At 36.3% G+C, this 72,089-nt stretch overlaps 1 long non-coding RNA gene across 1 annotated transcript; it reads right to left on the bottom strand.

The window, feature by feature from the left end:
- Window positions 1-13,279: 13,279 nt before the first annotated feature.
- On the bottom strand, window positions 13,280-62,307 carry LOC143647804 (uncharacterized). Its single transcript, XR_013158192.1, has 3 exons — window positions 62,196-62,307; window positions 26,671-26,855; window positions 13,280-13,490 (listed from the first exon to the last, which is right to left on the bottom strand). It is a non-coding gene; the product is annotated as an uncharacterized LOC143647804 (long non-coding RNA).
- Window positions 62,308-72,089: the final 9,782 nt, after the last annotated feature.

Below are 72,089 nucleotides of genomic sequence, written 5' to 3'. Positions count from 1 at the left end.
TTTATTTTATTCTATTCTATTTTTAAACACTAACTGGTAACATCCTAGTAAATTCAATATGTGGTAAGTGTAGTCATCTGATTATATTTAGAAGAAAACTGGGACAGAGAACCTTAAGTGGCTAACACTAATTTCTTGGAGAAAGCGAGAGCCAGCTCTGGGAACAGAACACTCACTCCAGTATCCTAAGTTCTCAACTACTCAGCAGAACCAGGCTGGTCGCCCCACCCTGCCACTCTCAATTGATGACTTACCCAATTTGAACCTCTGAGGTTTCTGAGGTTTCAACGACACTAACCTTTATGGGGAAAAGCCCGCTTTCCAATACCAGTGTGGCTTCTTTCTAGACATACTCCCTTTCCAGGCCAGGATTCCAGCTCAGCATTTGCAGTGAACCTCTGCATTCTGGATCCAGGAATCAGATCTTGCCTTGTCGTCAGATCCCATTTTAATCTTTAGTGACTCTTCTGTTGGGTCACTTCACTGAAGCTGATTCCAATACTATACTCATTTTAACTTGTCTTTTTCAGACAGTTTTTGTCTCAGTGTAATTTGTTTGAGAGCAGATTGGAGTCTGTGATTATAGACTACCATTACATTAGTCAGTGCAAACCTTGGCATTTACAACTGTTTCTCTTTTGTGGTACATTTTGAAAGTTGTTTTATTAAATTTTCATGAATATACAGTATTCATGTATGATCAGCAATAAAAAAGAAAAAATGCTTTATGGAAGTCATGATCAAAATATGAACTCAAATTAGGAAATTCTGTGTCAATTTTCCTAATTACAAATTTATACCAATATTAAAAATGGAATATATCGTGGTAGCTATTTCATAATCTCCATAGGTTATGGAAGAAATATGAACACATTCGGTGAAATAGCATACTTTTTGAATATATGTTATCACATTTGTATACAGATAACAGATATTCAAAAATAAGACAATAGTTTTGTACAGAGCTGCCAACAAATTTTTAAAATCTTGCTTACAAGTTAGGTGATCAAATATACTCTCAATCAACAATTGCCCTTACAGTGTTTGATGACAGATATTCATGAAGCCCTTTTACGAATGGTAAACATTTCTCCTTTAAGATATATGAAGACAGGGGATACAAGGGTAGTTCAGTGGTAGAATTCTTGCCTGCCATGTGAGAGACCCGGGTTGGATTCCCAGTCCATGCACTTCCCTCAAAACAAACAAACAAACAAAACAAGTAAAGAAACCAACCAAACAAAAACATTCAACAAATTGTGCTGCAATAACGGGATACTCACGTGGAAAAATAATGAAATGTGACCCTTCCATACAGCATACAAAATAAAAGACAGTATATGAAGACAGAAATGTAATAAACCAATATTTATTTTTCTGAAATAAAAAAAAATTACTGAAAAATTTCCCAAATACTAACAAGGTTCTTTAAATACCCTGAGTCCTAAGATGAACTCCAAATCTAATTTCCGTACCTAAAATTTTTGGACAACTTTCTTTGGAGTCCAATTTAAATTCAACATATCTGAAACAAGATTTTATTTTATTCCCTACAAAATCTATTACTTTCTGAACATGGTCAATAACATCCCTTTTCTTTTACAAAAGTGTGAAATTTGATACTATTTTGACTTCTTTCTTTTTCTTAACAACCACATACAATAAAAAAATATGTTGATGGCTCCTAATTCACTTCATAATTTGCATAGGTTGATAATACACACAAAATATTATTAAGGTATTTGACATACTATGACTTCTAAATAATTCACTGTCACACAAACTTTTTCATGGAGCATGTGAATGTATGCAGTTTCCTCAAATTTTAAACCACTTAACAATGGGATATTTTCAGGCTCAATAGCTGGTAATTTCAAAATATTTTAAAAATAACATATAACATAATGACATGTTTTGCTTATTATTTATCTTTTAAGGACTTTTGACCTAATTATTATATTGAAAGATTTGTGTCATGCTTTTTTTCTGCATTATAAAAGCCCTTTTACAAAATGTTTTAAGGTTGACAGTTTCTTAAAAATGATTTAAAGATATTGTTAATTCAAATATTCCAAAACAATTTTTAAAAGGAAGAATGCAATACCAAAATGCTCAACTGTATAGGAGAACTTTCCATATTTCATATGGTGTGTGTGTAGGTGCTTGTATTTTACCACACAGTACAAGGAACATACGAAAATATCTAGAAGTAGGGCTTCAATAAAAGACAATCAAAACCAACTGATCAGATCAGTATTATCTTGAAAAGAGTTAAAAATTGTAATGTAAGACAGGCCACGGTGGCTCAGCAGGCAGAGTCTGCCATGCTGGGAACCTGGGTTCGGTTCCCGGTGCCTGCCCATGTAAAAACAAACAAACAAACAAATATATTGTATATGGATACTTAACAACATGAAAAATGTTCCTGATACACAATTTAATAAAAATGTTAGAAAACAATATATTTCATGCAAACCTGTTTTATTAAAATACAATACATATGTACATACTTCTAGAAAATTGAGCTGAAAGTTGTATGTCAAAATGTGTCTTCTAGTACTAAAGCTAATATTTTGATCCTCATCAGTTTTTATCTATATTTGTCTGTTTAATATTCATTTTTAGTATTATTCTTGCCTAGTTTTGGTACGAGGATTATGCCAGTTTATAAAAAGAAATAGGGAACACTCCCTAAGTCTGCATTTTCTATAAGAGTTTGCACATTCTTGGAATTTTTTTTCCATTAAATGTTTGATAGAATTCACCGATGAAATTATCCAGACCTGGAGTTTTCTATGTGGGTAACTTTAGAGTATGAATTCAATTTATTTTAATATATATAGGACTATTCAGATTTTTTGTTTCTTCTTGCATTAGTTTTGGAAATTTGCAAGGTAAAGGACAGCTTGGGAGGGAGAGGGGAGGAAAAAGAATGAAATTAAAAACACAGGTACTTCTGTGACCATCAGGTGGTAGGACATGAAATGTAATGAGAGAGGCCAGAACTATGTATTTACTATCGAGTTAGTTATGATCATATGGCATGTATTCTCTGTGTATTGAGTAAAGGCATGAAAATTTCCTAATCTGAATTCAATAAAGTACTCTTAATGTCTGAAAAGTTCATTAATTTCTGCCACTCTGTGATTCTTGGGATTGAATGCAGTAAGTCCCCAGCAATAAAACTCAAAATGGAATTTAGTCTGTAAATTGAGGATTCTTAGTTTAAATATTACTTGCAACAAAATACAGTGAATCTATAAGCCATCTCAGAAAAACTCTCCAGAAAGATAATTAATTTGCAGCATTGTTGTTAGTAAATTCAGTTATATTTTTAAATTTTACATGCCCTTTATATGTGAATTTTTAAAAATATATTGTCACATAAAAACAAGCATATTTATTTGTTTATGCATTTTTGCATGGGCAGGCATGGGGAATTGAACCCAAGTCTTCGGCGTGGCAAGCAAGAATTTTGCCTGCTGAACCACCATTGCAACAGTTGCATATTTGTTTTTAAGAGGATTTCTCATATCTTAGTTTTCATCTGGGGGAGGTGGGATGGGAAGAAGTTGGAGATTTAGGAAATTAAATACAAAGTTGAATATATTAGTCCTGAAATTCAGATATAAACCAAAGCAAAGGAAAAAGCAGGTAAATATTTTCATTAAAAATTCTTAACTGCCCTGTAATAATATAAGGTTATAGGTCTTTTAACAATGACAACAAACAATATTTTGCTAAATAAAACATTGAAAATGCAGGTCCAAGTCAGTATACAAAACTAATGAAAGTAACAAAGTTTTAGAAATTATATTTATGGCAAAATGATTGTCTATTAGAATAGCATATTCCTCAACTTTCAGAGGACAATACTTATAGCTTCCTCCAGCATCAAGATTCCAAGGTCAAAAATGAGTGTTCATAAAAATAAAAGTTTAACATATTTGTTTATTAAAAAAAACTAAAGCAACTGTGAAAAATAGCCCTGCAGGTTCTCATTAAATGGACAGTTATTGATCTGCATAATACATAAATTACCAGGTCAGAGGGAAGGAGGGTAAGTTGGTATATTGGTCAGGGTTCTCTAGGGTAACAGAGCCAACAGGAGATAGCTATAAATATGAGATTTTAAAAGTGTCTCATGCAACTGTGGGGATGCACGAGTCCAAATTCTGTAGGGTAGGCTGTGAGGTGGCAGCTTCGATTGAGGTCCTCTATAAATTCCCAGGAGAGGTTGGCTGGCTGAAGCAGAGATAGAGATTCTCTCTTCTGACTTCTCTTTTAGGCCTTCAATTGATTAGATTACATGTCAGCTAACTGCAGATATAATCAATCACAGATGCAATTAATGTACTGATAATTTAAGTCCACAAAATGTCCCCATAGCAGCAGATAGGCCAATGCTTGTTTGACCAGACAACTGTGCACCATCACCTGATCAAGTTGACACATGAACCTAACCATCACAGTTGGACAACTTTTATGCCCAATTTTACTAATTGTCCCCACCTTTAGGTTCTGGCCATTGCTATGACAACCACCTGCATGCAGGTCTATTTTTGTACCATCTCATTTCAGCCACACCATAATTTCTTGTATTCTACCCTAAAGCTTCTCTTTGTCTCAATATAAGATGCTATGCGGGAGCTGACACAGCTACTTTGAAATAGAGAAAAAGATAACAAACATTTGACCTGTTGGAAGCAGGAACCGGAGGGTAAAAATTCCTCTCTTGGTTGTTTCGGACTGACAATTCTGGAACCTATTCTACATGTTCTTCAGAAACTCCACATGTGGTGTCTATAGCAGAACAAATTGATAATGTGAACTTGGATTAGCATTCTTTCTTTCTTGTTTCACTCTTGCAATTTTTCCACCCCTGTTTTCTAGGATGTCTTCTTAAAATAAACTTGCTGCATGTAAGCCTTTACTTCAAGCTCCGCTTGATGGAAGAACCAAAGTTAAACATGGTATAAGGAGGGACAAGTAATCTTTACTGTTGTTACTGTTAAACTCACATACTGCATCTACTTTCAACTTAGCCCAAGACAGAAAAGATTGTCAGATTTTTATCATGCAAAATATTTTGTATGCAAAATAATCACTAATTATGTCAAGAAGCAAGAAGGTGTAAAGTTGGAATTTGTTTACTTCACCATTTAAGTCTCAGTAACAATAAGAGAGCACACTCAAATAAAGTAGATAGGGTTAAGTAAATTCAGAGAGGATGGTAAACTGCTCCTGGGGTCAGCAACTGCCATTGTCATTCCTGAACTGAAGAGGTAAAGGGAGGTAGTTTTTAGCAGAATCCGGGCATAGTAACTATGTGGAGAGGACTTTACCCAAATATGTTTTCTCTCTCTTTTTTTTTTTTTTTGGCCTAAAGACTAGATAGAAAGATCCCATGGATAACTCTGAGGCTTTTCTTTCTATATAAGTCTAAAGAGAGAAACAGTCTACAAACCTCAATTAAGAAACATTCATAAAATAATAAAAAGTTAAAAATGTCTATTAAAAAACTATTATAACTCCAACTCTATGAAAAGGATACAAGAATAAACAAAGAGAACTATGGGGGAAAATACACACACACACACATACACAGTGTTCTAGTTTGCTAATTGCTGGAATATAATATACCAGAAATGGAATAGCTTTTACAAAGGGGAACTTAGTAAGTTAACAGTTTTTAGGCTGTGGCAATGTCCCAATTAAAGCAAGTCTATAGAAATGTCCAATCTAAGGCATCCAGGGAAAGATACCATGATTCAAGAAGGCTGATGAAGTACAAGGTTTCTCTTTCAAGTGGAAAGGATCATGGAGAACACAGGATTTCTCTCACATCTGGAAAGGCACATGGTGAACACAGTGTCATCTGCTAGTTTCCTCTCCAGCTCCTTGGGAGGCATTTTCCTTCATCATCTTCAAAAGTTGCTGGTGGATTTCTACTTTGTGGTTCAGCAACATTCTGAAGCTTTCACCAAAATATTTCTTTTTTTTATAGGATTCTAGTAAACTAATCAAGACCCATGGAGACATGTCTCCATCTAATCAAATTTAATATCCACACTTGATTGAGTCATATCTCTGTGGACATAATCTAATCAAGTTTCCACCATATGGTACTGAAAAGAGATTGGAAGAAACTGTTGCTCTCACAAAATTGATGAGGATTAAAACATGGCTTTTCTAGGGTACGTAAATCCTTTCAAACCAGCGCGCACACATGCGCGCGCGCACACACACACACACACACACACACACAGAGGCACACAGACACAAACAGATCCATGCAAAAAGTAGAAGTTGATATATGAAAATGATATTATTTCAGATAAGTGAGGATGAACAATTCAATAAATAGTTCTTGGTCAATTGTTGGTGCAGGAAAAATAATTTAATCTCTATTTACCCAAACACAAATAAAAACTAAATGTGGAGAGACAGGGCAAGATGGTAGTTTTAGTTCATCCTCCAGAGCAGCTAGTAAATAGCCAGAAATGATACAGAACAACTGCTGGGGGAACATCAGTGACCAGACACACAATAAACATCAGTCTGGGCCAGGTGGAATGGCTGAACCCCACACAGAACTGTAAGTCCCCCAAGCCATGGAGTCCAATGTCCTTCCTCATGGGCATGGCAGGATGGTTCCCTGAGGGAAAAGGAAACAGACTTAACTAGTAGCAAGGACTAAGTTCAACCAAGATCCAATTGCTGAATTAATTAACAAATTCTGACTATGAAAATAAGCCCCCAGCACAGAAAAATCTGGAATAAGCATTAAAGGTACTAGTAGTTTTTGCCTTGGTAGAGAGGAGGTAGGGTTGATGGAAAAAAAAAAACAGAGGTTTTTTTGAGTCAGACACCACAAAATTCTGGAAAAGGGCTGGATCATAAGAAAAGGGGGCACAGAGAGCTTGGAGATACATAGAGCCAAATACTAACTTAATTGACCCTGAAGAGCAGGGGTCCAATCCTGAAAAGGATTTCTTTTCTTATTTTCTACTCCTTAAGAGCTCTTTAGATAGACTGGAAGCACTCTCAGGCTCCAGCACTGCCCCAGGCAAGGGCAGAATTAAGCTTGTCTAAGCTACAAAGTAACTAGTCAGCTGAAAAGAGTTAATTCTCTAGAGGGGTGTGTCTTCCCCAAGAGAAAGGTGGGGCCCAGCTCAAGTGGAATCCTTCCTTCAGAGAATTCAAGCCCCAGGATCTGGAAAATTGAAGCAATTAAAGCCATTCTACAACCTCACCTGTTTCAACCATGCCACTGGCAGGGAGAGTCTGCTGAAATTAAAGACACACATCACTTTATGCTGGTGGGAAGCCATAGACATACAAGCACGACATGCTGGATTTAACTCTCAGGGAAAACTGAGCTGGTTACCCTTTCCTTCTGAGATGTGGGCCTGTCTAGTTTGAGAAAATCTGATGGAATATGTAATATCTGGAGAGATCTCTTGATCTTCCTCCTTCTCAAAAAAAAAAAAAAGAAAGAAAAAAAAAAGAAATCCATACAGACAGGGCAAGAAACAGAAAAATGAGAACTGAAAAATTTGATCAGTTAAACAGAACCTATGCTAGAGTCTAGAATAAATTAAACTGAATATCAACAAAACAAAACAGGTAGAGAACAAAACCAGCCAGCAAGAAATTCTAGGTAAAAGAGTGAAAACAACCTTCAGAATAAACTACTTAAGGAAATAAAATGCCTAGACTTCAGCAAAAAAATAAAGAGTCATCCTAGGAAAAGTGAAGATATGACTAAGTCAAAGAAACAAACCAACACTTCAACTGAGATACAGAACCTGAAACAACTAATTCAGGATGTTCAAAGTAGTTTTCCATAGACATGGAAAATCTCATCAAAAATCAAATCAACAAGTTGAGGGAGAATATAAAGAAGACATTGGGTGAACATAGAGAAGAACTCAAAAATCCAAAAAAAGCAAATCATAAAATTTATGGGAATGAAAGGCACAATAGAAGAGATGAGAAAAACAATAGAAAAATAGAACAAAAGTGTGCTGGTTTGAAAGGCTTATGTGCTCTAGAAAAGATGCATTTTAATCCTAATCCACTTGTGGAGGCAGCATTTTCTTTTAATCCCTATTTAGCACTATAGATTGGGAACTTGATTAGATTATCTCCATGGAGATTGACTCACCCCATTGTGGGTATTAATTTTTGATTATATGGAGATGGGACTCCACCCATTCTAGGTGGATCTTGATTAATTTACTGGAATCCTTTAAAAGAGGAAGCATTTTGGAGAAAACTTCAGGATGATGAGAGAGTGGAGAGAGAGCCATGAGACCCATTAGAGCCCATGCAACCAGAGATCTTTGGAGCTGAAAAAGGAAAGCATCCCTGGGGAGCTTCATGAAACAGGAGGCCTGGTAAAAAAGCTAACAGATGTCACCATGTTTGCTGTGTGCCTTTCCAGTTGGGAGAGAAACTCTGAACTTCATCACCCTTTCTTGAATGAAAGTAACCTCTTGTTGATATCATAATTGGGAAATTTTTATTAGATGTGCTTTGAGACATTTTCTCCACCTTAAAACAGTAAACTTACAACTTCATAAGTTCCCCCTTCTAAACCATTCCATTTCTGTAATTTAGCATTCTGGCAGCTAGCCAACTAGAACGCATACATTTGAAAAGGCAGAGAAAAGGATTTGTGAATTAGAAGACTAGATATCTGAAATTCAGCACACACAAAAATATATATAAGGAAAAGAATAGAAAAACATGAGCAAGGTCTCAGAGAATCGAAAGACAACATGAAGCACATGAATATACATTTTCTGGGTATCCCAGAAGGAGAAAGAATGAAAAAGGAGGAGGAATACTGATGGAGGAAATTATCACTGAAAATTTCCCATCTCTTATGAAAGACATAAAATTACAGATCTAAGTAGTGCAGCATACCCAAAACAGATTCAAATAGATGCACTCCAAAACACTAATCAGATTGTCAAATGTCAAAGAGAAAGAAAAAAATTTGAAAGCAGCAAGAAAAAGCAATCCATCACATATAAGGGAAGCCCAATAAGACTATGTATGGATTTCTCAACAGAAACATTTGGGCGAGAAAGCAGTGGTATGATATATTCAAGATTCTAAAAGGGAAAAGCTACAAACCAAGAATTCTATATCCAGCAAAATTGTCCTTCAAAAATGAGGGGGGATTAAAATATTTTCAAACAATCACTGAGAAAATTTGTGACAAAGATACTGGCTCTACAAGAAATGCTAAAGGGAGCACACTACAGAAAGATAGGAAAAGGCAGGAGAAGGAGGTCTTGAGAAGAGTGTAGAAATGAAGAATATCAGTAAAGGTAAAAAAGAAAAAAAATTAGGTGTGACATAAAATTCAATAGACAAAATGGTAGAAGAAAGTACTGCCTTTAAGTAATAAGATTAAATGTTAATGGATTAGAATCCCAAAATCAAAAGACATAGACTGGTAGAATGGATTTATAAAAGGACCCATCTTTATGGTGTCTACAGGAGTCTCACTTTAGACTTAAGGACAAAAATAAGTTGAAGGTGAAAGGCTGGGAAAAGATTTTTCATGCAAACAATAATCAGAAAAGAGCAGGAGTACCTATACTAATAGCTGACAAAATAAACTTCCAATGTAAAACATTAAAATAGACAAAGAAAGACACTATGTACTAATAAAAGGAAAAAATTCAACAGAAAGATATAACATAAACATTTATGTACCATGCCAGAGTACTTTTAAGTATATTAGGCAAACATTGACAACACTGAAGGGAGAAATCCATACCTCTATTATAATAGTTGGAGACTTCAATTTCCTGCCCTCATAAATGGATAGAACATCTATTCAGAGGATCAATGGAGAAACAGATCATTTGAATACACAATAAATGAACTAGACTTAGGCATTTACAGAACATTACACCCCACAGCAACAGGATGCACATTTTTCTTAAGTGCTCATGGATCATTCTCAAGGGTAGACCATATGCTGGGTCACAAAGCAAGTCCCAATAAATTTAATAAGATTGAAATTATACAAAAAACTTTCTCAGAACATAATGAAATGAAGTTGGAAATCAATAGCAGGCAGAGGACCAGAAAATTCACAAATATATGGAGGCTAAACAACACATTCTTAAACAACCAGTGGGTCAAGGAAGAAATGACAAGAGAAATCAGTAAATATCTCAAGGCAAATGAAAATGAAAATGAAAACACAACATATCAAAATGTATAGGATGCAGCAAAAACAGTAGTAAGAGGGAAATTTATTGCCTTAAACGTCTTTTTTAAAAAGAAGAAAGAGTCAGAACCAAGGAATTAACTGTTCACTTGGAAGAACTAGAGAAAGAATAGCAAACTAACCCCAAAGCAAGCAAAAGGAAAGAAATAACAAAGATTGAAGAACAAATCAATGAAATTGAGAACATGAAAACAGTTGAGAAAATCAACAAAAACAGAAGTTGCCACTTTGAGAAAATCAATAAAATTGGTGGACCCTTAACTAGGTTGATTAAAAAAGAGAGAGGATGCAAACAAATAAAAACAGAAATGGAAGAGGAAACATAACCACTGATTCTGCAAAAATAAAGGAGGCAATGAGGAGATACCAGGAGCAACTACATGCTAATAAACTAGACAATGTAGATGAAATGGACAATTTGCTAGAAACGCATGAACAGCCAATATTGACTTGAGAAGAAATAGACAACCTTAACAAACCAAACACAAGTAAAGAGATAAATTAGTTATCAAGAAACTCCTCCAAAAAGAAAGTCCAGGACCAGATGACTTCACGTATGAATTCTACAAAGCATTCAAGAAAGAATTAGTACCAATCCTGCTCAAATTCTTCAAAAAAATTGAAGAGGTGGGAAAGCTACCTAACTTGTTCTATGAATCCAGAATCACCCTCATACCAAAGCCAGACAAAGATACTATAAGAAAAGATAATTATGGGCCAACCTCTCTAATGAATATAGATGCAAAAATCCTCAACAAAATACTTGCAAATCAAATCCAGCAGCACATTAAAAGATTTATGCACCATGACTAAATGGCATTTATTCTATGTATGCAAGAATGGTTCACATAGGAAAATCAATTAATGTAATGCACCATATCAACAAATAAAAGCAGAAAAACCATATGACCATCTAGATTGATGCAGAAAAAGCATCTGTCAAAATTCACCATCCTTTATTTATTAAAATACTTCAAAGAATAGGAATAGAAGGGACTTCCTCAACACGATGAAGGGAATAATGAAAAACCCACAGCTACCATCATCCTCAATGGGGAAACACTGAAACTTTTCCCTCTAAGGTCAAGTGCAAAACAAGAATGCTCACTGTCACCATTGTTATTCAACATTGTGCTGCAAGTTGTAAACAGAGCAATTAAATAAGAGAAAGAAATGCAAGGCATCCAAATTAGAAAGGAAGAAGTAAAACTCTCACTGTTTGCAGATGATATGATACTATATGCTTAAAATTCTGAGAAGTCTACAACAAAGCTACTGGAGCTAATAAATGAGTACAGCAAAGTGGCAGGGTAAAAGATCAACATTCCAAAATCAGTAGTGTTTCCATACACAAGCAATGGACAATCTGAGAAGGAAATCAAGAAAAAAAAATTCCATTTACAATAGTAACCTAAAGAATAAAATATTTTGGAATAAATTTAAAGGATACAAAAGACCTATACCCAGAAATCTACAAGAAATTGCTAAAAGAAATGGAAGACCTAAATAAATGGAAGGGTATACAGTGCTCATGGATTGGAAGACTAAATATAGCTAAGATGCCAATTCTGCCCAAATTGATTTATAGATTCAATGCAATACTAATTAAAATCCCAAAAACTTACTTCTCAGAAGTAGAAAAACCAATAACCATATTTATTTGGAAGGGCAGGATGCCCTGAATAGCTAAAAATATCTTGAGAAAGAAAAATGAAGTGGGAGCTCTCACACTACCTGACTTGAAATCATATTATGAAGTGACACTGGTCAAAATGAATGGAAGTGGAATAAAGACAGTTATGCTGACCAATGGAATCAAATTGAGTGTTCACAAATAGACTCTCTCATCTATGGACAGTTGATCTTTGATAAGGCAGTCAAGCCAAACCACCCGGAACAGATCAGCCTCTTCAAAAAATAAGTGGTGCTTGGAGAACTTGATATCCATATGCAAAAAAAAAAAAAGAAAAATGAAAAAGGATCCATATTTCACACCCTATACAAAAATTATCTCAAGAAAGGATAAAAAGACCTAAACATTAGAGCTAAGACCATAAAACTTTTAGAAGAAAATGTAGGGAAATATCTTATAAATCTTGTATCAGGAGACAGTTTCCTAGACCTTACACCCAAAGCATGAACAATGAAAAAATAATTAGACTTTTCTTTTGGGTTTTATTTTTTTATTTTATATTTTTAACATTTTTATAGTAAATCATAGCATATACAAAAAAGCAATAAATGTCCAAGTTCATTTTAACAAGCAGTTACAGAATAGATTTTAAAATTTGGTATGGGTTACACTTCCATGATTTTTCATTTTTTTCTTCTAGCTGCTCCAAGACACTGGAGACCATAAGAAATATCAATATAATGATTCAGCAGTCATACTCATTTTTTAAACCCTATCTTCTCATTATACTTCTCCTCTTATTTCTTTTTTTGTGAAAAATAACATATATATATATATATACAAAAAAACCAATAAATTTCAAAATGCATAACAACAATTAGTTGTAGAACAGATTTCAGAGTTTGGTATGGGTTACAATTCCACAATTTTAGGTTTTTACTTCTAGCTGTTCTAATATAATGGAGAATAAAAAAAATATATCAATATAATGATTCAACCCTCATACTCATTTGTTAGACCCTACCTTCTCTGTATAACTCCACCTTCATATTTGATATTTCTCCCATTCTTTAGGGGTGTTTGGGCAATGCCCATTCTTACTTTTTCATGTTGGAAGGGGCTGTCAATAATATGGGATAGGGAGATGGAGCTAGTTGATGTTCTTAAGAGGTTGGCCCCGCTGCATTTCAGGACTTATCTGGTCTAGGGATCCCTCTGGAGGTTGTAGATTTCTAGAAAGTTAACCTAGTGCATAGAACCTTTGTAGAATTTTAAATAATGCCTAGGTATTCATTAGGATTGGCAGGAATGGTTTTGATTGATGGTAAGTAAGTTATGATAGGTAACAATGTCTAACTGAAGTTTGTATAGGAGTGACTTCCAGAGTAACCTCTCAACTCTATTTGAAATCTTTCAGAGATTGATACCTTATTGTTGTAATTATTTTCCCCCTTTAGTCAGGATGCCATTGTTAATCTCATGGTGCCTGGGCCAGGCTCATCTCTGGGAGTCATCTCCCTTGCCACCAGGGAGATTCTCATCCGTGGATGTCATGTCCCATGCAGGAGGGAGGGCAGTAGTTTCCCTTGCAGAGTTGGGCTAGAGAGAGAGAGAGAGGCCACATCTGAGCAATAAAAGAGGTCCTGCAGAGGTGACTTTTAGGTATACATTTAGGTAGATCAAGCTTCTCCACTACATACATAAGCTTCACAAGAGCAAGCCTCAAGATCAAGGGCTTGATGTATTGATTTGGGTGCCCCTACTGTGTTGACACAGTAGCTGATGTTTCCCCAGTGGTAAACTCTAATAGATTCATATTTTTTCTCATATCCCTCAAGGAACTTTGCCAATACTTTTTGATTATCTGTTTAATATACTCTGGGATGTATCCAGGCATTACATTAAGCTATATAGGATTAAAGGCCTTCATTCTTATTCTGGGCTCCCTGTGTTTGAATTGCTTAAATGATCTATCCAGACAAGTTAAGTTAGATTACAGAAAATTTAGGTTCTGGACAAAATAAAACTTTCTTCCTCTGGTCTCAAACAGTAAGTGAAATTCTAAAATACAGACAATGTCTTCCTTATCCCTGTATTCTGAATTACCTAATTCCGAACTGGTCAGATTCATTCTTATCTCTAAATACCAGGTTATACCTACATAAAACAGCCCTTCAAAATCCAATAATAACAATTACCACTCTACACTAATTGTGACTGCTATAAGAGCTTACACCATCACTCAACAGTATTCAACATTCACCTTCACAATATTGAATAATAATGGTGACAGAGGGCATCCTTGTCATGTTCCCAATCTTAGGGGAAAAGTTTTCATCCTCTCACCATTGAGTATGATGCTTACTATGGGATTTTCATGTATGTTTTTTAACATTTTGAAGAACTTACTTTTGATTCCTACCATTTGAAGTGTTTTTATCAGAAAATTTTGTCAAATGCTTTTCATTATCAATCAAGGTGATCATATGATTTTTACTTTTTGATTTGTCAATGTGCAGTGTTACATTAACTGATTTTCTTGTGTTTATTGAATCTCCTTATTTGTGATCAGTTTGTTGAGATATTCTGTTTTTTTCCTGGTTATTGTAGCTTGTTTGTGTGTTTCCAGGAATTTGTCCATTTTATCTAAGTTGTCCAGTTTTTTAGTGTATAGTTGTTCATAGTATCCTCTTATGATTTTTTAAAATTTCTTCAGAGTCTAAGGTAATGACCCCCTCTCATTTCTTATTTTATTTGCACCTTTCTCTTTTCTTCTTTGTCAGTCTTGCAAGTGGCCCATCGATTTTTATTGATTTTCTCAAGAACCAAATTTAGTTGTATTGATTCTTTCTATTGTTCTTTTGCTCTTCCATTCATTTAACTCTGCTTTAATCTTTATTTCTCTTCTTCTGTTTGCTTTGGGGTTAGTTTGCTGTTCTTTCTCAAGTTCCTCCAGGTGAACAGTTAGGGCCTCGATTTTTGCTCTTTGTTCTTTTTTAATATAAACATTTAGGGCAATACATGTCCCTCTCAGCACACCTTTGCAGCGTCCCATAAGTTTTGATATGTTGTCTCATTTGTATCCAGATAGCTGCTGATTTCTCTAGCAACTTTTTCTTTGACCCACTCAATATTTAAGTGTGTTATTTTATCTCTATAAATTTGTGAAAGCTCACATTCTTTGGTGGTTATTGATTTCCAGCTTCATTCTATTGTGATCAAAGAAGTGCTTTGAATCATTTCAATGTTTTTAAATTTATGAAGATCTTTTTTGTGTTCCAGCATTTGATCTATCCTGGAGAATGTTCCATGAGCACTAGGGAATATATGTATCCTGGTGTTTTGAGGTGTAATGACCTAAATATGTCTCTTAGGTCTAATTCACTTATCAGATTGCTTAATTTCTTTATTTCCTTGTTGGTCCTCTGTCTCATTGTTCTATCTATAGAGGAGACTGGTGTAGTGAAGTCTGCTACTATTATTGTTGAAACATCTATCACTCCCTTCAGTTTTGCCGATGTCTGTTTTATGTACTTTGGAGCTCCTTGATTGGGAGCATAAACATTTATGATTGTTATTTCTTCTTGGTCAGTTGTCCCTTTTACTAATATATAGGATTTTCTGCTCTTACATTTGACATACATTTCCTTCAACAGTCTAAAGCTTTTTATTTGTGGAATAAGTGTGGAGCAGGATGCAGGCATGGGGAGGGGCACTATAGTGCAGTGATGGGTTGCAGTGCAGGCATACACATGCGTTGGGACACTATGATGGTGCCTGTGAGCATGGGGTGTGGGTCACCGGGTTGTGGAAGTGCAGTGCAGGGGTGTTGGGGGTGAGGTTCAACTCAGGCAGGCTTTGGAGTACAGGAGCAGGTTGCAGCATGGGGGACACAGAGGTAGGGCTCGGCAGGAGGTGGATGGGGGTGCTGAGAGGATGTGCTGGGGCTAGTATGTAAGCAGGATGCAGGTGGGTGCATGGATCATGTGGGTGATGGGGGTTAGGGTGTGGGGTATAGGGCACAGAAGTCAGGGCATAGAGAGGGCAGGGCACAGGTGTATCCTTACTCAGAGAGAGGTCTCCAGAGGGGCTGGGATGGGGATGCATGAGCATGTAGAGGTGGGGTACAGTTCACAGAGGTGGCAGGATGTGAGTCAGGGGTGGGTAATGATGGGTGGGTGGGGCCCTGGTACAGGTGTGCAGTTGCGGGGAAGCTGGTATAGCGGTGCCTGCTTGTGCAGGGCAGAGGCTATGCAGTACAGATGCACCCAAGAGCACCTGTCAGTTATGGGAGAAGTGCACTTGTGCTGTGCAGTAGGTCAAGGATATGCACATGTGTCAGGCAGGGGTGGAGTGGGGTGCAGGGGTCAAGAAGTCAGTGCGCAGATATGTGGGTACCTGGCAGGGAGATGTGGTTTTGCTGGTGCATGGGTTTGGGGAGCAGGGCCCTGTTGTGCAAGTGCACAGACATCAGGAGCAGCAGGATGGGATTGGGCCTGCATAGCAGGTGTGGCCTGGATGCACAGGTCAGCACTTGTCCAGAGCTGAGGGGGCATGACATGATGGGCACATGTGCGTGCATGCACCTGGGAGACTGGATGCTGATGTGCATGTGCAGAAGGATCAGGGAGGGCCGGGCAGGTTTGAGCAACTATATGGGCTGGGTGCGTGTGTGGCCCAGGTATGAAGGTGAGTACAGGTGACTGCCTGTAGGGGATAGGGAAGAGGTAGCGGGGTCAAGCAGCTGGACACAGGCATGCAGGTCTTGGGAGGAGCAAGGCAATACTAAGTGCTTGCGTGGGAGAGATGGGTCAGGGTGGGACAGGCTTGTGTGTGTGTGGCAAGGATGTGAAGCAGAGATGCATGTGGAGGAGGGTCAGATGGGGGTGCTTGGAGCATGGCTGGGGGGCAGATGAAAGGTTTCTGGTGCACGGGGTATGGAGAGAATCATAGATGATGGGGCTGGGGCAGCATGCATGTGGGTAGCACTTTCAAGGACCCTGACCTACCTTACTTCTTTGTCCCTATCTCCCTGTCTGTGCACTCCTGGGGGCTCCATGTCTCTGTTTGGAAAGGGGCCTGCTAGGCTGTTTGCATAAGCTGGATGATCTCCAGTTCTCTGGGTCTAGCTTTTCTGCTTTTACAACTAATGGTGTTTTTTCTATGAGGTATAGAAGACCTTCCCTGATCACTTACACTTTGAAATTGCTCTTCCAGTCATTTTTCTGTCATTTCTCTAGCTGTTCCCTGTAGCAAAAGTGAACTTGACCTATCTTATTCTGCCATCTTCCCACTACTTCAAAATTAAACACTTTTCAGCATCAAAGGACTTTGTCAAGAAAGTAAAAAGGCAGCCTACACAATGGGAGACAGTATTTGGAAATTACATAACAGATGATAATCTAGTATCCGGAATATATGAAGAGATTCTTCAGCTAAACAACAAAAAGACAAACAACACAATTTAAAAATGGGCACAAGACATGAGCATATACCTGTCAGAAGAGGAATTACAAATGGCTAAAGGCACATGAAAAGATACTGAACTTCACTGGCTATTAGAAAAATGCAAATCAAAACCACAGAATTGCCATTATATAAAAAACAACAACAACAGGAAACAACAGGTGCTGGAGAGGATGTGGAGTAAGAGGCACACTTATCCACTGTTGGTGGGAATATAAAATAGTGCAACTGATCTGGAAGGCAGTTTGACACTTCCTCAGGAAGCTACATATAGAATTGCCATATGATCCAGCAATTCGATTATCAGCTATATATTCAGAGGACATGAGGGCAAGGACACAAACAGAAATTTGCACCCTATTGTTTATAGCACTATTATTTACAATTGCTAAGAAATGGAAACACCCCAAATGTCCATCAATGGATGAGTGGCTTAACATGCTGTATATATACATATGATGGAATATTATGTAGCTATAAGACAGAATAATATCATGAGGCATATAACAACATGGATGAACCTTGAGGTCATTATGCTGAGTGAAATAAGTCAGAAACATTATGCTGAGTGAAATTAATCAGAAATAAAAGGGCAAATACTATATGGTCTCACTAATATGAACTAACATTAACGAGTGAACTTGGAGAATTGAAGTTAACACAGATTTTCAAGCGATAGAAATAGGGTAGAGATTGGGCATTAGTGCTGAAGGAATATAGATTTTGCAACAAGGCTGATTTTAAAAATTCAGGAATGGATAGCACAATACTACCTGACTATAGCACAATAATATAAGTACACTGAATGAAGCTGAATGTGAGTATGATTGAGGGAGAAGGGCTGGGGGCATGTATGAGACCAGAGAGAAAAGTAGAGGATAAAGACTGAGATGGTATAATTTAAGAATGCCTAAAGTTTACAATGATGGTGATTAAATGTACAAATCAAAAATATTTTTGCATGAGGGAGAACAAATGAATGTCAACATTGCAGGACATTGAAAATAGATGGGTATATGTACAATCAATGCAAGCTAGGGTCAGTAGTCAACCATAACATTGTGAGATGCTTCCAATGACTGGAACAAAGGCATCATGCCCAAACTAAATACCAACAGGTGGGACCATGGGAGAGGGGTATGGATTCTTTGTGGAAAAAAACAGGAAATGCCTTCATGTAGATTATGGTGGCAAAGGCATATCTATGCAGTTAGGTTGGATTGTACAATGGGTGAATAAAACTGTTTAAAAATGAACAGAGAGAAACAAATGCTAGAGAAAATGCAGAGAAAGAGATGTACCTATTCATTGTTGGTAGGGAAACCGAAAGGTGCAGCCCCTTGGAGGGCAGTGTGGTGGTTCCCCAGGAGGCTGGGGGTGGGGTTGCCATATGATCCTGAAACCCCGTTGCTCCATATATACCTGGAGGAACTGAGTGTGGGGACACAAATGGACATTTGCACACTGGTGTTTATGGCAGCAGTGTTCAAGATCCACAATGATGGAGGTGGCCTAAGGGTACAAAGATTGAGGAATGGAAGGGAGAACTATGGTGTAACATACAACAGACTAAAGAACAGCAGCAGCAAGGAAGGAAATTGTGAGACATGCAACTAGGTCTGTGAACCTTAAGAACTGTATGTTGAATGAAATGTCAGGAACAAAAAGACAAATATCATCATGCCTCAATTATATGGACTAACTATAATATAAAAACTCAGTGGACTGAAGTTGAGAACATGGATTATCAGGTTGGGGCCCATTGTAAAGGGTCTAGATTGTAAGCTGTTATAGCAGTCACATATATTCAAGAGTTGTAGCTGTTATTTATAAACTCTGAAATACTGAGTTGTTTGTTTAATATCTAGTCGTTCCTAGAAACTTTGGGTATTTATATGACATCTGAGACACAGAGTTAGAGCTCTGAAGTTGCGGAAGTCTGCAGTATACCTCATACAGAAACTGTTTAAAAAGTTGAAAAAGTGATCAGACTTTGAGTAGAGCTATGAATGAAGTTGCTCTGGAGAGGACTAAGATAAATTAGAATACAGGGCAAAGGATGATATCATCCATATTTTAAAACTTCAGCTTCTGTGTGAAACCAAAGGGAGAGATATATATTTGGTGCAAAATTTATATTTTACATAGTACATTTCCTAATTTAATTGGTATGGTCAATTTAGTTGAATACCATAAGTACATGGAATCTAGAATAAGGTGTGAGATTTTGTTGGTTTGTCCAGGTTGTGATGCCCTGATATTTCAAAGTAATTTGGGTAGTGAATAAAGAAGAATTTGCAAAGTCTCCTTTGGGGGCCGGAGAGAAAGGAGGAAATATTCAACCTTTCCATTTGAAGAATTACTGATATTCTTGCAAGCAGTTGGGACAACCAAATCAATAGGCTGAGATTTGGTTTTTTGGTTTGAGGGTTTTCATAGAGGCAAACCTTCAACCTTGGGGTTTGCCTCTATGAAACTTATTCCTGTAAAGGATAGGCTAAGCCTATTTAAAATTAGGTCTAAGAGTCATGCCAAGCAAATCTCTTTTGTTTTTCAGATGCAGCCTCTCTGTCTAAACCAACTTGGCAGGTGAATGCACTGCCTTCCCCACCATGTGGGACATGACTCCTAGGAGTGTAACTCTCCCTAGCAACGTGGGACAAAAATCCCAGGATTTGCCAGGACCGGGTGTCAAGGGATTGAGAAAGCCTTCTTGGCTGAAAGGTGGAAGAGAGAAATGAGACAAAATAAAGTTTCAATGGTTGAGAGATTTCAAACAGAGCTAAGAGATTATCCTTATGCCTTATATAGATATTCTTTTTTAGTTTATGGTAAGTCGGAATGGCTAGAGCGAAGTACCTGAAACTGTTGAGCTATTCCAGTAGCCTTGATTCTTGAAGATGTTTGCATAAATATATAACTTTATAATGTGACGATGTGATTGTGAAAACCTTGTGTCTGATGCTCCTTTTATCCAGGGTATGGACCAAAGAGTAGAAAATATGGATAGAAATAAATAAATAAATGGGGGGATAAAGGGCTAAGTAAATTGGGTAGATGGAAATGCTAATGAGATGGAGGGATAAGGGGTATGATATGCATGAATTTTTTCTCTTTTCTTTTCATTTCTTTTTCTGGAGTGATACAAATGTTCTAAATAATGATCATGGTGATGAATACACAACTATGTGATGATATCATGAGCCTAATTGTACACCATGTATGGGAGGTATATGTGTGAAGATTTGTTAACAAAAATATTTTAAAAAAAAACAAATGTTCAAGGAAAACTATATAACTTTTAGAACAAAATATGTAATTCCTTTAACAAAATATAAAAATCACAAAAATTAAGGTAGATAATAGATATATTTGAGTATATGATAATAAAGTCTTCTTATGAGAACAGAACTCAATAAAAACAGAAAACGAAATAACAGAGGGACAAGATATTTGCAACACTTATAAATAATACAGCATTAGTACCTAGAATAAATAAAGTTCTACAAAACAATAAAAAATAGAAGCAACCCAACAGGAAAATAAAAGCACAAGTAAGTATAAACACTTTATAGAAAAGGGAATGGCCAACATACATATTTTAAACATGCTCAGATTCCTTAGTAGTTAGATGCAGTATCACTCACAAGACTTGTAAAAAATAAAAAATCTGTTGAAATTAAGTGCTGTGGAACAGGGAACACTTATATAATGCCATTTAGTTGTAAATGGGTAAGGTCATTAGACAGAATTTAGTAGTATTTAAAAAGAGTAACATTTGCACCCTAGGATCTAACAAATTCTCTCTAAAGAGACACCCTATTCAGAACGGATAGCATAATACTACCTGATTGCAGCACAATAATGTAAGTACACTGAATGAAGTTGAATATGAGAATGATGGAGGGAGAAGAGCTGGGGGCACATATGAATCCAGAAGGAAAGATAGAGACTGAGAGGGTATAATCTAGGAATGCTTAGAGTGTACAATTATGGTGACTAAATGTACAAATTAAAAAATGTTTTTGCATGAGGAAGAACAAAGGTATGTCAATATTGCAAGGTGTTGAAAATAGATGGCCATTCATATTTTAAACTCAACTTCTGTGTGAGACTAAAGCAAAAAATGTTTTTGTACCAAAAAAAATTTGGTACAAAATTTATGTTTAACTAGTGCATTTCCTAATATAACCTATATGGACAGGCTAATTGAACACTATAAGCTCATGGAACTTTGAATAGGGCATGGGATTTTGTAGGTTTGTCCAGTGTGATGCCCCGATAAATCCCAGAGTGATTTGAACAGTGAATAAAGTATTTGCAAAGTCCCTTTGGGAGAATGGTGAGAAAGGGGAAAAATTCAACTTCCTCATTTGGAGAATTTCTGATATTCTCACAAGCAGTGGGGACAACCAAATTAATAGGCTGAGCCCTCAATCTCATGGTTTGTTCATATGAAATTTATCCCCACGAAAGATAGGCTAAGTCTACTTAAAATTAAGCCTAAGAGTCGTCCTCAGAGAACCTCTTTTGTTGATCAAATGTGGCTTCTCTCTCAACCAACACGGCAAGCAAACTCACTGCTCTACCCCTCTCTATGTGGGACATGACTCCCAGGGGATGTAAACCTGGGGCAGAAATCCTAGAATGAGCTGGGACTCAGCATTTAGTGAATGAGAAAATCTTTTCAATCAAAAGGGGGAAGAAAGAACTGAGGCAAAATAAAGTGTCAGTGTCTGAGAGATTTCAGAGTTGAGAGGTTATCTTGGAGGTTATTCTTATGCATTATATAGATATCCCCTTTTTAGTTTAAAGCGTATTAGAGAAGCCAGGGGCAAATGCCTGAAACTGTAGTGCTGTGTTCCAGTAGCCATGTTTCTTGAAGATGAATGTGTAATGATATAGCTTTAGCAATGTGACTGTGTGATTGTGAAAACCTTATGTTTGATGCTCCTCTTATCTACAGTATGGACAGATGTGTAAAAAATATGGATTAAAAATAAATAAATAATAGGGGGAACAAATGTTATAACAAATTGAGCAGATTGAAATACTAGGGATCAATGAAAGGAAGTGGTAAGGGGTATAGAAAAAAATAGGGGGGACAAAGGTTAAAATATATTGGGTAAGTGGAAATACTAGTGGTCAATGAGAGGGAGGGGTAACCGAGTTTTTTCTTTTTTCTTTTTATTTCTTTTTCTGGAGTGATGCAAATGTTGTAAAAAATGATCTTGGTGATGAATATACTACTATGTGATGATATTGTGAACTATTGATTTTACACCATGCGTGGAACATTTCTATGTTAAGAATGTTTCTCTTGTATGTTGTTTATCAATACAGATATTTTTAAAAAAGATACACCCTAGCATGTACCTGTAAGTGTATATATATGTATCCAAACAAAATTTAATGTTAAAATTGAACTCTAGAATAAAGGAGAAGAATGGTTGAATAAATTGAAGTACAGACATGGAAGGAGACACTGATTAATCCAGGAAATAAAGCAATGAAACTTCACAATTCAGCAAGGATGAATCTCACAAATATAATATTAAGCAAAAAAACCAGAGTGAGGAATAGTATATGCAGTAAGGTACCATGTACACTTATTAAGAACATGCAAAATATTTCTTTATTTAGTTTAAAGATACATAATATAAGAAAGGCAAACAGAAATAAATGCTAAACACTGAATTCAGGTTAGCAGTTTTCTCTAAAAGAAGGGAAAAGATAGGGTGATAGAGGAGGGAAGCAGTAATATTTTATTTGGATGTTGAGTACATGACATTATATTATGATTTGTCCCTTTATGAATTTGAGATATTTCAAATTCCACGTTTTAATAATATCCCTGGTCAACTTGCTATGTGCCTGATATTGTTATAAATACATGCATTATCTGGCTTAATTTTTACATCAAATATCTGAGAAAGTAATGAAATCCTTTCCATATTTCATAGATAAAGAAATAGGAACTTATACATACGAAGTAACTTAGCCAGAATCACAGAGTAGTAAATAAGTAGAGTCCAAGAAACAAACCCAGATTTATATAAAATCAAGCTTCACAAAATATTACTCCAGGGATATGAGTGGGATTTACCCCAAATTGAGCTAGTGCTCTTTAGATTTAGGGGTTAATGAACATGTGAGATCTCGATGATGTTTATGTAATGTCCACATAATTTAAAAATATTTCCCCGGAATTTTGCCGTTCACGTTCTTTTATGCGTAATTCCTGGAATTATTGTCCCTCGCCACTGTCCTCCTCCCCCCCCCCCCCGCTCATATGTATCCTTTCAAGGGTATTTTCATGGAAAATTGGGAGAGAAGAGGTCTCTGATTCATAATCCCTCCACAATCTCTGTAAATCTTTTTTTTTTTCTTTTAAAAGTGGGTTAGAATGAGTGCGTTAGAATACACATGTACATCTAAATTAATTTCTCAGATCTGTAGTCTCAGAGGTGAGAATTCCAAAAAGAGATTATTCAGTTATTTAATCTGTACCTTGATATCATCAATTGGATGAATTAATTTGGCTAAAACTCAGTGAGTTGGGTTGAACCAAAATTCTGATGTGTAGGTTATGTATTGTATGTTCCGAATATGATACAATATAAGGCATATAGCACCACTTAGGGAGTATTCTCTCAAATACAAGCAAACAAACATGACCCTAAATTTCATCAAATCTTTAGGGCTTTATTTAGATGCAATTTGAATAAATCAACTTTAAAAATAAACATTTTGGGACAAAAGTCGAAACTTGAATATTCATTGGTTATATAAGAAAATATGAAAATTATGGATTTGCAAGTAAAATGAACTCTAAGGGTTTGCCCTAAAATAATTTAGAAAAAGAAAGAAATATAGATGTAGCAAGTGTGATAAAATCTTGGAGAATCACAGCACATAATAGTATAAAGTCTCCCACATGGGATTCACAGTTTGGGTATTAGACCCACTTGCCTTGATATGAAGGGAAAGCGTAGTTTCAAAACTGTGCCCATTCTCAAGTTTTATTACTTTTAGAAAATCTGGTGGAGTTTTCTTCATGTTCAATTCTCTGTCTTAGCAGGGGAAATGTGAACTTTGGGGACAGATAAATAATATGATCTATGGTATACACTTCTGCTATTATAAACAACATTAAGCTTTGGCAAGGATAGGGAGAGTATAATGGATGACATCTTTGATATCTTTATAGTATCATACTTTGCTTTCTGAAACTTTATAACATGTGCCAATAAAATGATATTCAAATATTAGCTGAAATAAATAATTGTTGGGAAGTAAATAGTTTCAACAGAACATTTTTTTCAGAGCATAGCTCCAGGTTTAGGAAATATCAGATCAAATCCTTTCCTATATCTTATGCTCTGTAATAGTTTAATTACAGTATGCTAAGAGGCTTTCTAATGGTTTTCACAAAAAGTTAATATTTTTTGAAGATTATGGTGAGCAATTTATAGGAAACTGCACAGTATATTATTCTTAAACCTGTCCCTATCTGTGGTTAAGGATATTAAAGTTCTATTGTTCTAACCTCATTTTGTGATCAAGTGTTGATAAATGATTAGCCTCAGGCCACATGTGTAGATAATTGGCAGAACTGAAGCATTCTCTCTGCACAGTACCCCTTGATTCTAAGGAATATATAATATACGGACATATGTGCTTAGGACAGGCAATGGGATATAATAAAACAGGCTTTCCAAGAAGAAGGGTTATCTTGGAAATAAAAAGAACTGGATAGGTAGATTATTTATGGATTATTTAAAGAGTGGTTTGGGACACAGCCTTCATACAGTAAATCAGGAAACAAAAATTCAGAAAAGTATGGCATGGCCCTATGAGGCAGAATCTTGAATTTTTCTTTATAAGCGTACGTAAATGCCCAATAAGGAAATGATTTGGTCTTTGGAAAGGAAATGGAGGTAGTGTTTGAGGGAATAGGAAATTGCACTTGATAATTAACCTAATGCAACTAGGGAGAAGGGGAAGTTGAAATCACTCTAAAGTTTTGAGGCAAAACAGAAATAGTAGCAATAAAACCGAGCTCATCCCTAAATTTAAGGTGAGAATAGCTTTCCTGTCTTTGCTCATCAAAGATTATGTCACTTGACAACTTGTCCTTGTAGAATGGAAATACAAATGACATTTTATACTTTTCCTGGACTCTAAATTTTGAAGTTCTGAAATGTATTTCTCTTCAGGGCTTCAAAAATTGATCTTTACTACCCTAGAAATGTAGCCTGCGACTAACTAGGAGCACTCAAAATTCTCTCACCTGTGGTAAGCTGACCCTGGTTGCTCTAGAAAATTAATTGATTCACTTGTTCATTAATTTATGCATTCATTTATTCAACTAAATACAGGCATGTTTGGGTGTTGGAGATGTAATAGAAACATGAATGCTTTGTATTGATATAACCTGCTGGCGTATTCAAGAAATAAGGCTGCTGCTGATCTATTCCGCTCTCCTAGTACTCCTGGGAATACATAAAATAATAACTGGACTTTTTTTTTACTATCTAGCATCTATCCCTCTTTTTTTTTTCCTGAAAATAACATCTTCATTTAGCCTTGTGAAAAAATTGCTTCCTTATAAAATGGAGACTAATGAGGTTATCAGTCAAAGACTCCATCCTCATCCAGTCAGACACAGACATGGAACACAATGAGGCTAATTACTTTCCCTAGAATTTGTATCTTAAGCAGTATAGTTTGGAATTGAGTTATTGCTCTGTGGTACCTACCGAAACTGACCATCAGCTCCTACTACCCAGACCCCTGGAACTACCATTTATTTTTTCCACGACGGTAATTTTTATTTTAAGACACAGAATGTTTTCAATGTTGTATAAATCATCTATGAGTGCACAAGGTACTGGCAGACCCCAGGATTCAAATTCAACACTGCCTGATGCTCCATCTGTGCTCTCCTCGCTGCCCAGGCAGCTGTGGGTCAGCTTCTGCTGCCCAACCCCTGGCCATCGTTATCTCTTCTCAGGGTTGCTGGAGTCTCTTGCTTCCATTCTTGCTTCTTTCTATCCCTGTGCTTTTACCCTTTTGAAGGGCTTTGGTCCAGATATTTTTTTATTTTATTTATTTATTTAACTCTTAAGTTTTCCCTTTAGATCATCTGTGAGAAAACTTCAGAAATCCACAGTGAGTTTCTGTGTTACAACCAAAGAAGTCTAATAGATATGATATTATAATAACTTTTGCACCAAATTACCTTAATAGCAATCTAATTTATATTGAAAAATATCAGTTACTAAATACCAAGTTCCATATTTTAAATTACCTATTACATCAATGGTGTCTTTTTTCACCTTCAAACACAGAACTTAAATATCTGAGCATGTTTTCTCCAAGAATCTCATTTGTGGACAGTTCCTTGAGTCTTTCTTGACCCCATCTGTACTGCTGTTTTCTTAGTTTCATGTTTGACTCCCCGGGTTGTTCTAAAATCTGCCAGATGGAAGCTGTCTAGGGAAAGAGAAAGAGGAAAAGATTGTACTTCCTGTTTTCCTGCGGTCTCATTTCTTTTTCACTTAGGTTTGGCAAGATTTTTTCCAAATAATTAAGTTTTTGAAAGAATTTATAGAATGAAGTAAAACAAAAACAAAAAAACCCCTGAAATATCACCTACCCTGATTTGAGTGAAGACAGAAGAGAGTTGAGTTTCACCTCTTTCAATACGAAAAAAATAACACCCAGATGATACCTATTTATACCTTTTATCCAGTATATCTCCTAAATAAAATTTGTGAGTTTCATTTTCTTTATCTACCAACTGAGGCTAATAATGGTTTAAGTTTAAGGAATAAGGGAGTTAGTAGCTCAGAGTCAAACCATAGAAGGTCCAGCCTTCCAACTCGCAGCAGATATTCAGTTAATGGTGGAAGTGATGACTTTGTAATTGGGAGGTCCTATTAGGTAAGTAAAGTCTAAGATGAGCAAGCAAGATTTTTGTTAAGGAACCAAGGGTAAATGCAAGATGCTTTTGGCACCAAAAATCATTTAGTCATCCAACCAAGAAAGTTTTGCTAGATACTCTCATCTTCCAGGAATGGAAGTAAAATAATTTTAAAGGACTTGAGTGATGGAAATGCAATTCATTAGAAAAGGGTAGAATCAATGTGGTGAACTGGGAAAGGGAAAGAAAGTGAAAAGGAGAAAGACAATGAAGCTGCGGCAAGGAGTACAGCTTGATGTGGATTCTTTTACACAATTCACTAGGAGTGCCAGGCATTTCACATTACTTATATCTGTAAATGTTATTCTCTTTCTACAGTAATGAACTTAAATGAGGGGGAAAACAAAACACAACCTGAAAATAACTTACAAATTGTGAACTCTCAGTGTGAATTTTCCATTACAGATTTCCTGAAATTTCACCTGCTATTGTCAACATATATATCCCTGATTTTTCATAAAAACACCAGAGACTGAACTCATTTGCTATGCATTCTGGCTTTTCAATTGACTGTTGAGAACTATCATAAAGAAATAAAACCTGACTCTTATGAAGTCCATGATTGTTCTTCAGTATGTGCTTCATGAGACATGATCTCAGCTAACTTAAATTCTTTCTCCTGAACTTTCTTTCCAATGGAAAAGGAACTTGAGTTAACATACACTCCAAATCAGAGTAATCTATATGTTTAAAAACACCTGGGGCCTCAAATGGCATACCTACAGCTAAGGCAATTTTGAATGGCAAGTCAGAAGTTCTATGAATTTAACATATCATGGGAGTCCAACACATCTGGACTTAATTTTTTTTTTTTGTATGCTGTATGGTGGGGGTCACATTTCATTCTTTTTCCATGTGACGATCCTGTTGTTGCAGCAACATTTGTTGAATTATCTTTGAAGAGGGCGGTGCGGGGGGAAGTGCATGGGCCTAGCATCGAACCCAGGTCTCCCGCACAGCAGGGAGAATTCTGCCACTGAACTACCCTTGAGCACCCTGGACTTCATAATTTGTAGGACTTTTTGCCTTACAATTATATGAGTATCTTGATCATGGTCTTTCATCACAAATCTTTGTCAATGGCTGAGAAATAATTGTTGAAAATACAAATGAACAGTGCCCACTCATTTGGTAGCTACATCATATTAGGCATGTGTTTTAATCTCTCAGGGCTTTAGTTTAATTATCTTTAAAATGAAGGAAAATAATGTGTAGGTCTAGTGGTGATGAATTGCCTCAGCTTTTGAAATTTTAACATGAGAATACCAAATTAAATCCCTTTCATATTTTAAAGTTATATTTGGAGTCTATATACTACTATTCACATAATTTGGAAGAGGATCCTAGAGAAGAAAACTTGTAAAATAAAGTTCCTGCCCTTATAACCTTATGGTACACAAATTGTTTTTGAGGCTGGATGTCGCAATGTGGTATGGCTAAAACCATTGATTAGAAATTATTTACTCAACCTCTTTGTCTTTTTGAGAGCATTGATGAAAGCAAATAACTTGTTGAAGGCCACAGAACTACTATTAGAGCTCAAGGATTCAAACTTAGAGTCTTCCCACTTCTGAATGAGATAAAGTCCCGAAACTTCAAGCTGGTCATTAATCCAATCAGTTAGGTGGGGTCTTTTATCTCTAACATCTGTGGCAGGAGCTACTGCGTTTGTCGTGGATACTAACATGAATTCTGGGCTGCTGCTTAAATTCCACCCTTGGTATCTCTTAATGTTATCCCTGAAACCCTTGAAAATAATTCTGCTGCAAAATCATTTAGAAAGTGTTTTAGAGTTCATAAATCAGCTTGCCCTTATTATATTAAATGGCCCTGATAATAGCACTATGAAGAAGGCAGGACAGATATTATCATTCCCATTTCACTGAGGTTAAATGATTACCTGCATGTTGCATAGAATCCAAGTTTCTTGACTTTAATTCTGTGATACTTTCCAATTCCCCAAACTGCTGCAGAAACATCAAGACGGATGATCTGCCACCACCGACCTGACACCTACCCGATCCACCCACGCAACTGGCATAGATGACAGAGATGCTGGCAGGCTGAAATATATGGTCCCTTATCTAAAGAATACAAACGTAATTATATTCTAAATTATTTGCTCATTTAAAATCACATTAAGGCATTTTGCAATAATGGTAATAATTTTATTGTTTCCAAATAATGTCAGTTGCAGCAGGGGAGTGGGAAGGAAAGATGATAAGAAAAATAAGAGTCTGGCTTTTGGGTTCTGAGTCAGACAAATTCATCATGGAAAAATCAAATACATGCCTTCTCCCCTTTGATACTTTCTAGCTATCAAAATGAAGCTAATCAAACATGACTAATGACTTCATTCACGAAGTACATGGGTGAAGAATGACAGACTTCTACAAAAAAGAGTCAAAGAGGACATAGACATGCTTCTTCATACGCACTAAATAGGTAGCTTAGCTTTGCAAAGGGTATTCAAGGTCATGACATCTAAGAACTCTCACTTTATTTTTTAAAATGCATTAGGATTCATTGTAGATTTTGCTATAATTTTTTAATACTAAAAACATATTCCTAGCAAATTAGATAAAACTTGAAAATATAGGTTGTTTTATAAATTGAATTCCATATTTCTGCTGATTTCCATTACAATTCTGTGGCATAATTTTATTCTTGGCCTGGTGGCTTAGTCTCTTTCTCTCCCTCCCTCGCCATTTTGGCATGTCCGGTTCTTCTAAGCCTCTGAATTACAAGCCTCACCAGCAACTAGTGATGATGCAGCCTTGTCTCTCTAACCCTATTGGTCTTCTCCTTAGTCCTCCACCTACCCAACATCCTCTGCTACGGGTACACTCAGGAACAGCATCTCTATGGTCACAGTCACTCATCCGTCCTCCCTGTGTGATTGGCTACCCTCCCCTGGAGGCCACGCCCTAACTCCGCCTCTCCTCAAACTGTATATAATCCAGGGCTCGTCAAGCCTCGTGGTCTTTAGCTACTGGCGGCCCTGGCATAAGCGTCTACCAACAATAAAGCTACCTCGCTTCATGCCTTAACTGACTCGGCCTCCAGTCCTTTAGACCCGCAGCGAGGTCTCCTGCGCGTGCCCCTTGGACCCAGACCCCCGGCTCGAGCCCCTTTTCTGCGTGCAGCAGTGTCATCTAGCAAGCAGTGAGAAGCTGAGGAGTAGAGGGTCCCCGATAGCTTAGCGGCTGGGCCAAACCGCACAATTCTAGGAAAGTTTTGTCTGTACTTACTGCAGAGCTAAAACTGGCAAGGGTTTCTCTTTTGTATATTTTAATTTTCTCTGCTAAATTATTATGAGGGAGGGCCACGGTGGCTCAGCAGGCAAGAATGCTTGCCTGCCATGCCAGAGGACCCGGGTTCGATTCCCGGTGCCTGCCCATGTAAAAAAAATTAAAAAATAAAAAAAAAATAAATTATTATGAGGGAGATAGTTATGTCCACAGAAACATGGAAATAAAATGAAAAGATAATTTTGGTAAACAAACAAAATAATCTCTACAAGATCTACCAAATCTTCCTGATTTTTAGTGCAGGAATGATAGCAGATCAGGTTTTCTTAAGGAAATGCCTGCCCAAATAATTTCTTGACAGCAAAAAATATAAGAAATAACACAAATTAAATAGATTTTCTCAAAGATGCCATTTATTATGTATATAAGACTTTTTATAGTTAGGCCATTATTTTTTTTTTTCTATGTATTTTTTTCTTTAATAGAGAAGTTCTGAGTTTAGAGAACAATCATGCATACACTATAGGCTCCCATATACCACCCATTAATTAACACCTTGTATAGTATGGAGTATTTGTTGCAATTGATGATATCAAATTTTTATAGTTGTACTTTAACTACAGTCCGTGGTTTAAGTTGGGGTTCACTGCTAATGTAATGCAGGTTGTTCTAGTTTGCTAGCTGCTGGAATGCAATACACTAGAAATGGAATGGCTTTTAAAAAGAGGAATTTAATAAGTTGCTAGTCTACGGTTCTAAGGCCAAGAAAATGTCCCAATTAAACAAGTCTATAGAAATGTCCAATCTAAGGCATCCAGGGAAAGATGCTTTGGTTCAAGAAGGCTGATTAAGTTCAGGGTTTCTCTCTCAGCTGGAAGGGCACATGGTGAACGCAGTGTCATCTACTAGGTTCCTCTCCAGCTCCCTGGGAGGCATTTTTCTTCTTCAACTCCAAAAGTCGCTGGCTGGTAGACTCTCTGCTTTGCGGTTCTGTGGCATTCTCTGCTCTCTCAGATTCTCAAGCTTTCTCCAGAATGTTTCCTCTTTTATAGGATTCCAGTAAGGTAATCAAGACCCACCTAGTAGGGGTAGAGACACGTCTCTACCTAATCCTGTTTACCAACCACTCTTGATTGAGTCATATCTCCAGGGAGATAATCTGATTGAAGTTTCAAAGATACAGTATGAATAGGGATTAGAAGAAACGGCTGCCTTTACAAAATGGGATTAAGATTAAAACATGGCTTTTCTAGGGTACCATACATTCTTTCATACCTACACATAGGTCCATGGATATATTTTTTTTAATTGTATTGTAATTGTATTCTGTTACCAATTATTCAATTTAACATTTCCCTCTTTAAACGTATTCAGATAAAGTTTTCAGTGTTGTTATTTACGTTCGCAATATTATACCACCATCACTAGATCTATTACCAAAACATTTGCATCATTCTAAATAGGAACTCTGTACCTTTGAAGTCTTAACTTCCCGTTCCCTATCTCCACCCCTTCCTCCCCCAGATAATCTGTATTCTAGATTCCAACTCTAAGAGTTTGCTTATTCTAATTATTTCAAATCAGTGAACTCACGTATTATTTATCCTTTTGGGTCTGGGTTATTTCACTCAACATGATGTCTTGATGGTTCACCCATAATGTCACCCATATCAGGAATTATTTCCTTTTTATGGCTGAATAATATTCCATTGTGTGTATATACCATATCTGATTTATCCATCCCTCAATTGACAATTAAGTTGCTTCCATCTTTTGGCAATTGTGAGCAACGCTATTATGAACATTTTTGTGCGAATGTCTGCTGAGTCTGTGCATTCAATCATTTTGAGAATATACCTAGCAATAGGATTGCTGGGTCATATGGTAATTCTATACTTAGCTTTCTGAGGAACTGCCAAACTGTCTTCCACAGTGCTTGCAATGTAAAATTTAAGACAATGTAAAATGAATGAGTGTCTCAATTTTTCCACATTCTTTCCAACACTTGTTATGTTCTGTTTTGTATAACAGCAGTCATTCTAATGGGTATGAAATGGAATCTCATTGTGATTTTGATTTGCATTTCTATGATGTCTGATAATGTTGGGCATTAGAGTTACATACCAAACTATACACTATAATAATACATGCATTTACAATTAATAATTACCTTTAGTGCAAATCTTTGTTTATTTATACTGCTTTGAACCACCTTCAGGTCCCCTTTCTTTCAGTCAGAAAAATTCCCTTTAGCCTTGCTCATAGCGTAGGTCTAGTGGTGATGAATTGCCTCAGCTTTTGTTTACTTGAAAATGTTTTAATGTCTCCCTTATTTTTGAAAGAAATTCTCACTAGATATACAATTCTCATTTGGCAGTTGTTTTCCTTCAGCACTTTTAGTATTTCAACCCTTGCTTTCTTGCCTCCGTGATTTTTGATGAGAAAGCAGGACTCAGTCTAAATGGAGGTAGGTGCCTTACAACATCTTATGCTTTTCTCTTGCAGCTTTCAGAACTCTCTCTTTGTCCTTTGGATTTGAAAGTACAATCAGTATATGACAAGGTGTATTTTTCTTCACGTTTACTCTGTCTGGTGTTCCCTGAGCTTCTTAGCTGTGCATGTTCATGTCTTTTGCTAACTTTGGGAAGTTCTCTGTCAGTATTTCATTGACTATTCCTTTTGCCCTTTTCTCTCTCTTCTCCTTCTGAGACCCCCATAATGAATATATTAATATGTTTGATGGTGCCGCCTTACAGCCGTCTTAGGCTTTTTGCTTTTCATAATTCTTTCTTTCTGCTCCTCAGCCTGACTCATTTCAAGTTCTTATCTTCGAGTTCACTGATTATCTCTTTTGCCTGATTCAATGTGTTCTTGTAAACCTCACCAAAATTTTTCCTTTCTTTTGTGGTTTTCAACTCCTGTACTTCTGGTTTGGTTCTTTTAAACAATTTCTATCTCTTTACTAATATTTTCATATTCCTCACTCAGTGTTTCCTTGTTATCCTTTAGCTCTTTCTATTTTCCTTCCTCTTCTTGAACATTTTTAAAATCATTTATTTTTATGGCTTCATTTGGTATGTCTACATTTTGGTCTTCTTCATCGGTATTTTCTGGATTTTTTCCCTCTTCTTCTAGAAGATCATCATTTTCTTTGTTGCACACTGTACATTTTAATATTGTAAAATGTTACCTCTGGTATTTATTCCATGAGATGTCTGTTTCTTGATTTTGTAACCAGCTGGTAATAAGATTGAGATTATCTTGAACTTCAGCCCTTCTAACAGGAAGGTCTGCCCGAGGTGAATGCGTGTTCAGGGGTTTCCCTATCTTACTGGTCCTGTGTCTTGTTTTGGGATGTTGCTTGCTGTTTGCTTTGGTTGTCCCCTCTGTTTACCTTTCTAGACCTCCCTTTCAAGATTATTTGAAAATGTGACTCCATAGCTTCTTCCAAACTGACAGTGTGTCTCCGTAGCTTCTTATATTCCTTTCATGGTCTCAAGCTGCTTTTGGCTGGAGGACAAATTCTGGGAGGAAGGACACACCAGAAGGGACTTACCCAACTTCGTCTTTCTTGGCAAAAACAGAGCCCGGATCCCATTAAGTGCACACAGATCAACTCTAAGAATGGCAGCCTTTAGAGTCAGATTCCCAGCCCTTAGAAGTTGCTAATCAAAAGCTGTAATCAATGATCAGGTGTGTCTATCCGTGTTCTTGGGAAAGAGGATTTTTATGTCCCTTTCCATCACCAGCAGCTAGCAGCGATTGGACCCCATGGTGGCCTGCTGTGAGGGTGGGAGATGAATGCCAGTAGCCACCATGCACAGAGAAAGCAATTTACAGCTGTTTTCCATAATTTATCAGTCTTTTTCTCCTGCTCTTTACTGGATGGTATACACTGTTATTCTAGCCTCCAGAGTTTCAGTATAGCTGTTTCAGTCAATTCCTGCCTGTTTAATAGCTATTCTGGTGGAAAGAGTATATCCTAGGGCTCTCTTCTCTGTCATCTTTCCACAATTCTTTCAATGTACTTTTGAATTTTGCATAAATTTTTGATATGTTATGATATTAGAATGGTTCAATAAATTTCCAAAACTTTTGGTGAGCATTTAACAGATTCTCATTAGAAGGATAAATGAATCAATGAATAAAATCCTCTTAATTTTTATGTCCAAAGAAAGAAATACCTTTTTATTCTGAGGAAAGAATTCAAAATGTTTGTTTCCTGTTTTTCTTGCTGTTTTTGTTTTTGATTTTCCAAATCAATGAGGACAATATTTACTTTATATGTACAGGCATCTGTATTTATTTTAGTGAATGGTTTATAAAAATGTTGTTCTTTTCTGTACCTTTTTCTTCCAAATCAACAAATCGTTCAATGTACTCTCCAAAGTCAACAAGATACATTTTAGAAGTGTCAAAGAATATATACAGAACAAAGGCCGCAAATGAATTTAGAATGATACAGCTCATTTCTAGGATCCATGGCAACGTGAAAAAACATGGCTGTAAACAGTGCCAGATTTAGCAACATACTCACATATGAATCAGCCTGAGTTTTAAGATATGGTATTTTTTTTTTAAAGAACCTGGCTTATTTCAAATCTCCCATGGTTCAGAGATGGATTATGGAAGGCAGATGTCCCATTAGCACTGTCTTTTAAAACACTTTAACTCCTCTTGTTCCAGTAAATTCTAGTAACCTCAAAGGTTGCATACTAAAGCCGGTGACTAAAAGAGACAAACATCAGTACAAGGAGAAATGTAGCAACCTATGTCTGCATTTAATGCTGATAAATGATATACTTGTTAACAGGTACTTTAGATATGTTGGTTTTTCTTATAAATATAAAATGAAGAACTATACATTCTCTACACTCTTTGTGTTCTCTCTACTGCATAAAATTTGCTTAGCTATCCAAAGACCTAAGTTAAGTCATGGCTTTGCCTGTGGGATCCCAGACAATTATTTTTCAACTAAGAGATACATTTTCTTAAATCGTAAAATGTCGGAATTCGATTGGGTATTTTTCAGGTCTTCGATTCTATGGGTCAATAAATTAAAATTAAGTATTGCAAAGATTTACTGAAAAGAACCTGTGAAGGAACATAGTTTTACACAAATAATACAATATCTTTACTTTTTACTCTTTTAATGGGCAAGAAACCTTCACATAAAATAATATTAATTACAAAAATGTCAAATCATGGTAAGTATGTTTATTGGGTGGGACCTGGGAGTCAAACATTTCTGGCAAGAGGCTTTGACCAAATTCCTCTACATAAAAACTCATCTGCATCACTAATTTATTTAGATGCGAGCCTCCTCTGAAAGAAAATAAATTAAATCTTGGATCAATCATGGAGTTTCAAGGATATTCAAGCACGACTTATGTGATAGGATAGCACTAAAGAAGTACTAATGAAAGGTGGGACAATAGAGCAAAGAGAACTCTCTATAAAATAAAAAGCTCATTGCTAGTCAACATTAGGCATAAAGGACAAAGACTGGTGTTATTTTGAGTTTAGGGAAGTTGCTGCTACAGAAACAATTCCTGACCCGTAGGCAAAGCCATGACTTGAACCTAGCTCTTTGGATAGCTAAGTAAATTTCTTGCAGTAGAGAGAGCACAAAGAGTATACAAAATTTATGGCTTCCTCATTTATATTTGTAAGAAAAGACCAACATATTTAAATGTAAAGACGTGTGTTTCCTGGGGAATAATATCTCAGTGTGTGACTTGAAAGACCTAAGGCATGGCAAGTTGTATGCTCGGATGTGTGTATACCCATAAAGGACCTAAAAGGATATGTCAAACTAAACTGTTTGTGATTCTGAATGACTTTGTGTTCTTTGCTTCTTGCGCTTTTCAGTTTTCCATATTGCACAATTAACTTAAAAGTTTTTAAAAAAATAAATGCTATTTTAAAAACCTTAAAAAAATGAATAAAGGGGAAAATGGGAAAAATATTATTATATTTTAGATGTCTAAAAAATTTATTTGGGATGGAGAGGGCATTTGACCAAGGATCCAAAGAAGTTTAGGAAATTGGCAGGCAGAAATGGAAGGGGCATATTCTGAGCAAAGACATGGAGGTGAAAAGTAGAAGGGACATTTGGCAGTGGGTAAAACATTTTTGATTGTTACAACTCAGGGGAGGAGGAATATTCTACTGGCATCTAATGGGTACAGGCCGAAAACGTTGCTAAACATCCTGCAATGTACAGAACAAAGAATTATCTATTCCAAAAGGTCAATAGCGCTGAGATGGAGAAACTTAGCTTTACTGCATTCCTTCCTACTGGTATAATATTTCAGGCCACCATTGGAGGCATTTCTCACAATTGCACTGTCACTGTATGCCAGGGGCTCTCTGCTCTACCTGCCACCAGTGATGGGGTCATCACTGCTACCTCGGTGATTAGTCACAAACCGCATGACATTCTGAAATGGGATGTCTGTTTAGAGCCATCCTGAGATGAAACGAGAAGACGGGACCTTTATAATCCTCGTCAATCAATTATTGAATAGAAACTGCACCAGGAAGCGTGTCTGACTTTGGGCAAGATGAGTCTCTCTGGCCCAGGCAACTTTAAGGGACTGACAGCTGAGGTCTTTCTGCTGTTAGCAGGACTTTCAGGAGTTAGAGAATGTTTCCTTTCTTGCAGGGAGAACTGGGCTGTGACTCACAGAATCTACCACAGCCACTATCTGAGATACATTACATTCCTGTAAGCTTGATTAGAGACAAATAAAAAAATATAACTACTCTTGCGCTGTGATCATACACCATTGTCTGTATTCCTGGATTTTCTTCCTGCCCTAAATGTCTGTGTTATCCAATAGTTAGTTTTTGCATTATATCTGTTCTTCTCTAAGGGGGAAAAACATGAAAATTTGAACCAGGTGTTGATAATTACAACATCATAATTCCATCTTTGACCACTCTCCCATATCTCTAAGAGCACTGAATATTTTTATACTAGTGAGATATGTAAAAGAGCAATCCCTGACATTCAGAAGCTGTCCTGGTATGCACAGCTAAGCCAGGTCATTTTCCTATTAAATCTTACAGACTACCAACCTAAGATAATGTTACAATAAGACATGATAAAGTGAAAAAAAGCAGGTCAACTTCATAATCTGGTCTAAGCACAAACAAAAACCAGGTCACTGTGCCACCCATAAAATACTAAACACCCCCCTCTCTTGGCCAACATGAGTATCTGCTGTTTTACCAATTGTAATTTTATCTTCACTCTTCTCCTCCTCCAATAGAAAAGATTCATTAAGGTACCCAAATGTGGAATTTCTCCCTTTTCTGAAAACATTTAATTAGAGCAAACCTCTACTTCATTCAACCCTCTTTCCATTCCTCCTCTAAACTAAAGGCTGAACCCTATCACAGTACTCTTTCTCACACCCTCTCGTTGAGCCACACAATGATTCCCCATGGTGTGTATTCTCTCTTGCTGCAATGAAAAACGAACACAACTTGTTCAACTACAGGAGTGTTCTCGATGGTGTTTAGTTGGAGGGTATTGACACTCTATTGTTCGTTTTCCTTCACAGATGCCAAAAACCAAAAGCTAAACCCATATGTGAGCCATTAAGAAGAGGAACTTTGATAGGGCAGAAAGACCACTGAAATTAGGTTCAGAAAATCTGGTTTAAATCAGTACTTTTAAGCCCAGAAAAATTGTGCAAATTGCTAATTTTCTCTACTCTTTACCTTCCTAATCTATACCCAAACATGAGATTGTATTGTGAGTTTAAAATGTTGCTAATCCATCCACTTAAATAGTTATTGAGTGTCTACTATATGTCAAGTCTTGTGCTAAACAGTTGAGATAAAACGAACCGCAAAACAGAAATGGGCTTGCTTTCATAGAGACTAAAATCTATTGGAAGAGGGTGGGCCACGGGGCTCAGCAGGCAGAATTCTCGCCTGTCATGCTGGAGACCCAGGTTCAATCCCCCCCAGTCCATGCAAAAAAAAAAGAAAGAAAGAAAATCTAATGGAAGAGTAAAATTATTGAAATAATCACCAAAAGCACATGGTAGGTGAGAGAAAGAACAAAAAGAGATAAAAACATCTAAAAGAGACATTTGTCCTGGTCATGGAAGGTTTCCCTGAAAAAAAAATCTCTGAGTTGATATCCCATATCATCAAAACACCATTATACCAATTAGGTGTAATTAGGCATTAACCAGTTATGTGAGGTAGTGGTGAAGACCATACCTGGTGGAAAGAATAAGAAGTACAGAGGCACAGTAGTGAGAGGGATTTGAGAAAGAAAAGATGTCTTTGTCACTAAAGTTGAGAATCCTGGATCCAAGATGATGTCTACACAGTAAGCAGGCAGGGGCAGTAGTATGTAGAATATATAGTATGTATTATGTATGAGAGGATGTAGTATTAAAAATTCTGGATTTCATCCTAATAGCTAAGTCCTAAGAAATTCTAGGAATTCTGGCCTTCTACCAGAAGGCTCAATAAATATTTTTCCATTCTTTTTGGGTCATCTATACTTTTCAGTTCATTTAATTAGTAATAGTACTTGCCCCTCTGAACTTCTGGGAGACAAGTGACAGATGTGATTATATAGCAAAGTCAGTTACTGAGGCCACTCACTACTTGCTAAAGTTTCTCATGAGTCTTTACAAAAACCTCTGTGTTGTAAGACACTTTATTGTGGCTCAGGGAGAAGATTAGGTAGCTGTGTATGCATACATTTTATAGGAACCATTTTCCTATCCTTTCATATTCATGAATTCAGGAGAATAAAATTGAATGTAACAACTTTTGGAGGTCTTTAGACAATTTTATCCCTTACTGTCTTATTCCCAATTTCTTTGGTTGAGAATTTCAATCTGAATTCTCTATGACTATGCAAACAACAACAAAAACAACAACACAGCCTGCATTCTATCACTCATCCCCTTCTACAAAGATATGCACTGAAGTTTCACTAATGTGTATTTCAGATTCTTCTCTATTCTAGTAATTGAACAGATAACTAACACAGAATCTTGAAATATGTGGCACATAAAATGATTGACAACATTATAACAATTAAACAATAGCTAAAGGGCTCTCCATACAAAGAGGGGGGTACGGCAGGTATGTCACCATTTTCTGTTGCTTCCATCTTGACTACTTTTCTTCATTCCATTGGCATTTGCTGTGACAATCAAGGTAATTCACACTGAGTCTCCTGTTGTCTTCCACAGAAAAGTCTGTCTGATAAAGTAATGTGACTTTTTTTTTCCAGAGCAGCAAAAAGTAGCCTAGATTTTTCACTTTCCAGCTTTTCTCAAGACTCTAAACATATTTTGCAAGTAGAATAAACGGTTAGATTTGGCTACTCAGCCTATTTTATTAAAAGCAAAAGAACTCTTAAATGTTCCACATTCTTCCAACTTCCTAGCTGTTTGCCTACTTCCTTTCTTTCTTCTTTTATGTCACTTCTATGAACTCATCAAAATGGTAGCAGGAACTTGCCAAAAGTGATATTCTCCAAATATTTTAAGAAAAATAATAAATTTTTTTTGTTATTTTTGATTTACTATCTATTTTGGTAAATCAAAGGTTATACCGCTGCAGCTATCTAGATAGTTGAGTGTTCACAATTGTGGCCACATAACTCTGGGGTGAGACCTAGATTTTTTTAAGCTCTTACTGTGATTTTGATACTCAGCATGTTGTGGGAACCACTAGACCAGAAGAGTTCTGAGTTCCTTTCCAGCACTAAGATTTTATAATTTTAACTAGTCAGCCTAGGGGAGGATACATTTTAAGGTGTAATACAATTCCTTTACTGTGATAGTTAAGCTTTTAGTTTCCTTTCAATGAAAGATTACAGTTTCCTGGGTATCACAATGTTTTGAAACAGGTACCTCACATGGTTTTTTATAAAGCATAAATTTTAAAGAACTATCTGGAAAACTATTCTGAGTTTAATAGGCACTGTATCATTTAATACTGTGATGGTTCATTTTAGTGAATATTTTCAATGTTCAGGCTTCCTGTATTCAAGGAGTTACAAGTCAGGGATGGTGATGAAAATGAAGATAACCTAAAAAAGAGTGGCAAACATAATAATTTCACAATTTGGAGTCTTTCTTTTATTGTTCTAGGAATATTCAGGTCTTTTAACTCAGACCCTTTAAATCAGCCTTTACTTGAACCTAATATGTTTCTTTACAATGGTTATTGTATATCTACTAAAATCTGTGCAATTACATATTTGAAAAAGTTTTCAAAGTTAAATCCCAATTCTGTCTGGAAACCACCCTTGTACCCTTCAGGGATGTGATTTCTCACTCAAAAGTTTGGCAACCATAGTTCATAGTTCTCTTTTGATATGCTTACCTCATTACCTAGCTTTTCTGTACTGGTGTACTTGACACCGTCCTTCAAGAGAGTCAGTTCTTTGAATGCCAAGGTTGCACTTTTCTTTCTCCTTCTTTTTTTTTTTTATTTTTTTTTATTTTCTTGCATGGGCAGTGTTTTAGTCTGCTAGCTGCTGGAAGGCAACACACCAGAGACGGATTGGCTTTCAATAAAAGGAGATTTATTTAGTTAACATATAGTTCTTCAGAGGAAAGGCAGCTAACTTTCAACTGAGGTTCTTTCTTACATGGGAAGTCACAGGGTGATCTCTGTTGGCCTTCTCTCCAGGCCTCGAGATTCCAACATCTTTCCCTGGGGTGATTCCTTTCTGCATCTCCAAAGGTCTGGGCTGAGCTGTGAGTGCTGAGATGAGGTATGCTGAGCTGCTTGGGCTGTGCTACATTGAGCTCTCTCATTTAAGCTTCCAGCCAATTAAGACAAACATCATTCATTGCAGCAGGCACACCTTCTAGCTAACTGCAGATGTAATCAGCGACAGATGAGGTTCACATGCCATTGGCTCCTGTCTACAGCAATAGAACTAGGCACCTTCACTTGGCCAAGTTGACACCTGAACTTCATTACCACAGGCAGGCACCGCGAATCGAACCCACGTCTCTGGCATGGCAGGCGAGAACTCTGCGGGCTTAGCCACCATGGCCTGCCTTGTACCTTTCTTAAATATTTTTGGGTTCAATTAAATTAAACCAGGAGCCAGGTTCTCATCTGAGTTCTGTAAATAATTTCCTATGAGGCTTTCAGAAAACTTTTTAATACATCAGTCAAGGATATTTTGCCACAAGAGAAATTAAAGATGATTAATTTAAGCAGACAAGAATATTAAGACAAGGTTATTTGGTAGCTCCAAGAAGCCTGGAGAGCTAGTCTTGGAGCTTAAAAGCCAAAACAAGCCTGAAGTCATGTCACAGAATGATTCTGATGAAGATACTGTAAGAAAGAACACAATCTCTAATGCTAAATTTATTGATACTGACACCAGATGTGCTGTCACCAGAGCTTTCTTCCTTGTAAGAATCCAAGTCTAAACTTGGATCAATGTACAAGGTAATCTTTAATCCTTTCTATAAGAGATGTTGAGGAGATCAGTATTTGGGTTCCTTTGGCTTCTGTAACAGGAGAAGTTTTCTGCATTATTTGGTGGGGGATTCCCCAGACAAAGGGAAAGAGATACGATTCTGAGTGGAAATAACAATAATAAATGTCCACTCTAGATATCCTCTTCGATTGTCCAAAGTCAGTATGCATCCTTCTTCCCAAACACTTAATTAAAAAGTTTTCCCATCCACCTTAAAACATCTATGCCTTATGCAATAAACAAAGCAGTTCTACTCTAGCACCTAAAGTCTGTTTCAGTTAGGACATCTTTGGCTGTAACAGAGAACTCCTATCAGTTGGCATGAATTATAATGAATTTGAAACCTTGCATAACAATAGGTCTGGAGCGAAACTGTTTTGGGGTTGGTTAATTCAGTTACTCAATTATGTCAGGGATCTGGGAACATCCATATATGGCCTTTCATCTCCAGGCTTGCCATTCAAGGTGAGAGAGGGGATGGAGTGGGAAGATAGGTCAGTTTCTCCTCCCTTATATTTAAATCTTAGGAGCAAATTATTATCCAGAACACTCCAACAGACTTTATCGTATATATCATTAACCAGGACTATGTTTCTGCATATACCTAAATTAATCACTGACAAAGGAAATGGGATTATAATGATCGGTTTAGACCAACATTCACCCCTTTATTAAACATCGCTGTTTAATAAACATAGATTGAAAGGAAGAAAATTTATAGGCAGAATATAGTTACATGGAAATATATAGTATGAAAATTTTGTAGGACATTATAAAGTATTGATGCTAAAATTACAGTCTTGAAAAGGATTGGAAGGATGTTTTTGTACGCTTCTTATTTTGAATTTATAGAATAACAGATGGCAAGATGAGAATTTTTTGCCATGAGTCTTTTTTCCTAAAGTTTACATTAATACACAACAATATCTAACCCACATTGCAGACTGTTTAAAATAGATATACCTTTACTTTGAATGGAGTTTTCTGTATTGTGCATTAGGGTCTCAAATGATTCTAAAAGCTTGGCATAATTTAGAACAGTGACTCCATTCTTAACAAAATTTGTGACTACAAACTGCTTTTCCATTTACTATCTTAAGTACTCTCAAATACTACATTGTGAGGTGAATAAGCTCTCTGTCTTTCTCACTCTCTCTTTTTTCATTTTATGAAACTGAAATCTAAGGTCAAATAACCAGTAACTCACAGAACTAAATCAGGCCCTTTGACTCCAAGTGCAGTGCTTCCTGAACCACAGCAGTGGCATTTTTAAAAAAGGAAACGATCTGCAAATCCAAAGGCTTGAATTTGATTACAAATTCAGAAACAGCTGCAGTTGGATGGAACTTTGTCTTTCCTAAAACAGAGTCCAAAAAAATCAATTATCTATGTTCCATTTTTTAACTAAGGTAATCAAATAGAGTAGTTTTCCTTAAAGAGAATGTTAAATCAATTAAAATGATGTTTAACGAAATACAATTCTAAAATTCACCAATGTGATGACTGGGGAAGGCCTGTGGCATTAGATACCTTGTACTAATTAGTAAAAGCCTGGGATTTATGCCCAATTCTGCCCATTGGCTCTTAGGAAGTCATTTCTCTCTCTCAGCTTCAGTACTATTAGTAGAGATTATTTTTTAAGATCCATTTTACTCATATGTTGTTATTTTAGGCCTAAATTGAATATAAAGGGTCAAAGAATCATAGAATATTAAAACAAAAAAGGACCTTCAGGATAAATTATTCCATCCCTCTTTTACAGAGGGTCCCTAATCTTCTAGAATTGGGAAATGACTAGACCATAGTCACATACAAAACCAGCATACTTTGTTCATTTTTTTTTTATAGTTGGGAAAAGTATGCCAGTATTATGATAGGTGTTACTGTGACTTCTCTCTAGAGTAGGCATCCAAGATAGCAAATTTTATCTAAGATAACAGAAGTTGTTAGCCTAGTAATAAGGAATAAGAAAAGGATTCTACTTCAAAGCAACTGACTGATCGTATGAGCTTGGACAGATCACTTGCTTTCTTGACTTTACTGTTCTCATCTGTAAGAAAATGGTTCAGAATAGAAGAGGCATCCATATAAGGATTTTTAAAAAAGCTACATTCATTCATTGATTTACTTAAATATTTTGTTTTTGTTTTGCTTTAATAAAGAGTAAATGCTTATTATTTTCAGAAAAATCTCAGCAACTTTTATTAACCAGAACACGTGTAGTTTTTAAAAGTTACATCTATATCATCTCAGTACAAGGCTTGGCTTAAAATAGAGGGGAAAGTGGGCATCAAGAATTTTAGAATCACTTAAATTTTCCATTTTTTCTGTAGTCGAGGCATGAGAGATAATTTGAAAACTACATATTTACCAGAAGCTAATAGTTTGAAGCATACATCATATAAAGTACTATAATTTTTTAGGAAAATTTCTCTTAAACCATAACCTTAAAAGAATTTAATTTTCCTTATTGGAATTTATCAAAACACGGCTTCAGGCCAAATGTAAGAAAAGCATTTAAAATCATATTAAAATTGTTATTAAGCCTCTTTCTTTTTAATAGGATACTGCTATATTTCCCATTTAAAAAAATATTAATGTCAAGAGTACATGGAGTTTTTGCCCTAAATCGCATGCTACCATAAATGTTATTTATGTATTTTTAAATTCAATTTTATCAACTGTTATATGCAAGGCATTGTGGTCTGCAATTTGGAGGATACAGAATACATCTCTGTCTTTCATCAGCTCACAGTATATTAGTTATAGCTAATAGGTTTATCTCTCATATGACAATAGCATAAACTAAGAAGTCAAAACAATCCTAAATATGTTTCCACATAAATCAGTCCTACAAAATACATGAGATAAAACTCATAGAAATAAATATTCAAAATTATAGACTTCTCAAAATTTTCTCTTAGTAATAAATAGGACAATTAGATAGCATATTAGTAATACTGGACAATTCTACCAACTTGACTTAATGTCCCTTATAGAGACTTTTATCCCTCTATCATAAATTAGTAGAACACTATGCTTTTAATGTGCAAATGGAACATTCCCAAGTTAGAACATATTCTTGGCCATAAAACAAGTCTCAATAAATTTAAAGAAACTAAATACATAAAAATTATAATCTCTGACCACAATGAAAATAAACTAGCAACCCATAACAGAAAGAGATATATACTATCCCAAAATAGTTGGAAATTAAACAAATCATTTCTATATAACATGTGAATCAAGGGAGAGATCATAAGCATTATTATAAAATCAATTAATTGAATGAAATACAACATACAAAAATTCATAGCATGCAAATAAGGCTGTAAGTAGAGGGATATTTATTGCATTAAAATACTCATGTTAGGGAAGGAATAGGTCTGAAATCATGTATGTGAAGTTTCCACTATTAGAAAGTAGAAAAAGAAGAGAAATTAAACACAGAGTAAGCAAAAGAAATAATATAATAAAGTTCAAAGTAGAAAGAAATAGAAAACAGAAAAGCAATAAAAATAATAAAAACAAAAATGATACAAAGATCAAGAAATCTGATAAACTTTTAATCAGATTGGACAAGAATTTAAGGAAAAAGATGCAAATTATCAATATCAGGAATAAATGAGTGGACATTATTAGAGATACTATTGACATTAGAAGGATAATAATGGAGTTTTATAAACAGTGTTGGGACAACAAATTCTAGAACTGAGATTAAATGGACAAATGTATTGGAAGACAAACTATTAAGGCTCATAGAAACAGATAACCTGAATAACCAGAATAATCCTTATCTCTATTAAAAATTGAATTCACATTTAGAAAGCTGTTTGAATTCATAGTTAAAAATTGAAATTTAATTAATAGTTAAAAATTTTATGAGCTTTTCCACTCCAGTTCCAAATTATTTCTATCAAACACTGAGGGAAGAAAGATTGTAAATTGATCCATACTCTTGCAGAAAATAGGAGAAGAAAGAACACTTTTAACTCACTTTTTAAGGCTAAGATTACCCCCATAAAAAAAGACAAAGAAATTAACAAGTAAACTACAGACCAATATCCAAGATGGATATAGATGAAGGAATCTATGCTGCTTTGAAACTGTTATGTACCCTGGAAAAGCCATCATCTTCTAATCCAATCTTGTGGGGGCAGACATATTATTGGGTGGGTCCTTATGATTAAATGGTTTCCATGGAGAGGCAACCCTGCCCATTCAACGTGAGTCTTAATCAGCTTACTGGAGAACTTTAAGAGGGAAACATTTTTGGCAAAAGCTTAGACTCAGATGTTTGGAGATGCAGAAGGAAAATGCCCCAGGAGACACCAGAGGGTGAGGGTGTTTGAAACCAAAAGCCAGGAGAGAAGGAAAGAAGATGTTGCCATATGTCTTCCCATGTGACACAGGAACCCAGATGCCAGCTGCCTTTCCTCTGAGAAGCTATCCTTTTGTTGGTACCTTAATTTGCACATTTTCATGACCTTAAAATTGTAACTTGTACATTATTGGACTTTTACAATAAAATTGTAAGCTTAATAAATCCCCTCTTGTAAAATCCAATCAATTTCTTGTATAATGCATTCTGGCAGCTTTAGCAAACTGAAACAGGGCCTTGCTCTGTATTAGGCTTGGACTTAAGGGAATATTGTGTCTGGTTTGAGCCTTTATTCAGTTCATCCAAGCTTTACACACATCAGCAGTAAGGCGGTTTCACATTCTTATCATTTGTGTGTTTACTAGATTATCACTTCTAATTTCCTTCAAGATCTTTTCCTTTGCATTCAGAACCTGGCTAACTCTGTACCACAAGAGGTCTAACTTTCAGCAAACCTCTGCTTTTGACATGCCTTTCTTACTAAGGTAGTCATTGCTAGATTTTGGTTTAAGGTGAGAAATGTGCGACTACCTTTCACTTGATCACTTAGAGGCTATTGTAGGGCTATTAATTTGCCTAATTTCAATATCTTTGTGTCTTAGGGAATAGGGAGACCCAAGAAGAGGGAGAGAAAAGAGAGAATGGTCTGTTGGTGGAGCAGTGATTACACACACACTTATCAATTAAGACATTGTCATAAATGGATGTGGTTTGTGGCAACCCAAAACAATTACAGTAGTAACACCAAAGATCACTGATCATACATCACCATAACAGAATAATAGAACACTTGAAATATTGTAAAATTACCAAAATGTGACATAGGCACACAAAGTGAGCATACACTATTGGAAAAGTGGCAACAATACACTTGCTCAATGCAGGGTTGCCACAAATCTTCAGTTAGTAAAAGAACACCATAATCTGTTATGCATAATAAAGTGAAATGCAATAAAACAAGGTATACGTGCTACTCCATCCTTCCCTTTGCATTTTTGTTGCACTCATTACAAATTATATCTTTATATATTTATGTCCAGATCCATAGATTCACTGATGCATTTTACAATGTGTAAGAAATAAAAAGTGGAATTACATACCATAAATGCAATGCAATAGCAATGGTATTTTTAATTACTCATGTAGTTACCTTTACTGTATTTCTTCATGCCACTTTGCTCTACTATCTAGTGTCCTTTCCTTCCATCTGAATAATTCACTTTAGCATTGCTTCTGGGATTAGTGCTAGTCATAGCAACTACCACAGTTTTTGTTTATCTGCATTTATCCTAACCCCACTTACATTCTGAAAGACAATTTCACTGTCTAAAAAAGGGTTCTTGATTGGCAATTATTTTCTTCCAGAATTTTAAATATTTCTTCCCACTGCCTTTTTTGTTTCTATGGATTCTGATGAGAAATCAACACTTAATTTTATTCGGACTCCCTTGTACATAACACATTGCTTCTTTTTCCTTGCAACTTTCAGAACTCTCTGTCTTTGATGTTTGACAAAGTGAATATAGTGTGTCTGGGTGTGGTTCTCTTTCAGTTATCCTAATTGTCATTTCTTAGTCTCCTCAAATATGTATATTCATTAAATTTGGGAAACTTTCTTCCATTATTTATTTGACAATACCTTGTGCCCCTTTCTCTCTTTCTTCTTCTTTTAGTACTTCCATAATCCATATGTCTCCCATCAGTCTCTTAGGCTGTGTTCACTTTTCTTCATCTTTTGTCTTTCTACCTTCCAGCCTGAATAATTTCAATTGTCTTGTCTTTGAGCTCAATGATGCATTCTTCTCCCAATTTCTCTGTTATTTATTCTCTATGGAAAATTTTATACCAGTTATTTTCGTCTTCAACTTAAGTATTTCCATTTGGTTTCTTTCTATAATTTCTATCTCTTTATGGAGATTGTAATTTTTTTCATTCCTAACTTGCCATCTTTTCCTTTTGCTCTCTGAGCATACTGAAAATCTATTTCTTTATTAAATCTTTATCTGCTATGTCCAAAGCCTGAAGCTTGAATGGGGCACCATTACTCTTTCTTTGTTTGTCTTACATTCTTTTACTGCACATGTACACTTTATTATTTTTATGTTTTACCTCTGGAATGTACTCTCTCAGTTGTCTATTTCTTAAGTTTGTATCCAGATAGTTATTAAACAGAGATTTCCTTGAGTGCCAGAAATTTAAAAAAAAAAAAACAAAAAAAAAACCTTTTACAGTCTTTCAAATTGGCTGCTGGTGGTCTACTTCAGAGTTTAGTCATCCTACAAAAAATATAAGCTGTAGGCTAAAGCACAGGGTCTCTCCATCTTCTGAACTTTGATTTTGCTCTGGATATGCACTCATAGCCTTAGGAATTCCCCCATTTACAGGAATCTGAATGATCACTTAAATCCTTGTGAATAGACACCCCATCCTTCCTTGGTACTCTACAGTATGTCTTGAATCCTTTGACCTGGACTGCTTCCATTCGATTGTTTCTCATACTGCTTTAGCTGCAGGCAGGTTCTGTGAGGGTAAACCAGAGAGAAAGTTCCTTGTTCAGTCTTTCAAAATTTCATACAATAGGTTGGCACTGATATACAGGCATCCCAGCATGTATTTAGGGATATGTATGCTCTCCCTAGAATAAAGTTAGGGACCCACAATGAAAGTGCAGGCTGGGTCCATGGGCACCAGGGAGGAAGGGGTCAACAGTGGAGCCCAAAGATTCTTATCATTTTTAAGTTGTTTTCCTGAACTAGTAATCATCCAATTACTGCAACACTTTTAATGTTTTCCAGAGTACTGAAGAAGAAAGCTTTGCCAGACATTTCTAGTTGTTTGAAGATTCCATAGGGGAATGGAATCCTGGAGCTTCTTATGCCACTATTTGCAGATTTTCTTATTGTACTTTTTAAATTGCTCTTTCTAAATTATTTATTCATAACATATAGAAATACAACTTATTTTTGCATATCTACTTGTCTCTTTCAATTACACTAAACTTACTTATGAGTCTAGTAGCCTTTTTGTAGAATTTTTAGTGATTTCTAAATAGACAATACTATCATCATTGATAAAAATTAGCTTAAATATAACTTTTTCAGTATGTACGACTTATATTTCTTTTACTTTCCCTATTGTATTTGTTATGACTTCCAGTATGATGCTACAGTAAATGATATGAAAGGACATATATTCCTCATTTCTGATCTTTTGGGAAAAGTAATCCTTTGATAACTATGGTATTTGATATAGCTTTCACATGGATATCCTTTATCTGGTTTAGAAAATCCCCTTCTCTTTCCAGTTCTGTGAGATTTTGTCTTGAATTGACATTGAATTTAGTCAAATATTTTTCTGCACTTATTGACATGATTAATGTTTTATTTCTTTAGTTAATTTACATGGTAAATTAGGTTGTTCTTTTTAATGCTAACCAAATTTGTATACCTAAGGTGAACCCAACTTGTCATGATCCTATTTATATATTGTTGGATCTGATTTGCTAAAATTTCATTAAGGATTCTGTTCTGTTTTGCTAAAGCTTCCAGAATGAAATATACCAGAAATTGATTGGCTTTTATAAAGGAGATTTATTAAATTACAAATTACAATTCTAAGACTATGAAAATGTTCAAACTGAGTCCCCAACAAGAGGATACTTTCTTGGAGTGGTTTGGAAACAAGTCCACAATATCTCTAAGGTATGTCTATTTAGGAAGTGTTTGCATATGCTATTGAAGTTAAGTTAATGACAAATAAACTGGAATTTTTATACATTTACAATGTTAACTTCAAGTTTGATTGTGACCATGAGGAAAATATCTGAAACATATGCATAAAAGAAAATGGGAAGGGACACAAAGTAGTAAAAATCTCAACTAAATAAGAAAGTAGGCATAAACAGGGGATTAGTAGTCCAAAAGAAAATATAAGACTTACAAAAACAAAATAGAAAAGTGATAGATGAATGTCCTAAATAATTCATAGTTACTTTATATAAATGGATTAAACTCTCCAGTCAAAAGGCAGATATTAACAGTATTAAAAGCATAATCCATCTATACACAGTTTACCAGAAACTCACTTTAAATTCAAAGACAAAAGTGAAAGGGTAGAAAAAATTTTCCATGAAAATAGTTGGCCAAAGAGAGCTGGGGTAACTATACTTATATCAGATAAAAAAGACTTCAAATTAAAAACTATTTGTGCTGGTTTGAATCTGTTATGTACCCAAGAAAAGACTATGTTCTTTTAATCTATTCATTTGGAGGCAGACCTATTGTGGGTAGGACCATTTTATTAGGTTGCTTTTATGGAGATAATGACCCTGCCTATTCAAGGTGGATCTTAATCCCTTTGCTTGAGTCCTTTATGAGAGGATAAAGGACAGATGAAAGTCAGAAAGCTCAGAGAACTTAGAGAGAAAATGCCCTGGAAGAAGCAAGGAGGACTCATAGGAGCTGACAACCATTATGAAACCAGAACCAGGAGAGAAGGACCAGCAGACAGCAACATGTGCCTTCCCAAATGACAGAGCAATCCTGGATGCCAGCAGTCTTTCCTGAGAGAAGGTATCTTCCTCTTGATGCCTTAATTTGGGCATTTTCATGGCCATAGAATGGAAAATTTGTAACCTAATAAATCTCCATTGAAAAAGCCAACTTACTTCTGGTATATTGCATCCTGACAATTTCAGCAAACTGAAACACTTTACAATAGACGAAGAAGGAAATTATAATCAGATGAAAGGGTCAATACAACAAGAGAATATAAAAAATTATAAATATGCAGCTAACAGTAGAGCCTCAAAATACATGATTTAAATATTGAAACATCCGATAGGAGAAATAGTCTACATTAACAGAAGAAAACTTCAAAATGCAACTTTTAATAATAGAAGTAACATCTGCATATAGCATTAATAAGAAAGCAACATTTGAAAGATACTGTAAAGCAACTAGAACTAACAGACATATATAGAACACTTCATACAACAACAACAGAATACACGTTTTACTCCAGAGCACATGGGTCATTCTGCAGGATAGACTACATGTTAGGACACAAAAATGTCTTGAAAAACTTTTTAAAATTGATATCATAAATATATCTTCTCCATCTACAATGGAAAGAGACTATAAATCAATAAGAGGGAAAAATAGAAAAGTCACAAATATGTGAAATTAAACAAAATGCTTTTAAATAATCAGTGGGATAAAGGAAAAATCATAAGGGACATAAGGAAATGCAAATGAAAAAAATCACAACACACTAACGTTTATTGGATGTAGTGAACACAGTGCTTGGGGAATTATTTATAGCTCTAAATGGTTATATTAAAAAAAGATGAAATATCTCAAATCAGAGGCCTATCCTTGCACCTGGAGATACTAGAAAAAGAAGAGTACATGAAACCCATACTGCATAGAAGAAAGGAAACAGCTAAGTTTACAGTGGAGATAAATGAATTGGATATATATAAACATAGAAAGAATCAATGAAATCAAAAGTTGATTCTTTGAAATGATCAATAAACTTGACAAAGCCTCAGCTAGACTGACAAAGAAAAAAGTGAATGGATACAAATAACTAAATCAGATATGAAAGGTGGCATTACTACCAACTTCACAGAAATCAAAAGAGCTATAAGAAGATACTTCGAACAAATTTATGCCATCAAATTAAATAACCCAGACAAAATATACATATTTCAAGAAACACAAAACTACATGCACTAACTCAGGAAGAAATATAAGATCTCAATAGACCAATAAGAACTAACAAGATTGGGTCATAATCAAACACCTCCCAATGGAGAAAAACCTGGACCAGGTGACTTTCATAGAGAATTTTACCAAGTATTCTGAGATGAATTAACACCAATACTGTTCAAACCCTTCCAAAGAAATTGAAGAGGAGTGAACACCTCACCCTAATATCAAAGTCGTATAAAAGTATTACAAGTAAAGAAAATTACAGACCAATATAGCTTATGAATATAGAAGCAAAATTTCTCAACAAAATACTAGCAAACCAAATCTAACAACATATTGAAGAATTATGCACTACTATTAAGTAGGATTTAATCCAGAAATGCAAGGCTGGTTCAACATAAGAAAATCAACTAACGTAATACACCACATTATATAATGGAAGGGGGGGAAGCTACAATAATCTCAACTGGTGTAAAAAAAATAATGTATCTGACAAAATTTAGCACAATTTCTTGACAAAAACATTTAGAAAACTAAGAAAAGATTGAAACTTCCTCAACATGAAAAAAGTATATATGAACACCCACAGCTCGTGACATAATTAATGATGAAAGACTGAAAGCTTTCCCTTGAAGATCAAGAATAAGGCAAGGGTGCCTACCATCACCACTGTTATTCAGTGTTGTATTGGAAGTTCTAGCCAGAGAAAATAGCCATGAAATAGAAACAAGAATCATCAAAACGGGGTAAGGAGAAGTAAAACTTTCCCTATTTGCAGATGACATGGTCCTATATATAAAAAATCCTGAAAAACCAAGAACTTACTAGAACTGAAACACAAGTTCAGCAAAGTGGTGGGGTGCATCATCATGCAAAAATCAGTGGTGTTTTTATACACTAGAAATGAACAAATCATAATTATAATGAGATACAATATCTGAAAAGGAAATGAAGAAAAAATTCCATTTCTCAATAATCAGTAATTCCATTTATAATTGTAACTAAAAGAATAAAACATATTATTGATAGAAATTAAAGAAAGCCCAAATAATAGAAGGACATTCTGTGTTTATGAATTGGTAGGCTAAACAGTGCTAAGATATCAATTCTATCCAAAACAATTTAAAGATTTATAAAATCCCAATCAAAATTCCAACAGCCTTCTTTACAGAAATGAAAAAGCCAATCATCAAATTTGTATGGAAGAATAAGAGGTCTCAAATAACAAAGACTGTCTTGAGGAAGAAAAAGGGATCCCAGATATCAAAAACATTTTGAAGAGAAGAACAATGAAATGAAATTGAGAGTCAGAAATAAGCCCTCACATCTAAGCCCAATTGATTTTTGACAAGGGAACCAAGCTCATTAAATGGAGAAAGAATAATCCATTTAACAAATATCGCTGGGAAAACTGAGTATCCATATGAAAAAGAATGAAGGTAGACTTCTAAATTATACTATATACAAAAATTAACTCAGTGGATTAAAGACCTAAATATAAGAAAAAAAATTGTGAAACTCATAGAAGAAAAGATGTGGAAACATCTTCAGCACCTTGTGATAGGCAAAGAATTCATAGATTTTATACTCAAAGTAAGAACAACAACAACAAAATAGGTAAATAGGGCTCCATCAAAATGAAAAAATTTTGAGTGTCAACAGATTTTATTATGAAAGTAAAAAGACAATCTACACTGTGTGATAAAATATTTGGGAATCACATTTATCTACTACTCAACAGGAAATCGATACCCACCTACCCCCATAAATACCTACAAAAAAGAAAGCAAAGTCTTGAATAGGCATTACTCCAAAGAAGTTGTACTAATAGCCAATAAGCACATGAAAAGTTGATCAACATTATTAGCCTCTAGGAAATGCTAATTATAACCATAATGAGATACGATATCATATACACCAGCATGGCTACTATTTAAAAATAGAAAATAGGTGTTGGAGAAGATGTGGAGAAGTAGGAACACTCATACACTGTAGGTGGTAATATAAAATGGTTCGGCCACTATTGAAAAGAGTTTGACAATTTCTCTGAAAGTTTGTTCCACTTCTAGGTGTACATCCAAAAGAATTGAAAGCAGGAACTTCAACAGATATTAGCACACTGATGTTCGTAGTGACATTATTCATAGTTGCCAAAGATGGAAGCAACCCAATTGTTCCTCAACAGATGAATAGATAAACAAAATATGAGTTACAAACACTATAACTCATAAACACAGCTATAAAAAGCTACAAAAAATGAAGTTTCCTTATATGGTAGAACATGGATGAACCTTGAAAACATCATGTTGAGTGAAATAAGCCAGACAAGGAAGGACAAATAAGTATGATTCTACTGATATAAAGCAATTAGAATAAGCAGAGTCATAGACCAGAAACTAGAATACAGGTTACAGGGGCCAGGGTTGGGATAGAGAATGGGAAGTTAATGTTAGTTAGTATAGGGTTGACTTTCTGTTTGGGGTGATGGAGCATGGCAATGGCAGCAAAACATTGCACATATAATTAACACCACCAACTTATATATTTAAATACGGTTGAAAGTAACATTTTAGGTACATATGTATATAAGTTACTAGAATAAAAACTAAAAAAATTCCCTGTTGGAGACCCGGGTTCAATTCCTGGACCATGCACCCCCCCCCAAAACAACAACAACAACAAAAACCCACAAAATATAGGACTGTAGAGCACAACCATTGAGCTGTAAAGTAAATATGGGTTATACTTAATTTTTAAATAATATTGTTTATTTAAATAATATTAATATTTAAATAATATTGTTTCATCAATTGTACCTGTTCTAGTTTGTTAGTTGCCGGAATGCAATATACCAGAAATGGAATGGCTTTTAAAAAGGAGAATTTAATAAGTTACAAGTTCACAGTTCTAAGGCCATGAAAATCTCCAAATTAAAGCACAGGTCAATAAAAATGTATAAACCAAGGCACCATCAAGTGGTTACCTTCACTCAGGAAAGGCTGATGAGATCAGCATTTGTTCCTGAACTGGGAAGGCACGTGGTGAACACAGCGACAGTCTGCTCGCTTCCTCTCCCAGCTTCTTGTTTCATGAAGCAACCTGGGAGAAGTTGTTTCTCTCCGTCTCGGAAGGTCTCTGGCAGCGCGGGCAACCTGCTTCAACGTGACTCTGCTCTGCTGCTCTCCTGCTGTTGTTTCATGGTTTTGTGGCTCTCTCCTCGTTCTCAAAATGGGACTCACTCCACAATGTCTCCTCTTTTATAGGATTCCAGTAAACTAATCCAGACCCATGTACAATGGGTAGAGACGTGTCTCCATCTAATCAAGTTAGATGATTATTGATTGAGTCACATCTCCATGGGGATAGCCTAATCAAGTTTCCAACCTGTAGTACGAACTAGGGATTAGAAGAAACCATTGCTCCCACAAGATTGATTGGGATTAAAACATGGCTTTTCTAGGGTATATAAATCCTTTCAAACCAGCACACACCCTAAAGCAAAATATTATCAATAGGAAAACATTGGTATTGAGGTAGGAGAGGGGGTACAAGGGAATGCTGTACTTTTTGAAGTATTTTTCTGTAATCTAAACTGCTCTAACAAAATATGTGAAAAAATATGATAGCGTTAAGAAATATGAAATAGGGATTGTGCCGGTTTGAAAGGATTATGTGCTTTAGAAAAGCCATGTTTTAATCCCAATCCATCTTGTGGAGGTGGCCATTTCTTTTAATCTCTATTCAGTACCATAGGTTGAAAACTTGATTAGATTATCTGCACAGAGATATGATACACCCAGTTGTGGGTATTAACCTTTGACTAGAGTGAGATGTGACTCCACCCATTCCAGGTGGGTCTTGATTAGTTTACTGGAATCCTTTAAAAGAGTAGGAGAGCCACAGAAACCACAAGAGCCCACACAGCCTGAGACCTTTGGAAATGAAGAAGGATAACTCTCCGGGGAACCTTCATGAAACAAGCCTGGAGAGAAAGCTAGCAGACGTCACCACGTTTGCCATGTGCCTTTCCAGTTGAGAGAAAAACCCTGAACTTCACTGGCCTTTCCTGAGTGAAGGTAGCCTCTTATTGGTGCCTTAATTTGGACATTTTTATACACTTGCTTTCACTGGGACATTTTCATGGCCTTAGAACTGTTAACTAGCAACTTAATAAATTCCCCCTTTTAAAAGCTGCTCTGTTTCTGGTGTATTGCATTCCAGCAGCTAGCAAACTGGAACAATGATGAAATTAATAAATGGTATTCAAGACCTGTACACCGGAAAACTGCAAAACATGGCTGAGAGAATTTAAAGACCCCACTACCACTACCCCAAAATGGAGATATATGCAAAATATATAATTTAGAAAACTCAGTACTGTTAAGATGTAAATCCTCCCTCATTATCTGTAGAATCAACAGAATTTCATTCAAAATCCCCAGCTGACATTTTTGTAGAATAATTTTGCCAGAAAAACTAAGAAATGATTATAAATTTCAGTTTTTAAAGCTGCAGTTATCAAGACAATATGATATTACTGAAGGGATAGTTAGAGCAATGGAACAGAATAGAGTCCAATGATTGACTCTTTCATAAGTAGTCAACTAATTTTTTTTAGAAAGATGGCAAAATCAAGGAAAAAAATTGAGTTTTTCTACAATATGCTAGAACAATTGGATATAACCACTGGAAAATAATAAATCTTGACCGTTACTTCATACCATACTAAAACAGTAACCTTAGATAGGTATACATAAATGGAAGATCTAAACTATTACAAAAAAACTTTGGTGTGATAGATTCTATGTAAAATTTTGGTGGTGATTACATGACTGAACATATGTAAAAACATATCCAATTGCACATTTAAACCTAGTGAATTTTATTCTGAGTAAATCATACCTGCAATAAAATGTATTTAAAATTATAAAAATTAATTCTAGACAAAAAAATTTGTGATTCCATTACAGATTCCTTCCAAGAGTCAAGAAGCATTTAAATACATATGCAAGAGACTCTTCCCTTTCAATATAAGTATTCTATAACTCTGAGAAGTAAAAAACAAACTCATAATGTTTATATTTAAATAGAAGTTTCCGCTGGTGTTGTGGACTGCTGCTTCCAGAGCAGAGGGAAAATATGTAACTTGCTTAAATTTGCTCTAAGAGTTATGGCTAGCAGGTCTGTATCACAGAGAGTATAGATTGGAATGCCTCCTACTGGTATTTTTTTATTTACATTCATGATCCAAATATACTACTCAATTTTATTAGTTTAATTGAATTTCCTTAGAAGCATGTGGAATACTTATGCATAATAAATTGTACTAATTTATTAGGCTAGTACAATAAATTGTACTAGGCTAACTCAAAATTTGAAAATAAAAATGCACCTAGTTATTTAAAATGTGAATCAGCATTGCTTATTAATACTTAGCTGGATCTCTTCATTTAAATACTTTAAGAGTATCATGTAGCTCTTAAATATAAAGGAGAAACATGAAGGATAAATTATACAAGTAGGGGAAATTGGGGAAGTCCTCTTGGAAGTGGTGGCAATGTTCCATTGTGGAAACAGCACAGGATTCAATGCCTGAATGTATGGTTTCAGGAGACCAGCTTTCAAATTCCAGCTCCACTCTTTACTGCCTGATGATAGTGAGCAAGAAATTAACACTGCTGAGCCTTAGTTTCACCCATTTTGCCTGGTTATTATGCAGATCATGTTTCCAATTGATTAGGCTGGAGTTTGAATTTAAGTCTGGGTGGAGGTCAGGTGCAACACAAGGAGAGACAGAGACAATAATGCATGAAACAAGATACCTTATTACTCACAGGTCCCCACAGTGAGACAAGTACCACGAGGGAAGATGCTAAGTGCAATTAGACTGCGTTGGGCAATTGCCCTGAGCTGCTAGACCAGGTGCCTAGGGGTGGGGAACACACACCAGCAGCAGGAGTGACCCATGGCTTGTGCCTTTATTGGTCCAAGGGTAGAGTTTGTTGGAGTTCTCACAGGTGTCAATGGTTGGTCATTTTAAAGCCAACTGGTGTGAAAGAGAGAGGTTGGCTAGCGTCCAGGTGGTGGTTGAGGTCTTGATTATGGGATGTGGGGTGCCAGTGCAGTTCCTTGGTTTGCAGGGTGTGGGCGATATAGCGCAAAATGGATGCTCAGGCAGCAAAATCCCAATGGAGACTCAGGCCAGATCAAATGAAGTCATGTTCGGGAAGATGTTTTGTGAATTATAAAGCAATAGGCTCATTTTTGTTGAATTGCCAATATTTGACTATTTTATTTGTGATGTGGTGATTTCACATGATTCAACTTCACACTCAGATAATATTCATTATTATTATTAAAGTTTTCTAGACAAGTAGATCTAGAAAACAAACAGATAGCAACAAGAATATTTCAGATAAAAGAATTGGCATGAATAAAGGACTAAGAATGGAAAGGAAAATTGTGAATGTGTGATGAGGGAACAAAGAATAAAAAGTGACTGTGAGGAAAAGTATGGAAGACTTAGCTTCCACAGCAGAGATGATTTCCTCTGTCCCCTCTGCCATCCTCCAGCCATTCAGTGGCCTAAATAACAGGAGACATTTCACAGTATATGGTTTCCCTGGGGCTGTTTTGAAACCATTTGTCAACTAACTTCAATTCCTTTTGTTTAGTCTCTTCTTAATGAGTTCATGAAGGACTTTGTAACCTCTGAAAATCAATTTAAAGTCTCGTCATGAAATTGTCCCTTAAAAAAGATGGATACAGTTGCTTACTTGGGCACATTACACAGAAGACAAAGAATTATCTGAAAAAATCAGAAACCTTAGTGCAATCAAGTCAGCATAACTGTGTCTTCCACATCTGACTGCATCTGAATTGAGACACTTTCTCTTTGGAAGACAGAATTTTTATTTTCAGCTATTTCCTATTTGTAGGGAACATCCACAAATCCCACTATTAATATTCAGTGCAAGTAGGTGGTGATATGCTGGGTAAATGGATGACATGGTCCCAGAGTACCTCTCTTGTCCAGGAAATACATTGATTTTGAGATTATGTTATGGTAAAAATCACAAAGAGAATAAAAGTCCAGTCTCTTTGTTCAGATGTTGATGATTTAATTGTCAATTAATTTTTTAATTAATAAAATGAATAATTAATTTCACCCTATATCGATGAAAACTGTCATTATAACTAAATTTATAAATAAAGAGACTGAGGATCAGGGATGGTAAAAAAAAAAGAAAAAAATTACATGCAAAGGTCAGTTAGCAAATTACAGTCACGATTACTGCCCAGACTGTCTTACTTCAGAGCCCACACACTGAACCACTGTGGTATTCTGCCTTGCAATGAATCTGTTCTCACCTCCGGCAAAAATGTTACTACTCTGTACACTGAATTGTAGTTAGATGTGCCAAGTCTCTCTAACAAAAAGGGATAAGGACATGCAAAGAGTTTACTTAGAACAGCACCCAGCACATAATGAGTTTAATAAATGTTAGCTGATGTTAATAAAAGTATTAAAATAGATGAAGGCAGATAAATTTCTCTTTGATGTTATCTAGAAGAGTCTGAACACAGATCTAAAGCCTGCAGATTTTAATTGGTAGAATTGAGAGAGAAAGACACCCCAACTGGAATGTAAAGGATGGATGCAGAAGGTGGAAACTGAGTTGGGAAGAACTATAGCTATGTGAGTATGGAAAGGGTGATGATGAGAAACAAGGCTTGAAATGTAGCCAGAGGTCAAGTTAAAGAAGGTTCATACTTTCTGTTTGTGATGGAAAACCATTAATAGGCTTATCAGGTGAAAAAGAACCAGAATACTTGTATTTTACAAAAATACTCTTGGAAACACAGTGGGTGGTGAGATGGAGAGAGGAAATGGTAGGAAAACTGACAGAAAGATACAGCTAGTTGCCCAGGAATCATGGATTTTAAAATAAGGATGAACACTTATAGAGTGATTGCTACATGCCAAGCACTATTCTGAACTTATTTAATGCAATTACTAATTTAGTTTTCAGAATAAGTCTATGCGGTGGCTATTTACTAATTCAAGATTCCCTGCACTTCACTTTCAGAAGTGTCCTGGTTTGGAAAATACTTTGTAGAGCCATTCTTCCATGCAGCACTTTGTCCCTGGGTGAGGGTAGGTAAGATGTTACAAGATATGAAACAGAGCTGTCATGCAGCAGCTATATCGGTGAATGTACGGGGAAGGATTGAAGAGAGGAACTTTGAGTACAATTCTGGTTGTGTTCCGGTGCTGGATTTTTAAAAATCAATTATTCCTAACTATACGAATTAAAGATTGCTGTAGTTAGAAAGGACATTAGGGATAATTTTATCCCATAGTTTTTGACTTCAGGAGTAAATGGAACCACGGAAACTGCAGATAATATTTAGGGGGCTATAACCTCCCTAACCTATGTGACTTTTCCTCCCACCCACAGCTCAAGAATGCCCTTATTCTCTTATCATGTTATTAGAATTGGAGCCTTTTATAGGGTCCAACCTAGAGAAAACTGAGTCCCAAAGAGGGAAAGTGTGTGTTCTCGCACAGATAGCGAACAGCCAGGACTAAACCCTATTCTGTCCTTTTTTTTCTTACATACAAGTAAAAATCATTGAAAAGTTGTGCTTTTGTCTTTACTTTAATATTTGATACAGTTTGCTTAGAGAGAAGATGAACAGTGAACATGACATACCAGGAATCAGGTATTGCATTTGTTTGGTTTGCAATATTCCCGGTGCAGAAAACAGAGACTGACATGTAGTAGGTTCTCAATAAATATTAGCCGAATGTGTTGATGAATGGCATTAACTGGTCTGATTCACTGTGTCGTTGCAGTGGTGGATTTTTCTTGTGAAGAGCATACATATTTCGGCCACACGGTGGAGCCATTTTACAGTTATTTGAAAAAGTGGCGCTAAAGAGAAACCCAAATAACCCAGTATCATTCCTATGATAAAGTGATTAAACCCAGACTAAGATATGACATATTATGTTAATTTCTCTGGCATATCTATTCACTTACAAATCTACATAAAAAGCACAATAACCACAAGACGAATTGTTAGTAAAGGATGGAAACATTGCCGATGTGCAGCTTTTGCTTCTCCTGGTTTACAGTAGGGAATATCCTAACTCACACGGCATTCATCTGGGTGGCTGGTAGGCACCACTTACACAACTCTTGTGGTCACTCACCACCGCTGGAATTGGAAAAAGCGTCCAAAGGCAGTCGGCAAGCCAAGAGAGATTTACCTGATGTAAACATGATGATGTGTAGGATGCAAAGCTCACTGAATGAGAAACAAGAAAACCTGGAACTTCTCCAGATTTTTACATTTTAACTCAGAGGAACTGGAGATATGACAGATAGAACAGAGAGTCGGATAGAGTGGCAGAGCTGGCCGGAGTGAACAATCATGAAGCCTGCTTGTGCCAGACTAAGGGTCACGTGATTTTCATTTAGCCCTAGAGATGCCACATATTTGTCTTCTTAGCTTTGACGTTTAATAGTGAGGGAGAGGGAATGGATAAGGATCCCAGTGTCTCTACTCAACACCATTTTAGCGTTAGCTTTCTGGTTTTTCTTTTTAATGCCTCTAGGTTCTCTCTGTGTACTCACACTAATTTCAATACACACATAAACCCCTCCCTCCCCCACCCTCACATATGTGATATATTCTCAAAACCTCCATCTGTGGACGTCAGTCTTTTCATAATGCCCCAGGCTTCTAGATGATTTGTGACCAACCATTAAAATGTTACTTCCCACATACATTTCTGTGTGGGTGGCTTTAATCCATTGTTTTTATTTCTTTCAGTTAAGTGACATGTCTGAGAAATGCCCCTTTTTCTTCTGGCAGTCTAATAAATACTGACCATTAGATAATAAAGGGAATTTCTCTAGTCTAGAGAGTTGTCTTACCTCTTGGCTACTAAAGCAAATACTATACAATGGGTTGGCTCAAGCAACTAGAATTTATTAGCTCACCATTTTGAGGCTAGTGGTCCAAACTTGAGGTATCAGCAAGGTGATACTTCCTCCTTGAAGCTTGTAGTGTTCTGAAGCTGGCTGCTGATATCCTCAGTCCTTGTTCCATCACATAGCGATGCGTATTGTGATGTGTTCTCCTTTCACCTCAGGGTTGCATTGACTTTTGGTTGGTTTCTTCTTGTGGCTTTCTCTCTCTTTGTCTGGATTTCGTTCTGCTTCTAAAGGATTCCTGCCATCCAGATTAAAGCCTAAATTGATTCAGTAGAGCCACACCTTAATTAAAGTAACATCCTCAAGAAGTCCTATTTAAAATGGATCTGAACCTACAAGAATGTGGACCAATGCCAAGAACTTGCCCAAAACTGGGCTACATAATTCAATCCACCTCAGGCCCCCTCTCAAAGACACAGGGAGCCAATGTAGCCTTTCCATTCAGAGTTACACTGAGGAGGTAGGCATGCATGCACCCCACAAAGGAAACAACCCCAGCTAACTAAAATAATAAACCCAGAACTTTCTTGCTAAATATCAAAAGTCGTCTAAGAACAGACATAGGAAGAAACAGAAAGAACATGATAAACAAAGAATATAATTGCCCTAGAAGAAAATGGATAATTCACGGAATACAAGAGAAACTAAAATAAATGAAAAAACAGAACTCCTAAATTAGTAATATATTGGAAAATTTTAAGGAAACTTTGAAAATAGAGCAATGAGACAAAAATAAATTTGTCAAAATTTGCAAATATGAAAACTAAAGTTGGTAATTCAAAAGAAAGTCTAACAAACTTAAGGAAATCTCACTGAACATAGGGTAAAATATCAATACACACATAACCTTCTTTCTCCCCCACCCTCACTTATGTGTTGTTTTCTCAAAATCTCCAGCTGTGAACACCAACCTCATTCTCTTCATTAATGCCCCAAGTTGCAGGATGCCATATAACCAATCATCAAAATGTTACTTGCCACATACATTTCTTTATAAATGACTAATCCATTGTTTTTATTTCTTTCAACTAAGTGATTTGTCTGAGAAATGCCCCTCTTTCTTCTGGTATTGCTACTTCATCAGGTCCAGAGGATAAAACTTTATTCCATAAATGATTCTCAGAGCTTGAAGTCTAATAGAGTATGCCCTACTGGGTTTTGGAATTGTCTGAGATCTGTGATCCCTATTTTCCTTCCAATTTCTCCCTATGAAGATGAGAATATTTATCCTATGTCTGTCGCTCCATTGTATATTGGAAGCAGGTAACTTGTTTTCTAGTTTTCACAGGTCCATGGAAGAGAATTGTGTGTCACTATACCAAACTCATAGCCAATTATTATTTTATTTTATTTTTTGGCATGGTCAGGCTCTGGGAATTGAACCTGGGTCTCTGGCATTGCAGGCAAGAATTCTGCCACTGAGCCACCATTGCTGTGCCCCCCCATAACCAATTTTGATGAGATTTTGTATTTCACATTGTTTCTGAAATAACTGAAGGCTTTTAGAATATTTTGATGGAATGAATGTATTTTGAATACAGAAAGAACATGTCCTTTATGGGGTCCAGGGTGAGGAGTGTGGTGGTTTGAAGCTGTATGCACCTTAAAAAAACATTCTTAAATCTAATCCATTTCTGTGGGTGTAAACCCATTGTATGTAGGGCCTTCTGATGAGGTTACTTCAGTTAAGGTGTGTCCCACCTTAATCAGGATGGGTCTTAATTCTATTACTAAATTCTTTATAAGAAAATGAAATTCAGACAGAGAGACAGCCATGAAAGCAAGAAGATTAAATCAAGGAAGCCCAAAAGAGAAGGGAGAGACCAACAGATGGTGCCATGTGCCTTGCTATGTGATAGAGGAGCCAAGGGTTACCAGCCACTGGTCTTTGGGGAGAAAACATTGTCACGATGGTGGTTTGATTTGGACATTTTCCCAGCCTCAAAGCCATAAGCAAATAAATTTCTATTGTTTAACCTGTCCCATTTCATAGTATTTGCTTTTAGAATCCTAGGAAAGGAGAAAGGGAGCCCTGTTTTCTTAGCCGCACCTCCAGGAAGTGGAGCTTCTTACAAGCTGAGCTGAGGTTGGGGTGGGGGAACATACTCTATTCAAGTGCTAAAACTCTTGCTGATCTTACTGAAATGTAGTAGATTTTCTTCAATAAATGCTTTTCCATTTGCTATATGCCATTAAGACTATTCCCAGTCACTTTAAATAATTTTTTAAAATTAAATTTTTAGGGTGGGCCATGGTGGCTCAGTGGCAGAGTTCTCGCCTGCCATGTCAGAGACCCAGGTTTTATTCCTGGTGCCTGTCCATGTTAAAAAAGGAAAGGAAAAAAATTAAATTTTTTAAAATAGTTTTCATCAGCTATGGTTATTTTGCTGGAGAACTGTTCTATGGGTTCCTCACACCATCCCTGAGTCATTCACATTTTTACTTGAAACTTTGTTGGTCATTCCAGTGTAAAAATTAATGTCATTATTAACAGTGATAGTTTTTTGTTGGAGAAGCCATAAAATATTGCTAACATGGCTGCTGTGGCTGATGGAAGGCAACACAAAATGGCTGACCTGACATCTGCCCTCTGCCCTAGCAACAACGGTGACCAATCCCGGAAATCTGCCCTCCGCCCTAGCAACAATGGTGACCAATCCCAGAAATCTGCCCTCCAGCCTAGCAATAACAGCCACCAATCCCAGCCCGACACATGTCCCTGCATGCTTCCCAGCCTATGTAAGCCTGTGCACTTCCTGAATAAAGCCAACACCTTCCATTCTCCCGTGAGGGTTGTCTCCTGAGTCATGTGCTGTGTGCTCTGTGTCTGTGTGACTGACTCAGTAGGGCCACTTACCTCCAGCCATCAGCTAACCAGCCATCAGCTACCCAACGGTTTTTTTAATCCCCTGTTTTGATGAACACATCTGTTCTATTTTATTTATTTTTTTCTGAAATATGATTTGGTAAATATTAGACTTCTTGGATATTGATTCTTATATCTCTCATGCTTTCTAATTTTCCATAAACACTGGGGTGAAAACTCCACTTCTTCTAAGCATTAGAATGCTGGCCAGGCCCTCCATGAATGCCAGGACACAGACTCCACCCTCTGAGAATGCTGGGGTGGCAGCTCTCTTCCTGAGCAACAGGGCAAAAGGCCTGCCTTCTCTAAGCAAGGGGGCAGATGCAGTCTTTCCACAAGCATGGGTTTGCTCTCTTGACCCAAGATTCTTCAGTCCAAGCAAATGGTTCTGCCCTTGAAATTATTTTCCCTTTAATTTATCCCTTTACTGTCCCTTTGAGTTCAGGTTGGCAGTGGGTCCATTTGTATAGACCTCACAGAAACTTGTTGGTTTTGTGTGTAATGCACAGGATTCAAATCCATCAGACAAAACAACTTTCCATAGTGACTTTCTGCATAACTTTCTCTCCAATCCTGAGTTGCATGGAAATTGCTGACTTGTTCCATGTTCATCTAAATCCTCACATGGAACACTATTCTCTGGCAATTTGCTCTCTAGAAGTTTGATTTTCCAAACTATCAATTTCTGTTTTCTTTGTGTCCATGATTTACCATAGCAGGGAGAAACCAGGTTGCATTTTCCACATTTAACTTGGAAATCTCCTCAGCTAAATATCCAAGTTCATTGCTTTCAAGTTCTGCCTTTCATCTAATATCAGAATTCAATTTTGCCAAGTTCTCTGTTGCTTTAAAACAAGGATCATTTTGCTTCCAGGTTCCAAAACACATTAATAATTTTCTTCTAAGGCCTTATGGGAAGTGTCTTAACATCTATATTTCTATCAACAGTCTCTTCAAAGCATTCTAGGCCTTTTCCACCAAGCACTTCGCAATTCCAGCCTCTATCCATTACCTAATTCAAAAGCTGTTTCCGCCTTTCTAGTATTTGCAATAGCAGCACCCTAGTTCTAAAATCTCTTTCTGTTTCTTAGGGTGCTCAAAGCAAATACCATGAATTGAATCAGGTTAAACAATGAGAATTTATTCTGTAATGGTTTGAGTCTAGGAAATGTACAAATCAAGGCATCCTCAAAGTAATGATTTCTTACCCTCCAAAAATAGCTGCCAGAGATCCTTGGATTCTTTGTTACCTGGTAGCATCTGCTTATCTCTCCCTTCTCTTCTGGGTTTCATTGATTTTGGCTTCTTGCTTGTGTAGCTTTCTCTCTTTCTCTCTGAATTTTATTCTCTTATGAAAGACTCCAGTAATAGGCTTAAGACCCATTCTGATTGGGGTGGGTCACACCTTAACTGAAGTAACCTCATCAAAAGATCCTACTTAAAATGGACTTACATCTACATGGATAGATTAGATTTAAAAACCTGTTTTTCTTGAGTATATAGAGGTTCAAAACACCACAACTCCCAATCAAAGGATATAGTATCTCATCAGCAGGAGCAGGTCAACAACATCTCTCATTCTCTTGAACTCTAAGTTGCAGTGGCTTAATTCCTGGTGAGTGCATATAAGGTATCAGTGACTCCCTTCTCCCACTCAGCTCCCACTTATAAGGCAGAGGCTGTACATAAAGCATGGCAGTCTGAAAATTCTGGGGTTCCAATCACTCTCACCCAAGCTCGCTCATAAAGCAGAGGCTCCACATGAGGAAAGGCAATCAAAGAAGACTAGAGGCTATGTGGCATGTTGTTTAGTGCTTGGAGCAATGGCTCAGAGATTTTTCCCAGGGGGACAGTAAGCTCTCCCTAAAAGAATACATTTTACTGGAAATAGAATTTGGGGAAGGCCAAGCCTAAGTGTAGTCTGAAAAACAATGGAGTTTGGGTCAGAGTAATTAAGAGGTGGCTGGTAGACCTATGAGAGCAACAAGCTAAACTCGCAGCCAGCTAGTTTATCAATGAAAAAATGGAAAGAAACCCCTAAGGAAACAACTAATATAAGTTCTTCTGGGGTCAGAAAAAAACCTTGAAGACTGGCCTCATAAACAACCTCTAGCCAAATTTAATTGACTCAGACATAAAGTAACTTATGCCTCAGGGCATGGCCATAGAGTAATCAGCAGGCAATTAGTGGAGCCTAACAGCTGGGTGTGATACCAAAGGATGCAGACAGTTTAACAGAGAGATCAGAGAAAGGGAGTCAAACAAAGCCCTTTGAAAAGCAATGTCATCTCTTGGTGCCTGTACACATGTCCAAGGCTGGATCCAATGAGTAGCCTCAAAGATTTTACTCTGCTGGTTGAAATAGTCTAACCATGTCACTGAGCAAATAAATGAGCAAACAACCACAAAAGGCTCTGAGAGGGGAGAAGGGAGTCAGAATCCAAAATTGCTATCCTATCTTTTCTGAAATGTCCAAGAAAATATTATGCATCTGCAAAGAAACACAAAAGTATGACCCATACATAGGAAAAATAAAAACCATATAACAGAAAGAGAAATAGCCTATGAGAAGGCACAGATGTTGGATTTAATGGACAAAGAGTTCAAAAAAGCAATTAAAAATAGGTCCAAATAACTAAAGGAAATCACATTTAAAGAAGTAAAGAAAGCTGTGTTTGCTGGTTTCAGAAAACCACGTTTTTCTGAAAAAACATTTTTCAGAAAAAGCCATGTTTTTAAATCCATTGCTGCAGGGTCTGACCTATTGTGTGGGGGACCATTTGATCAGGTTGTTTTAATTGAAATGTGACCCACTTCATTCAAGGTGGTTCTTAATCCTTTACTGGGGTCCTTTGTGAGAGTTCAGAGAGAAACACCCAGAGAGAGAATTCACAGAGGGAGAATATCCCTGGAGATGTTAAAAGTGGATCCACAGAACTGAGAGAGGAAGGCACTGAAATTAGAAGGGGGAACCAATGAAACTCCAGGAGTGAAAGACCAGCAGGCACTGGCCAGCTACCTTCTCCTGTGACACAGGATCTCAGAATGTCAGCAACCTTTTTTTCAGAGAAGATACCTTGACTGTCCCTCTTGTTTGAAACGAACCCATTTTTATGCTATTTTGTACTACAGTCTCTATTAAAAATTAAACTATATAAACTTACAATTAAATACATTATACTTAAAAACAAAGATGCTGGGTACTCAAACCAACACTACCTAATTATTTTACTGCATCTTATTACCATTTATGCTCTTCAGGTTATCTGCATATATTTTATCTTTATGGTTGAAAAAATGTATAATAGTGCGCTACCGTTTGTCTCTTTCCAGCTCTGCATTCAGTGTCTTCATGTTGGCAACTTAATTTCAGCCATAGTAGAGTGTTTACAACATGAAAATTAGCCAAACCTGAAAGCAGATATTCTGCCCATTCCTGCAGAGCCATTTTGTTAAACATATCTCATCTCTTCACTGATTGCAGGTTGGAATTTTAGATGTCTAACCACTCTGGCCTATGGCAAAGCATCAAGCACTGGTTCTTAAAAAGTAGGAACTCTGAATAATAAGATCTAAAAGACCCTTAGAGTTTGAGGAATTGGGAGAGAATAGGGTTGATGAGGAATTCAGATATGGTGTGGTATAGGATTCTGGCTCCAGACCTTCAGGAAACCTTCCATTCCAACCCTTTAGAACTAGAAGTTCTTAATAACTTTGGTGAGGTCTATTGCTTATAATAGTTTCTATGTCTGGAGGATATTAATTCCTAAATGGGTCAGGCAGTAGATTTTTTCTCTATCTTATCTTGTGGAGTACTAAGAAGAGGGAAGATAGCTTGGCCAAAAAGAGAGAAAATTGATGAGATGATTATCACAGTGTACATCATGCCTCTTTACTGAAGTATAAGATTATTGTGGGCAGAGGATCTACCTTCCATGAGAGTTGGCTGCTGGCAAATCATAGGCTTTGCATAGAATAGGTTCCCAGTAAGTTTTGTTCACAGTTGCTGTATCAAACTGAATTGGAAGAACTACCTAGCATAGATTTTGAAGCTTTCATCCCATACTTTACATAAAAATAATTCAAGAATCAGAGATGATGAGCTTAGAATACATGCTTATGAACAGAAGTAATTTGATGGTCTCAAATGTATGTATGAGCATATTGTCTAGAAACGTTGCATTTAGAGCATTTTGTCCTTTGACCCAGAATGCTAAAGAATTCCCTCATCAACTCTATTTCATTTCTGCTTTTGAAGACACCAATGTTTGTTTTTGAATATATGGAACATTAAAATCTATTGCACTTTTCTTATTCTGAGGAATATGGAGAAAACACAAGCATTTTAAAGTTGTTTTATTCTTCTACTAATTTCTCAGTGTATACTGGAATCCAATATCTTGTAAATAGATAAACTAGGAATTCTAATATTTCAATTTCATCATATAGGGCAAAATTTCTGGTGAAAATCTTCCATCAGCACCATTTTATCTTCATTTTCCATCTTGACCTAGGTGGCAGTTTATATACCATGGTTTACTACTATAATCATTATTTTGAAAACAACCAGGCTTCCATTCCCTTGTTGTCCCTCCAACAACATTGCAAAATAACTTAACTCCCCATTGTTTCAATGCCTACACCAGAGTAGCTGAAAAGAGACATGCAGCTGGGTAGAACAGCTCACTTTATATTTATGATCTAAAAATTCATATAAGTTCTCAACACTACCCAACAGTCACACTATATCACCTTGCTCTCCAGGTTGATTTAGCTTTCCAAGGCTTCTATGACAAATACCACAAATTGGTAAACAGCAGGTATTTTTTGATCTTCCAGTTTCGAAGGCTTCACCCAGGCCATATTTCTCTCAGTCTGTAATGTTTTGGTGCTGACTTGATCTCTGCCTCAGTCATAGACAATACCTGTCCCTTCTTGCTTCTGTGTCTGGCTTCTACTTCCATGTCCAATTTCCTTTGTTTATAAGGACTTCAGCCATATTAGATTAAGGTCCACCCTTGTTCAATTTGACCACAACTAAAACTGAAAACATTTTCAAACGTCCTATTTACAAATGATTCACATTCACACCGTGACTCAACTTAACTAATAACATATTCAATGAGCCTATTGACGTGGGTTCATGGAACCAGAGGTCAGGACTTGAGCATGCCTTTTGTAGGAAGCTTGCTTCAATCCACCACAATGGCTGTACATTCTCACTTTCAAAATTTCATATTGTCTCTTCCCACTTATCTCTTAAGTAACAGATTTGCTTCTTAGTCTACACATGATTGTTTTCCTTTCCTAAATCTCCAACTTTATTCTATGTCACAATTCCATTTACTTACCATGCCAAAGCCCCAGTTTATTCAACACATATAACTCTTTTTTAAATACAGATAATTTATATACACATTTTTTCTCTCTGATATGCTTCATTCCATTACAATTATTCTCCTCATCCCTCCTCCAAAACAAAACCAAGATCGCATTTACGAACCTCTTCCATTTCTTAGTAATATCACTTCACATTGGCTTTTCCAGATGACCTTGTCTTAGTTTCCTATATCCTTATTTCTACTAATTTTATACTTCATGTAACTATAGACTGTGACTGTTTGTTCATCACTTTCTAACTAGAGTTAAGTCCAGTGTCTAGAACATAGATTCACTCAATAATTTCCTCATTGAACAAATGTGCTAATTATAGGGATTATAAATGATAAAGGTTCACAATTGTAACTTGGAATAATAGCTTTATAGCTTAGAATGTTAACTAGTGAGTCAGAGAGACTTGTATTTGAATACTTACTTCTGCAGGGTTTAGCTGTAAGAACTGGGCAAATTAAATAATACCTCAATATTCTGATAATTCTTAAAAAACTGAGAGGGTCATGGCAGACTCTTGCCTTGACCAGCTCTCTGATGGAAGAACTCATTTACCTTGTCAGAGCCTGGTTTCTTTTACTTTTTAAAATAACAGGCTTGGACTCTAATATTCATGAAATGTCTGATATTCTATAACTCCCTTTTTCTTTGAGATTCTAAATGGGAAAAATCAATAGAACAGACAGAGAGCTTTCTAAAAATTTATGAGAAAAGTGACATAACTATGCTGAATATTTATGACCATGTAATCTTTTCACTGTTCAGAAGTGAAATATCGTATATGAAAATGTTGGTCATTGCACCATCTATCTTTCCATATTTTATTGGGTTAGGGAGTTGGAAAGGAACACTACTTGTCAATCCCCTTTCATTCTCACCATTTGACAGATTGGAAAGCTGTAGTAAAGAACTGATTTCAGTTCAGCTTGGGTTATTCTTTGCATCTTTCATAGCACTAGATAGATGGGCTCTATGTGAAGCAGATGATAGCTGTGGACAACCCATCTGTGAGACAGACAGCTGAGAAACAGGACAGGTTTATTCAGAGAACTTTACTTTAAATAATGTAGGGATATGGAGGAAGAAAAGTAACTTCTTTGCTCCTAGAAACACTAGTTACTAAACAGAAAAATATTTTTAAAACAAATTTTGGTAATCTTTCAGGTAGGAACTGAAAGCAAGATCACAAAAATCATAGACTCTGGATAATGAGAACAACAAATGATATTTAGAATATTCATGCATTGACTAGTGCAAAGGAAAGAGCAGTTAACTTGTAATCAGGATAATTGGCTTCTGGTTCTTGCACTGACACTAGTTTCCTTCTCAATAATATACGTAATATGAATGTATGCAATCCCAAAGGGTTCTCTACAGCACCAAGTTGCATTGGCTCAAATATTTCCTCTTAACTCCCTATAATATGTCTTTCAGTTAAAATAATCTATGCAAGTCACAAAGACTTAAGTAAAAATGACTTTAAAATAAGAATGTTTATTATTTTATATAATATGAAGTCCAGAGGTGGGGTATTAGTGGTTTGCTGATTCAGTGAATCAAGGATACAATCAAGGGTTCAGATTCTTTCTGTCTGTGAAGTTTCAGCCTCTTCTAGCCCCAATACGGATGCAGCAGTTAAAAAA

Source organism: Tamandua tetradactyla, chromosome 10 (assembly GCF_023851605.1).
Source record: "Tamandua tetradactyla isolate mTamTet1 chromosome 10, mTamTet1.pri, whole genome shotgun sequence".
Classification (NCBI taxonomy): domain Eukaryota; kingdom Metazoa; phylum Chordata; class Mammalia; order Pilosa; family Myrmecophagidae; genus Tamandua; species Tamandua tetradactyla.
The sequence above is the reverse complement of the archived record's forward strand: the minus strand, read 5'-3'. Positions and strand labels throughout refer to the sequence as shown.